Below are 71,120 nucleotides of genomic sequence, written 5' to 3' on the forward strand. Positions count from 1 at the left end.
TTTTTTTTTTTGGCCAGTCCTGGGCCTTGGATTCAGGGCCTGAGCACTGTCCCTGGCTTCTTCCCGCTCAAGGCTAGCACTCTGCCACTTGAGCCACAGCGCCCCTTCTGGCCGTTTTTTCTGTATATGTGGTGCTGGGGAATCGAACCTAGGGCCTCGTGTATCCGAGGCAGGCACTCTTGCCACTAGGCTATATCCCCAGCCCCCCAACTATATTTTTATTTGATCTCCCTGTTGCGCCAATTGGAAGTAAAAGGGACAAAGACTCACTTGATGGGAAGATCCTGGAGAGGAGTAAGAGAGGATGTATCCGAGCCTCCATGTAGTCACTCTGTGCCTGCCCTTTCAAAACTAACCAGAGCCGGAGATAAAAAGAAAATAAAATTAATGTGCATACCTCTTTCCTCTAAATGGACAAGAACTTCTGGTGAGGCTTAGACTCAGGACAACCTCCATCCCTGTCTCTATCATCCAGACATCTCCTAAGCCCTCCTCCTGGGCCCTTAACCATTCCAGTCCAGCCCAGAGGCTGACCTCGCTCTCCTCCCCCCACCCCCCCGCCACCGACGCCAGATGGTAATCAGTCAGAAGTAGATAGGGACAGTTCCCACCAACTCCAGGACTGCCTGGAACACAGGAGATAGGGAATGAACAGCCTAGTCCTCCAAAATTTAATTTTCTTCCCCGAATCCTTCCTTCTGCCATTTTTATGCCCTCTAATAATACTTTTTCTCCTTGCTCAGCTCCTCCTTCATTAAGACTTCTTTCAGCTTTCATCTGAAATGTGTATTCACTGCCAAGGAACTGGTTGTTACTCATGCCTTCTCCCAGACCAGACAACACCTCTGCCTTCTGCCCCTCAGGTCAACGCCCCTCGCCAGCAGGAAGCAGACACAGAGGGTCAGAGCCCCTTTGTACCTATGGAAAGGCTGGGGTGTTAGGTCTGTCTGGGGGAACAGCCCCTCCCCTTTCCTGTTCACCTGCCTGAAACCAGTACTCATCTGTCAATCGCCTGACTGAGTCAGCCCAGACCCCCAGAAACGGAGGGCACTTCTTCAACCACCCTGTCACACCTCCCTGGGACAGGGAGAGGTGTGTCTGGCTCTGAGGTCGCCTCTGCCTCTCCCTATGCGGGTCCCCGTTCACCCACAGTGCCCTCCCTCTCTTCCTTCCCTCCTCTCTCAATTCCTCCCGCCTGCCTGGCCACCAGTTTCCTCTTCCTCCAGTGCACTCTTTTCTACCTGAACTGGGTGGCAGTTCCTTTTGGTGAACCTTACAGTGACCAAGGTCTAAAGCAAGCTGGCCAGCGTTGAGTAGAGCAGCATCTTCTGAGCTAGAGCTAGAGTCTTCTCTAAATCTTAGACACAGCATGCCCCTGCCTTCTGGTGGCTCTGGCTTGGGGGGGGGGGGGCGGGAGGCAGACCTCAGGTCTCTTGGAAGAGCCTGAGAGGGGGGACTTTTACCACAAAGCACACTGGGCTCTCAGCACCCTCCAGGTGGCTGAATGTTTGTGTTCTCTGGTATTCTGCTTGGGTGAGAGCCAGACTACAGGAACCCTGTCCCTTTTAGAAGTGCACTTGAAAAAGGGCAAGGGGGAGAGGATGGAGGGAAGCCATGGACTTCTCTCCTATCCTCCTTTCTTTGGAAATACAAGAGAGTGAACTAGAGGCGAAGTGAAGCCTGCTATTGAGAACATAATGGCGTTTGTTTCTGTCAGCCCTGTGTGGATTGCTGGCTCTTTTCTCTTAATTTGGAGGCAACCAAAGCTCCTCAAAAGAGGCAAGCATGGAAACCGCTGGCTCATGTCCCTGGCCACGGTTCCTGGGCCATCACTGTCCCTTCTGGGAGTTCTGTCTGCCGATGGCGGGTGAAAGCTCTCCTTTCCCCACCCTCTAAGTGGGGTGACAGGGATCCGTAGACCTCATTCCCTGGGATGTGGAATGGGGCCCAGTGACAACTGTACGCCTGCCCCCCGGTATTTGCTTATGAGCCCACCTGTTGCTTCCTTTCGTTTATTTGAGTAGACATCTCTCTCTTTTTGTGCCACTAAATAAGTTTCGATAGCCTGGAGAGAATCTCTGGGAGGGGTGCGTGTAAAGGCTGGGGATCCTGGCCCCTGGATGGGAACCAGTGTTTGACAGAAGGATGTCAGATATCACTGGCCACATCTACTCCCTCAGAAGGAAATAGACCCCTAAAGATTTCAAGCTTGGAGGAGTTCTGGAGAACTGCCTGGAGGCACCCCTCCTCTGGGCTCTGAATGAATGAATACCTTGGAAGGCTCAGTCCCTTCAAGGGGCTGGGTTGAAGCTGCCTCTCTACTCGCGTTAGAAATTCACTGACCTTTGGATTAGTAAGAATTTGGCCTTTCCACAGACTGTGAACATGACAGCCTCAAGCCTCAAGCCTCCTCCTCCTGGTGAAAACTGTTAATCAACGTGGGCTTGGTGGTGAATACAGAAAACCCAGCTGGTTCCATTTCAAATCATCTCCCTTGTGAAAACTCACTGAGGACCTGAGGCGGAAAGCCTGGATACTATTTTATGCGTGTGTGTGTGTGTGTGTATGTGTGTGTATGTGTGTGTGTGTGTGTTCCTATGCATGCTTACATAATGTGTATATGTTTAATTTTAATAATGTACAAAGTTATTTTTAAACAGCTAACAATAAAACAGAATAATTATAACAGTACACTGTCATAAGAGTTATATGAGAGCCAGATGCCAGTTTCTCATGCCTGTAATTGTAGCTAGTCAGGAGGCTGAGATCGGAGGATTGCAGTTTCAAGTCAGCCCGGGTAGGAAAGTCTGTGAGATTATCTCCAATTAATCACAGAAAAAGCCAGAACTGACGCAGTAGCTCAAGTGGTAGAGCACTAGCCACTAGCAAAAGAAGCTCGAGGACAGTACCCAGGGCCAGATTTCAAACCCCAGGACCAGAAAAAAAAAAAAGGGGGGTTGTATGAATGTGCTCTTTCTCCTACTCCAGATAACTTTACTGAATCGAGCCCATCTGCTTCTAGCTCAAGAGCAGAAATCCACCGCTCCAGGAAGACAAAGCGCCAGTAAGACAAGGAGGAGTCTTTGGATCTGGATCTGTGACAGCGAACAAGAGATGATACCTTTCTGTGTCTCCGTGTTCGTACCTGGGAATAGAAAATGCTAGACTGGAAGACACAAAGTCTTTTTAACTCTAGCTGTTCTTCAATATGATGTGTAAACTACAGGTCTGGCTTACTGCCTGATAGGGAAAAGCAAAGACTTGGTATGTTTAGCTCTTCCCACTGAGCAAACAGGACGCCCACAAAGCCGAAATTCCCACTGGTAAGGTCAACAATAGGACCACCCCAGGAGTGGAGAGGTGAGGCTACCAAAGCCAGGGGGGTGGGGGAGAGGCCCCTTTCCTCAGCAGTAAATAAGCTTCCCACTGCCAGATTCCAGGACTGATAATACCCAGCTCTCCACACAGAGCCTGGGAGGCCCAAGCCCGGCTGTCAGGCGCAAGTTCAGAAGCTCGCGGAGGAACTGAGTCACCGCAGTGGCTACTGAGGGCGGCTTCTGAGTGCCAGTCCATCAAGGGGCAAATACATCCGAAAATGTGCAAGCTTTAGGAAGGGGAGGAGGGTCGGTATGGTCATAGGACAATCAACCTGGTGGAGAGGGAAATTCACCCAGCTGCCTTTTCAGGGTTGCATGATGATTACTCTTGTCCTACAGCTGTTAGACGTCAGTCTGGTGTCCTCTCATTAAGAGGATACTTTGCATACTACATTATTTCTTGCCTATTTCCTACTCGGATACTTTGTATCGCTGTGTGTGTGTGTCTGTCTGTCCATCTGTTATAGCTATATGTTGTCCGTGTATGTATAAATGTGGGTGTTTAAAACAGTACACATGTGAATCCACTCAATCTATACATTCCTATCTCTTTCCAGCTTGGCAATGTTTTCTTCTTTAAAGTTATAATCCCTTGCTACTAATCTAGTTGTTTCATTAGTAACACTAGGATTCTCGAATTGGACTATCATTCCCTGTATCTTTTTCCCCAGTAAATATGTATTTTCGCTTATTATTTCCAATTCCAATTCTTTTCTGTGCATATTGCAAGACTTCTAAAGGTTCACCTCCACATCAATGATTCTATTTTTCTATATTGTCAGTTTGGCTTACTCTATTTCTGGGATGGATCTTACTTTTGGACTGTAGTGTTTAACCTCTACTTCTTGTTGCATGGAATTGGTTGGCTTGTTTGACCATTTCGAGGCTTCGCTGCTGTGTCACCGTCTCCCAAGCACTGAGACCAACAGGCCTACTGAGCCTTTGCCATCCATTCTTTGTCTGTCTGTTTGTTTATATTCAGCCTACTTTTATCTGGGTGGGTTTTTTCCTGTCTTCCATTTTATGTAATTTATACATCTTTCAATCAAAGCTATTTTCATTTTTTCCTTTTGTCTCCAGTAGTAAGCATGTTTGAGTCTGCTCCTTCTCAGAGTATTTAAAAGTAAACGTTCCCTTTTTTAAATAAGCTATATCTTAGTTGTTTCTGCATACCTGCTCTCATCTGAGAGCGTATTTAGCAAACTAGTGAAAGCATGCAGGACAAAGGACTTATTCCAAATATTGTGAGCTGTATAAGCCATTGATATCAAGTTTCTTATTGGCCTCAGTAAGTGGAAGGTTCATATCTAGATTTTATTGTACTTAGAACAATTCGGAAATATGGCCGTTTACACTGGGGTTTTGTGGAGCAAAGCCTCATGGGTATTTGTAAAGAGTTCCAGGAAATCCCCAGAGTAACCCTATCAGGAAAACAGTACCATTCCCATTCCAAAGACCAAGAAACAGAGGCAAATAGTCCATAAGCTTTTCCCCCCAAAGTCCACAGAGTATTGTGGCAGACTCAGAACCAATAGGGACCCCCAAGAACCAATGAGGAGGAGCCCGTGAATCCCAAGGACCAATGAGGATCTTGATGGCCAATGAAGATCCCAAGGATCAAGGAGGACCCTTGAGTCCAATGGCCGCACCCTTGCCCCTATAATTCAGTACCTGTCATCTGCGATGCCTCTGGGAGCCTTCATCTTTTCATTTGGCTTCCTGGGAATTTCCACAGGAAGGTGAAGCAGAAACGTCCTCATCTATTTTATAACAGGCTTTTCCCCCTTTTCACGAGCTATTACTTAAGATGGGCCCTAAAAGTTGACAGATGGCACTGAGTTTACAAGAAGAGAGCATGAGACAGAATTGCTTAGTAATTAATCATTGGTTGCTTATTCGTTTATGAGGGGAACATTCTAGATTTTATAATTAAAAAAAATGAAAACCTGAAGACAGGAAGGAAGAGAGGAAGGAAGGAAGGAAGGGAAGAAGGAAGGAAGGAAGAAAAGAAGGAAGGAAGGAAGGAAGGAAGGAAGGAAGGAAGGAAGGAAGGAAGGAAGGAAGGAAGGAAAAGAAAATTAAAATCAGGGAAGAAAGAACAATTCTCAGCACTTTTCATGAGACCATGAAGGGGAGACCCAGGACTGGACCTTTGGAGTTACTTTACTCTTGAAAACAACCAACTTATTAGTAGAAGGGAAAGGAAGTTGATGCCAAATATCTTCGTTAAGCCTTAATATATTGTTGTAGCAATCTCCAAAGTTTAGATGGAAACACTGGCAACGTTTGGTTTGTGTATTTTATACCCCTGGCTCTTTACCAAGAAAGAGTCATACTAATAGTTATCGAGTTATTTCCTGGTGAAGTGTAATTTTATATGAAGCTAGAGTAGCCTCTCTATAACAAATGTGCTATTGTCCTCAGAGTTTTATTATACAGTAGGTAAAATTAATTCCTAAGACAACGGCTCCTCCTGTACCTGGCAAGATGGGGGCCTTCTGTGGAGCTACAGCAGAACAAGGAAAGTGGGGGGAAAAGAGGAGTACTCCCCTCGATTCCTACAGTGGGCTACTTTCAAATGATCTGTTTCTAGCTCCCCAAAAGTCCACAGGTCTTTGTGGAGAAATCTTTCATTGGATCCAAGAATTTAAAAATGCACTTTAAGTCATAATTCTCTAGGGGATTTTTGATAATGGAGAGAAAATCCCGGCAGGCAGCTTTTTGTTGGTGGTGGTGCTGGTGGCTTTAGTTTTGTTTACTGTTTGTGCTGATGCTAGAGAGACTCCGGTCTTAGATGCAGCTCCTTAGTGTTTACACTCAAGACTGTGAGCCACAGCACCCTGCCAGCCTTTTGGTGGTTAATTGGAAGTAAGAGTCTCACAGGGGGCTGGGAGTGTGGCTTAGTGGTACAGTGCTCGCCTAGCATGCACGAAGCCCTGGGTTGGATTCCTCAGCACCACATACACAGGAAAAGCTGGAAGTGGCGCTGTGGCTCAAGTGGCAGAATGCTAGCCTTGAGCAAAAACAAGCCAGGGACAGTGCTCAGGCCCAAGCCCCAGGACTGGGGGAAAGAAAATAAAATCTCACAGACTCTCCTGCCTTGGCTGGCTTTGAACTTCAATCCTTAGATCTTAGCCTCCTACCTAACTAGGATTACAGGCATGAGCCCCCAGAGCCTGGCTCAATTTGCTTCTGACTCCCAGTTTCAAAGAAAAAGAAGTGATTGAAGTAAAAGCCTGCTGGACAACAGGGTGCTAGCCACTTAGAAATACTTGTATAAAAGTACTTTTTCCCTCATCCCTCCAGTGGATGGTTGTTTTCTTAACGTAGCTCACTGTCTGTTCCTGTGTGCGATCTGGGAAATGTTATAAATATCAGGCGCAAAGGGGCTGAAGGATAGCTGCTTATACCAAATCTGAAGTGTCTGCTGCAATGACTCACTCGACCCCGGAGTTACGCAAGAGAACTATCCCAGCCCCGAGATCCAAGGCACGCCACGAGCGTGTGGCCTGACACAATCCTAACAGCAGCCCGACATGCTCTCCTCCTCACAAGCAAACAGGAAACAAAAGCAGGCCACTCGCCATGGAATTGTGCAGGCAGCTCTGCTATGCCTTGCGTGATGGGTATGGAGAGTTATACATTTAAATCTAATGCTCGAGCACACCAGTCACCAGCACAGATTGAATGAGCAGAGGGTATAAATACATACTGGGTTCTGCCTAGTGCTGGGTAAGCCTGTGGCAAGGTGGCACTTCCCAGTTCCCAGGCTCTCACCTTCTCCCTGGCCAGCCGCCACTTACTACCCTGTAAGTCAATAACACGAGTTGTGAAGCTTCCATTCATGGCACCACTGGCTGTGTGCTCCGAGAGGCCTAGCGGAAGCCAAAGATGAACCGTGTGGCCATTTTCACTCAAGCACAGAGCACAGGATTCATTAGTAAAATATCTCATACGGCTTTTTTTTTCTTTTTTTGTAAAAAGAAGTGTAATGTGCCCAAAGTCCACAAACCAAGACCTCATTAGAATTACTTAACTTGCTTTTCCCCAGGAGCTGGAATGAAAAAATCAATACTAGCCTTTCTGAAAACCATCTGGAAATATGAATCAAGTCAGATGATGAATGCCTTCTCTATGGGAACAGGGCTACAGAATAAGCAGCAGTATAGACACAGATTTAAACATGAAAGCTGGGTGCTGGTGGCCCACACCTGTAACCTCGGGCTACTCAGGAGGCTGAGATCTGAGGATCTCAATGTAAAGCCAGCTCTTGTCTCCAACTAACCATCAAAAGCCCGAAGTGGAGGTGTGGCTCAAGTGGTAGCATACTAGCCTTGAGCAGAAAAGACAAGTGAAAAAGTAAGGCCCTGAGTTCAAGCACTAGTGAGGCAGAAAGAGAGAGAGAGAAAGAGAGGAAGGGAGGAAGGAAGGGAGGGAGGGAGGGAGGGAGGGAGGGAGGGAGGGAGGGAGGATGAACAAGATTTGAATGTGAAGATGGTTATCAAGCTGTAGGAGAACTAGGGAGACAAAGCTAAGTGTTTCATAACAAGAAAGGAGTTAAGGAATCAGAGTTATTGGCTGGTGACAGGGTGCTTGCTGACCCATACAAGGCCCCGATGCCATTGTTCGACCCACATCAAGTCATATTACATGTGAAAAAAAAGAGTAAATCGTGATCTTTGTATAGAACATAAATTATGTAGCCATTAAAAATCATGTCAGAAGTATAGTACTAATACACTCAAAATGAACAGTCATATAAAAATGAATATCAAATGATTCATTTTAACGTATGTGTATTATACAATGATCCTGATAATCATACGGTATTTATGTACAGTAAAAACACCAAAATAAAATAAATACTATGAATGACATTGGTAGTTATTTCAAAGTGATACCTTCATCTTCCTGTTTTTCTGTAGTTTCCACAATCTCTACAAGGACTTGGTATTAGCTTTATGATTAAAATCTAAAACATAGTAAGCAATATCTATCAAGAAATCATATCAGGATTACATACAAGACACAAGGCACAAAGCTGTGGTTTACAAATAGCTCTGTAGTCCTGTGACTTTTAATTTTAGCTGTTCCTGAATATAAAACATAGGGCTTTGTATTTCCTAGGCAAATGTTCTACCACTGAGCCGTACTACAGCCCAGTCACAAAAATTTCAAGTGATCTCTACCCCAGAACTCCAAAGCCCTCCACAGTGAGGGATTGCCCTAGCAGACACTAGAAGCCTTGCCTGTGAACTTCTTTGAGGTCTTAGCATTGCCAGAAACCCCTGCTCTATAGACAGAAGTTTAGAGTCCCTCCCTCACTGTTCATCCTCCTGTTCCTATAAAACATGACCTTGCAAATCAATGTCAGTGGAATCTGAAGGAGGGAAGGGGGCCCTATGTAACACACTGTGCCCAGAGCATGTCTGCCTGTCTGACAGGGGCAAACAACTCCACTTTTCTAATATCAGCTCACTCGGGCAGGTTGGACATGATCTTTCCCACTTTCTATTCCGATCAAGCAGGAAAATGTTGTCTTTTGTAGTTCCGACTCTGATGTTGACTGTTTGTATTTAGATTTGTTTTGCAATAGCCTTCATTTGATGAGAAAAAATGGTCATTTAAAAAGTTTTCCAAAATCTTTGAGGACATTTTTTGAAATGCATTGCTGAGGAGATGAAACATTAACAATAGTTCTTAAAACCTTGTAAATGAGCAGAAAGCTGGTGCTAATATATGAATCAACAAGCACAGTCCAATATTTACCAGGTCTCTGCGTGCGTGCGTGTGTGTGTGTGTGTGTGTGTGTGTATGTGTGTGTGAGTGTTGAAAACAAGGCAAGCGTGCTACTCTCAACTTGAACCACAAGCTCCACGTCTGGCTTTTGGGTAGTTAATTGGAGATAATGGTCTCATGGACTTTCTTCCCCAGCCTGGCTTCAAACCAGGATCCTCAAATCTCAGCCTCCTAAGAAGGGAGGGTAAACTACCAGATTTTTAATCAGCAGAGTTGAAATTTAAGAGCAGACTTTACAATTGTGTGTCTTTGCCAGTTTCTCCTTTTTCTCTCCAATTATTCATCAACACCGCTGCCTCCTTCAGGTTTCAGCTCAGTGACCACTTCTCCAAAAACTGAGAACACACACATACGTGCGCGCGTGCACACACACACACACACACACACACACACACACGCCCCAAGCCTTCCTCTTAGCCTCCTAAACACAGAGGTTTAACTTCCACATCGTGTCTCTACTTATGAGCTTCTTTAGGGATAATTTGTATTTTCTTTATTGCTAGCATCTAGACTTAGGATCACTACTCGGTAATGTGTGGTTAAATGAATGAATGAATGAATGAATGAGAAGGATTGAAGCAGTCAGGTGAGCTTGACTCATCTGGAGAAACAAGCACCATCACTGACAGCCTTGAAGACAAAGTTTATAGAAGAATATTAATTAGCTATGTGTAGCCATTGCTGTCTTTGGGTTTATTTTCCTAAAAGAAGGTTTTTAATAAACAAAATTAAGATGGAAACCACTGCGAGATATTACAAAGGGACTCGGTGTGCATTGATTGGAGGGCTGAAATTTTCCATGCTCCCATTCCCTCTGTTGTTGCCATTGCCTTTCAAGTACAGAATGGGGCACAATCCTGTCTGTGGCGGGGGCAGCGTACCATTTCTGGGGCTGTGGGACTGCTGTCTTCTTCTGGGACCACCCTCCAGCTCACCTCCAGCTCCGTCCCCACCTCCCAGTAAAGAATGAGCTCTTCTCAAGCTCAGTCACGCCACGCTCCTACCCACTGAGGCTGTGGTGTGCCACAGCTAACTTTAGTCCCACTCTACTGGTCTGAAATAGTCACCTAAACCACACGGGAAACGATTACCCACGGTTTCCTAGATCTATGGAAGGAAGATGCTTCCAAACCCTGACAGAGGTGCTTGTTCCAACTCCTCCGCAGTGTGCTTCGCTGCACCTTTTGCCTGCACACGTCTTACAATCCCTCCTCTTCCAGCGTGTTCCCTCCCACTGGGGAAATGAGAAGCACAGCCAGCACTCGGCTTCGTGCACTTCGGCCTACTCAACAGCCAGCGGGCTGAGGAATGGCCGCCACCTGTCACGAGCACATGTCACAGGGGTCCTTAATCAGGCTGGCCCATCTCAGGAGAAGGAAGGGGACTATTTACATTTCGGGAAGGGAGGCCACCTCTGCAGAGGCCCTAGAGAGCAGAAGGCTCGTATTGGACGATCATGACCCATTCGTGTTTTAGTCTTGCAAACCTAGGATAAACGGAAGCTGCTCATTACCCCTTGGAGAAGAAATTCCCATAGTCAACAGAGTGAATGTTCAGAAAGCTAAATATGTTAAATCTAAGGGATTGAGAATATTCCCTTCCTTTATTTTGTTGTTTTTGCAGTTAAAGGATATATTTTTAAAAGAAGGCGGGGTTTGTTCGTTTTAATGCGTTTACTTGGCACTTTATTTATTAATTGGGGAGCTGAGGACTAATGAATTTCCCTGGTCAATAAAATTTGAAAACTGGGAGCCTTCTCCCAATCCCCCCAAAGTGGCTAGCTCAGATCAATGGATGGTGATCTCCCAGGAGAGGAGGAGTTTCTGGTTCACACTCTATCTCTTCCACCTCTGCAGGCTGTCGTCTAGTGGACCTCCAGGTGCCCCAGAAAGCACAGAGAGCACAAGCCCATCCAAGGAGATACCACGGCAGGCTCAAGTCAGGTGATACGCCCCGCTCTAAGCGTCTCTACCTGGGAAACACCCCCTGTGTCTGGAGTAGTTCATGAAACAGGGGTGGACCTCTAGCCCAATACTGAGGGCAGGAAAAGAAATTTCATTGTGATTTTTCCCCATCGTGGCACGCGGACATGGTAGTTGCCGCAGGTAAATATCTCAAACCTGAGGGCTAAGACATTCCTTCCTAGTGGTTGACTATTATTACTGTCAATGCGTGTGTGTATGTATGTATGTGCATGTGTGTACGTGTGTATGTATGTGTATATTTGTATGCATGTGTGTATGTATGTGTGTACGTGTATATGTGTATGTGTATGTATGCATGTATGTGTCTGTGTGTATGTCTATGTGTATGTATGTGTGTATGTATGCATATGTGTGTACATGTGTATGTATGTGTACATGTGTATGTGTGTATGTGTATGTATGCATGTATGTGTCTGTGTGTATGTGTATGTATGTGTGTATGTATGCATGTGTGTACATGTGTATGTATGTATGCATGTGTGTATGTGTGTATGAATGTGTATGTGTGTATGCATGTGTATGTGTGTATGTATGTGTATGTGTGTATGTATGCATGTGTGTATGCATGTGTATGTGTATGTGTGTGTATGTATGCATGTGTGTGTGTTTATCTGTGTGTGTGTGTGTAAACAATGGCGGCATGCTTATTTTAATGCATTTATTTAGCACTTTAGAAAGCTGGCAGCCCCAAGGCACGCGCCCCTCCCCACCGGGGACTTCCCCCCCCCCACACTCCGCGCTCTGCCAGTGGCGGGGAGATGTCGGGGTGCTGCACGAGGGGGGTGCTGCGGTGTCGGATGGGATGGAGGGCGCCTCGGGGCACCCAGGGCCGCCGGGCGCCCGGGCCCAGCCAGGACTTGGCAGCAGGGCCGGGGGCTCCGCGTGCCGCCGGTGTGCGGGCGCCGGGCTGCGGGCGCGATCTTGGGTTGGACGCCGCCCCCCGCCCCGCCCCGCCCCGCCCCCTGGCTCGGGGAGCCCGGAGCCCCCGCCGGCGCCCGAGAGGGGCGGGCAGGGATGCGACCCCGAGAGGGGCAGGGATGCGACCCCGAGAGGGGCGGGCAGGGATGGGACCCCGAGAGGGGCGGGGGTGGGACCCCGAGAGGGGCGGGCAGGGATGGGACCCCGAGAGGGGCGGGCGGGGATGGGACCCCGAGAGGGGCGGGGGTGGGACCCCGAGAGGGGCGGGGGTGGGACCCCGAGAGGGGCGGGCAGGGATGCGACCCCGAGAGGGGCGGGGGTGGGACCCCGAGAGGGGCGGGCGGGGGTGGGACCCCAGAGGGGCGGGCGGGGGTGGGACCCCGAGAGGGGCGGGCAGGGATGCGACCCCGAGAGGGGCGGGCGGGGCGCCGGTAAAGTTCAAGAGGGCCGGACGCCCGCCGAGCCCGGGCACCGGGGGACGGGGAACCGGGGACGGGGCCGCGGGGGGCGGGGGGCGCGCGCGGAGGGGGCGGCGGGCCGGCGCGTCTGCCGCCGGGACTCGGGAGCGGAGCCCCGCACGTCCGCCCCGACGCCCCGACGCCCGCGCAGAGGGGGGACCCGGGAGCTGAGCCCCGCACGTCCGCCCCGACGCCCGCGCAGAGGGGCCAGGGCCGCGGGGGGCGCACCGGGCCGCCCCTCCGCGCGTCCCAGCGTTGGCCCGACGGCTCGGCGCCCGGGGCGGGTCGCGCTACGTGGGCGCCGGGGCCGGGGGGGCTGGGCTTCCACCCAGAGGCCGGGCTGGAGACCGCGGGACCTCCGTGCGGCCCGGGAGCCGCGGGGCGAGGGGCGGGGAGGGCGGCCGGGACCGCGGGCACCCCGCGTCGGGCACCCGCTCGCCCCGCGAAGGGCTGCCCGGGGCCGACGTCCCCCGCCGGGGCCCCGGGGCGCACGCCCGGCCTCCCGGAGGCTGAGGGCTGAGGATCCGGAGTTCGAAACCAGACCCCGGTCTCCAGGTCGCCACCGACGCGCCGGCGTGGAGGTGCGGCAGGCCGAGGCTCGGGGGGCGGCGCCCGGGCCCCGAGTTCAAGCCCCGAGCGGCCGCGCGGGGGGCCGGTGCGGTGCGGGGGACCGGGCGGCCCGCGCGGGGGTGCTGGCGGTGCGCTCAGGGCCCGGGGGCCGGCGCCCGGCCCGGCCCCGCCCCGCCCGGCCCCGCCCCGCCCCGCGGGGGTCCACCCAGGCCCCGCCCCGCCCGGCCCCGCCCCGCCCCGCGGGGGTCCACCCAGGCCCCGCCCCGCCAGGCCCCGCCCCGCCCCGCGGTGGTCCACCCAGGCCCCGCCCCGCCAGGCCCGGCCCCGCCCCGCCCGGCCCCGCCCCGCGGTGGTCCACCCAGGCCCCGCCCCAGGCCCCGCCCCGCCCCGCGGTGGTCCACCCAGGCCCCGCCCCAGGCCCCGCCCCGCCCCGCGGTGGTCCACCCAGGCCCCGCCCCAGGCCCCGCCCCGCCCCGCGGTGGTCCACCCAGGCCCCGCCCCGCCAGGCCCCGCCCCGCCAGGCCCCGCCCCGCGGTGATCCACCCGGGCCCCGCCCCCTCCTGGGCTTCATCTGCGGGGACGCGGCGCGCCCGGCCTCCGGGACGCACCGGCGCTCACGTCGTCCGCGGCCGCGGCCGCCCCGTCACCTCCCTCCCCGCCTCCCTCCCTCCCTCCCTCCCGGCGCTCGGATGCGGCCGGCCGGCCGGCACCCAGGCTCCTCCGCTGCGGGAAAGGTGAGTGCGGGCGAGGACGGGGAGGACGGCGGCGAGGGCGGGAGCGGCGGCCGGCAGCCTCGACGGTGCGCGCCGGGGAGCGCGGTCCTCCGGCGGGACGGCGCCGGCGGGCGGGCTGGGCCGGGCAGACCGCGCGGGGCTGCAGCCCGGGTGGGAGGGGTGGGGGGGAGAGCTGGCCGCGGGGGGGGGGGCGCTTGTCCCGCAGATGCCCGCCTGCCCCAGAGCCCCGGGTCCCCGAGCCCCGGAGGAGGACGCGGCTCCTTCCTCGGAGTTGCCCACGGGCCAAGCCCAGAGCCAGGCGGCTGGAGGCGAGGGCGTGGGAATGCGAAGGCGCCCGGCTCCGTGTAGGGCGCCCGGGTCACAGGGAGGCTGGAGATGGGGCTCGGTGGGAACGCACTCGCCTGGCCCAGGAGAGGCCCCCGGGGGGGGCTGCGTTCCCAGCCCATCTCCCCCCCCACCCCCCCCCACACACGCACACTCACACACTCACACACTCACACACTCACACACACACTCACACAATCACACACACACTCACACACAATCACACACACTCACACAATCACACACACAATCACACAATCACACACTCACAATCCCAGCGAGGGTGGTGGGACGCGCAGCCAACTCCTCCAGCTCAGAAAAGTTGGGGAAAAAATACTCTGATGACACTCAGACATTGTTAGGTGGCAGCGTCCGCCCCACTTAGACTTCTTCCCTTCAGAAATGGCTTCATTCAGATACTTAGCTCCGAGGTACTTTGGAGGGGGGGGGCGGTGAAAGAGGGGGGACTGGGGGAAGGGGGAGAGGAGAAGAGAGAGAGAGAGAAAAATGTCTTGTCACCTACTTTCTATAAGACACGCAGCCAGAAAGCCAGCTGTCTAAAACTATGAAGGCCGTGGAAAGGTTACTTTCTGTGCAGGTCTAGCCTTTGTTCACAAGAAAAAGCACCGTGCGGTCTAATTTTCAAGCCAGCTGTCTTGAAAAATGTTATTTGTCACTCGTGGAGCAAAAATGACATTTCTCCAAATCACCCGTGTGTCTTTCAATTCCCATGACCATTGGAGTGGTCTCAGTGGAGCCGGGAAGCCTGGAGTCCACCCTAGGGCATGGCCCAGACCCTTATGGGGTGCAGTGGACCTCTGAGGTACCCACATGGAAGTCAAGTGCTGGGGATACCCCCCCCCCCGGGAGACAGTTACTCACGTTCCCAGGTTTCAGGTCTGCAGCTGGTGTGCAGCTCTTGTGTCACACACTCTGCTGGGTCAAATGTGTGTCTGTCCCCTCTGGTTTTGCGCCCCCCCCCCCCCACCCAAGGAAAAGGAAGACCTAGAGTAGCTAAAGGGGGTACTGGTCCTCTTCGTGCCATTCGAACCCGACGCACCTGCCCAAGGTCTTCAGAGTGTCTCACAACTGTAATCCTAGCCGCTCAGGAGACGGAGCTGAGGATTCGCATTTAAAGGCAGGAAATGTCCATGGAGACTCCTCTCTCCAACGCATCACAAAGAGCGGGAAGTAGAGCTGAGGGCTCAAGTGGTCGAGCGCCAGCCTTGAGCAAAAAAGCTAAGGGACAGTGCCCAGGCCCTGAGTTCAAGCACACACACACACACACACACACAGTGGTTATTGCCTTGTGCTTTTCTGATGCTTGCGTATAGTCCGTGTAGGTTGGAGGTGGTGGTGATCTCTGTGTAATGGGAACTTCCTGGACAGGTCAGGAAAGCCTACTATAAACCAGTACCTCGCGCCTTGATTCTTGGAGAATGGTCAGATCGATGAGTATAACTCTACTGTGAGGACAGCAGAGTGGCTGACGGTAACATTATTTGTCGACTGAAGTCCCAGGACTGGACTGAATGTCGTCACCTGCGGTTCTGGTGACACAAAGAAAAAGGCAAGGAACGTGGGCCGGGCTTGCCCGTGCAGTTCCTTACGGCAGTAGTCCCACAGTAACTTTGGGGACAATGTAGCCTTACTTTTGCCTCTCGTTGAAAAGTCTCTGTTTATTTATTTGCTTGTTTGTTTCTTTTATTGTGATGGTACTGGAGCTTGAACTCAGAGCCTGGGTGCTGCTGTTCCTTAGGAATTTTGCTCGAGGCTGGTGCTCAACCACATGAGTCACACAGCTGTACTTTGGATGTTTTGGTGGGTAGAAACGAAGGTCTAACAGATTTTCCTGTCTTGGCTGGCTTTGAACCTTGATCCACATAGCTCGCCCTCCTGGGTAACTAAGAAACTAAGATTACAGGCTTGAGTCACCAGTGCTTGGAAGGAAATTAAAATGCCTCCTGAAAATACTAGCGGAATTGTTTCTTAACCCGGGCTGCCTGAGAAGCTGGCCTCCGGGTAACCGGTTCCACTGGTTTCCCAGCTGATGACAAAAGGGGTCCCCGGGGGCAAATTCACACCCCTGGCATCCAAGGAACAACTTCAGCGAGCTCTTGGGCCCACCCTTGCGCAGGAGCAGAACTTGGGAGAGTGGATTAGTGGACGCCCAGGCCACGGGCTGTGCTCTGGAGTTCTGTTTCTATCCAACCCTGAGTTTCTCAGCCTTTTCCTAGCGAGCTGCTTCTAAGGTGTCCAGGAATATGTGGCTGGTTTGTGGGCTTGGTGGAGGTACAGAGAGAATTTGTGGGTGACCTTGGGCTAACTCAGGCCCAAAGGAAGCAGCTAGTCCAGGAGGTACCCCAGCTCAAGGGTGACAAATCGGGGGTGTGAGGAATGGGCTGTGTGGGTGGCTGCTTTTAATACATATGTAAACAAAAAATGCAGAATACCTGTACCCGAGTTTGAGCTGAAGGAACAGTTCCAATACACACAAATAAAAATTTGCCATGGGGCAAAAATGAACAAGTTCAAGTACTTGGTAAATACTAGTGATTTTTTCCCCCCTACATTGCTCCTCTCCCCAGTCTTCTTACCCAGTTCAGTCAGACTTTTCCTTTCCAGAACAATTACATGGGCAAAAGAACAGATAATAGCGAGTAGACTTGCCCTAGAATTTTTTGTTCAATTGACTTTTCTAGGGGGAAAACAGGAAGTCAAAGATCCTTTGAAATAAATGTTTACATAAGTACATTACAGCCATAAATTATTTCATTTTGTTGCTATGTTTCTGCAGCTGCCATGGCCCAGTTCTTCTCACATCCTAAGAAGTAGTTCTAGTTTGCTTTTTCTTTTCTGTCAGTAATGAGACTTGAACTCAAGGCCGCAAGTGTAATCCTTCGGCTTTTTCACTCAAAGCTGATACTCTACCACTTGAGCCTTCTGGCTTTTGGTGATTGATGGGAGTTTCTTGCTTTTGTCTGCTCAGGCTGGCCTTGAACTAGGATCTTCAGATCTCAGCCTCCTAAATAGCTAGCTCTCAGCTCCTATTCCTCCTTCTTAAAACAATTCCATCAGGTAGTTTGGGCAACTTTTAAATATTCGAGGTTCTTAACTATTTATTATTTATAACTAAAGAAGCACTATTATCTTAGAAAGCGGAAGAACATAGAAAGCAAGAAAAATAATTTCCTGAAATCCTGTCACTTGTATATTCTGGCAACTCTACAGTAGCACCCTTATCTACAAGGAACATATCCTAGAACTGGCAGTCGTCAGGTGGTTCCAGACCTCGTGCTCATGCCGATCACTCCTGGAGGTCCTACAGTGTTCTACATGGCCTCAGGAGTTCATCCGTTCTTCTGTGTTCTGTGCATATCACTACCCTTGTGCTTTGGAGTCATGATTAAGTTAAATAAGGGGAACTTGACTACAAGCAGTAGCACTGCCAATCAATTGCCTGCTACCCCAAATGGCTAGTAAGTGATCAACAGGCAAGTCCCATCCACATTGCAGAAACACTGACAAGGGAAGGCTCCCATCTTGGGTATGCTAGACCAAGGACTGATTCAGGGCCTGGGGAGGATGGCTTAAGATTTGAGCTACTCAGAATGGTGGATATCTTAACACTCACGAGCTGTTTCCTCCCAGAACTTTTCACTCCGTACGTTTGGACCATGGTTGATCACAGAGGGCTGAAACCATGGAAAGCAAAACCACAGAAAAGGGAGGCCACTGCGTCTGTAGTCTTTTTCTACATACCTATGTAATTTCTCCCCACGAGCCTGGCCTTTATGAACAATTTTATCTTCTCCATGTTCGTTCTAGCCATTTATTATGAGTTTTTCCCCTGTCATTTAAAGATTTCACAAATTATGCTTTTAATGATGGAAGGTAAAATCACAGGGATGTGGTTTAGTTGATTACCCGAGTGCCTGTTAGTGGTCATTTTTTTTTTCCTCAGTCATGTTTCATTGGACATTTTCATACGTTAACTTCCATGCACTAATTACTTGTTTAGGTTGAATACTGGTATGTGATACTGGAACAAAAATGATAGGAATACTTAGAAAAGTTATACCAATGTAGAGTAATAAAAATATCCTTACTTCCTTTCAAAGGCCTTTCCTAATCCAACAGGTAAAACAACCATCATTTCTAGCTTAAAATTTCTTAATTTAAGGACTGGACTTTTTTCATATTTATGGGCCATTTGTAAATTTTTCATAAATTTTCCATGAATGCTTCTCACTCATTTCTGTTATTGCTTTATAAGAACTCTGTATATGAAGGTGTTGAATCCTTGTATATCAAGGTGTTGAATACTTCTCATTTGGGTAATATTTTCCAGTTTGCACTTTTTAATACTTTATTATTATTAAGTACTTGTACAAAGTGATTTCAGTTCCACCATTCATCTTGATCAGTGTCATCCCTTCATTGTCCTTCTCCATCTTCCACTTTGCCTTTAATCTATCTGGTTTTGTGTTGATTTTTCACTTACAAAAAATTATAGTTTTAATGAAGTCAGGTTTAGACTCTTTTAGCATGAATCTATTTGCTTTTTATTTTTGAGCAGCTGTCTTTATAAACTATTACAAAGCAAATGTTCACCTATATAAAATTTGGAAATATAAATTAGTTCTTTTTAAAAGAAAGATATTCTGGAATATAAAAACCTACCATGTAAGTTTAATAAAAAAAAAAAAAATTGTGTCTGTCTTGACAGTGTCTAGCATGAGACCTGGCATATAGATGTAAACACCAAATCAAAGTTGGTGGGATGAATGTATGTCTTTTATTGGATTAAAGCAGTATTTATGATTAAAGCTATAGTGAAATGTCATCTCCTACCATGTACAGCAGCTACTTTTAAAAAGATTTTAAAAAATGAAAGATAACACTGTAAAGAGATATGGGAAGGGGAGTCATATACATTTGTTGTTGCAAGCGTAAATTAATATAGCCATTAAAGAAAACCATGGGATTTCCTTAAAAACATTAAAAATAAAATTGCTGTCTGACCCAGCAATCCCACTCAAACAAGCAGGTATCTGAATACTAGACAGGTCTACTAGCTGTCATAGTCCCTGTGATACCATTCCCAATAGCTGAGACACACAATCTAGCTATTTAAATGCCCATTGTGAGTGAAGGATAAAGCAATCATGGCGGATGGACACAAAGTCATTCTGGTCAGCCAGAGGAAAGAATGGAATCTAGCCATTGGCAGGAACATGGAGATGGGCCCAAAGGACAGGGTGTAGTGCGCAGTGATCTAGGAGTAGAAAGACCCAGAAGCCGTGGAAACAGGGAGTGAGTGGCTGGTGACTTCAAGGGCAATGTGTGCCTGGAGAGGACCAGGAGGGTGACACTCCCCGAAGGACTCCACGTCTGGAACATACACGTTCCTGTGGAAGAATAAGCTGAAGCAACCCATTGTGCACCGTGGTGATTACAGTTAGCGACGATATCTTATACACTCGAAAACTGCTTACTACACCACACACACACACACACACCAGTAATCACATACATTAAAGAGCTCTGTTTGAACATTCCACAGTGTATACATACGTACAAACCATTGTGTCATCCTCCATAAACACGTGCCACCTTTACTTGTCAATTGATAACAAATAGTAACATATATCCAAGTGTGCTCATTTGTACAGCTCTGTATGGAAACATCCTACCAACAAATGGGTTCCTTCAATAAGTTTGGGGAATTCTGTAAATAATGTGTCATTTTTATTATCCTCTGTGGCACATGAGCATCGTGACAGGAAGACCTGTGAATTTGTTTTGGAACTAGTTAAGTGCCATACTTCTTTTAACCTCAAATATTCCCCTATTCTCTCTCTCTCTCTCTCTCTCTCTCTTTCTCTCATACACACACACACACACACACACACAATTTTCCTGAAACGCGTGTCCTGCGAGACCACACTAGGAAGTAGCCACAGATCAAGGCAAGTGTGTGCTGGAGGAGGGGTTGAATATCCGTCTGATCGCTTTGTTCTTTGCTTTCTTCTCCCTTGTCCCAGAGTTCCAGCCTGTTCATCTAGCCCCATGATGGCCGTGGACATAGAGTACAGATACAGCAGCATGGCCCCATCGCTGCGTCGAGAGCGCTTCCCCTTCAAGCTGTCCCCGAAGCTGAGCAAGCCGCTGAGGCCCTGCATTCAGCTAGCCAGCAGGAAGGAAGCCGGCGGGCTGGTGACCCCAACAGTCCCTGAGAAGAAGGTGAAAAAGCGGGTTTCCTTTGCAGACAACCAAGGGCTGGCCCTGACAATGGTCAAAGTGTTCTCCGAGTTTGATGACCCACTAGATATTCCGTTCCACATCACCGAGCTCCTGGACAACCTGGTGAGTCTGACGACAGCAGAGAGCGAGAGCTTTGTGCTGGATTTCCCGCAGCCCTCTGCAGACTACTTAGACTTCAGAAACCGGCTGCAGACCGGCCACGTCTGCCTGGAAAACTGCGTGTTGAAAGACAAAGCCCTGGCCGGGACCGTGAAGGTTCACAACCTGGCCTTCGAGAAGATCGTGAAAATCAGAATGACGTTTGACACTTGGAAGAGCTTCACAGACTTCCCTTGTCAGTACGTGAAAGACACTTACGCCGGCTCCGACAGGGACACCTTCTCCTTTGACATCAGCCTCCCCGAGAAAATGCAGTCCTATGAAAGAATCGAGTTTGCTGTGTGTTACGAGTGCAACGGCCAGGCGTACTGGGACAGCAACAGAGGCAAAAACTACAGGATCATCCGAGCAGAGCTGAAAGCCACTCAGGGAATGATCGACCCACCCAGTGGACCCGATTTCGGAATAGCCTTTGACCAGTTTGGAAGCCCACGGTGTTCCTACGGTCTATTTCCCGAGTGGCCTAGTTACTTAGGCTACGAAAAGCTAGGCCCCTACTACTAGTGACTGCAACTTGCGGTCTGCAACACTGATCGTGGGGTGGAGAAGCCAGGGGAAGAGCCAAGCTGAACTGCCCCTTAGGCACGGTTTTTGAAAAGAAAGGGTCCTGCAGAGTTTTCTTCAGTCAGCAAGTCCAGCAGCTTTGGATCACAGAACTGATTGCTTGCTCAAAGATGGTTTGCAGTGGTCCATTTTGGCACCCAGGGTGGCCACAGAGGAATAAGCAGGACGGTTCCAGAAGTGTCTGCAGAGAAGCCAAGCCCGCAGGGCAGTGCTGGAGAAGCCGGAGGGGCCCGGCCTCTGCACTCCAGGTGAAAAGTCAGCCCCAGCCACCCCCGAGGGGCGGGAGGGGGTGCTGATTCCATTCCGCGCGGTGCCTTCTCCACCAGCAGCTGTTGCTCTCATGCTGCTGCTGTTCTGTAAACTCACTCTGTGCCTGACCCAACGGCCTGATAGCACTCGTCTCTACCACAGCTTCCTAAGCGACACGAGATCCGCTTTTCTCCGTCCAAGTGCCTTTTGTTGTTTTTGTTGTTGCTGTTCTTTGTATTTCAGTTTCTTCCACAGTTCATCCGATGTTCAGGAACAGACACCGAAAGGCAAATGCATAGCCTGTGACTGAGAGAGGCGTTGGCGTTCACCTCTGACCCTGAACACTTACCCAGTGGGAAGCGCAGCCCCGTTGCTGGAAAGCCGCCGGCTGCAGCGAGACTCCTGTCGAGGATTTGCGAGCTCCGAGCAGGAAGGACGGCGCGGACTGGGCTTTCCCTTTGGCTTTGCGAGGAGCTCTCGAAGCACTGAGTCACCAGAGGGCTCAATGACAAGATTTGTTTTCACTTGCTTGGCACATTTGCAAGCCTCATTCTTCTTTTATTAAAAAAAAAAAGAGAGAGAAAAGGAACTGCAGCTCTTCTTTCTTGAAGAGCTGTGTGAGGTTAAGGACGTTGGGTTGCCGTCCAGCCTTCCGACCTTGCTTAGTTTCATTCTGCCTGTCGTAGACAATATCGGGGACACTTTACAAACAGCTGGAAGAGGTTGCGTTGGGTGTTTTTATTTATGGTGTGTATGCAAGGTGACAGCGAACAAAAACCTCATCAAGTTTCCCTGTATTCTTTTAAATATTTGCCAATGTCAGAGATGTCAGAGATAAATGGTTCTTTACCATGTCGGACCTAAAATGTTTTGGTGAATGCTGGTACAACTCCTGAGTAATTCATTGCTGGATGGGGCCCCAGAACCTGTGATTTCTTTCTCTAGGCAAGACTGGTTTATACTTAAGGGTGTTTGAAAAACATTTGTCATGTATATTTGTAGTTTTTTTTTAAATTTTGTTTTGTTTTGGGAGTTTGGCTAAGTGACTGTTTTTTAATTCTCTTCTTTCTGGATCTTAGCAGCATACTGTTTGCTAAAGCATGTGGGGAAGGGGTGATAGTTTCCTGGAGTCAAAGGCACAGCTTCTGAATTTTTCCAGATAAATTAGATAAATTAAAGAGTGCCAGGGTTTTGTGGCTCTGCATATTAATATTGGGCGAGTATCGAGTACCTTGGCCTGGAGAGTTTTGTGGTTAGTTTTTCTTTTTTTCTAGTTTTGAACTTTGAAGTGTTTGGACTTTTTAAATGCTAAGTGGTATTCCATGTAATTCTCGTTCCTAAAACTGGCCGTTACTGGTGTGCAATCCAGTGCTTTAAGGCTTTTGGTGCCTCTCCCAGGCTGGTAGCCCACTCGGATTATGTGATTCTGTCATTTGTGGGGAAATCACACTTGCGTCTTACGCGGAGTTGAGCAGGGCTGTGTTTGCCCTGAGCACGTCATACACGAGGTATGCAGACAGTACTTTAAAGGCTACAGATTTGGTGATCAGAGCTATGAGTAGCATAAATCTATATCAAAGTGAAACTGGTCCTCCGTGGGCCACCGAGTCCCCTTGCCGTGCAAGGAAGCAACAGGTACGCTGTTACCTGCCGATACCAACCTAAGCATCGTTCTGTGTTCAGAGGAAAAGGGCCTCCAGGGACTCCAGAAGACAGTCTGTTTGGTTTTATGTCATACTTATCTTTGGACATTCCCTTCTCAGCCTTTGAAGTATGGTAATTCAGTGACACTATTGCTCCTAAAACCACACAGATCCTCGCTTCTAGTTCACCCCAACTTTCTTGCTGCAGGCAGTGACTATGAGCCCTCCCGTTAGCATACCTGGGGTTGAACCCTGCTGCTCAGCTCCAAAGGCAAGCCTTTGCCTGTGTGAAATGCTTCTTCCTGACAAAAGAAGGCAATCCCTATGTCCCATGACTCTCTCGGGTGGCCTGGGACACGCTGCACTGTCCCCTGAGTCCCTGATTCACCATCAGGGAAAGGCTTGTGCACTTAAGAGGATGGGTTCCTGAGGTGGGGGGGCTTCACGACAGCCTGGCCTGTCAACTGTTGTCTCACACCTCTTGGTTATGGTGATGAATGGACCCCTCCCATCTTAGGGTCCCTCGCAGGCTGGCCAGAATCTGGGCCAAGCATCCGTCACCATGCCATTAGCTAGAACTGTATTGTTAGACCCATGGCCTACACGTAAGGGAGCAACTCCGTCTTCCTTCCATACTTATTCCCAACATGCCCTGCGGTGCTTTTGTAAACTGGGTGCAATAAATAAGCTGAACTATATTTAAGATGTCATATTTCTTGAGAGGTGAGCGTATGAATGGTTTTTAAGTATTCTTGTTATGGGAGAGCTGGGGGAGGGCGGGGAATGGCACTGCCTCAGTGGAAAAATTTATTCTAGCTCTAAGATTTCATCTTAACGCTGATGAAACGTGAATTTCTTCGTATATGTCAGTACCAGAGTTTGAACTCGGGGCCTCAGTCCAAGGCCGGCATTCTACCGCTTGAGCCATACCTCCAGTCCCAGGTTTTTGTTGGCTAATTGGAGATGTGAACCTCATGGACTTTTCTGCCCGGGCTGGCCTCCATTTGTGATCTTAGCCTCCTACACAGCTAGGACAACAGACAGGTGGGGGCCGGTCACCCAGCCAAAATGCCACGTCAGACATGCTTTGAACTGCTTGGTGGGGTTTTAATCTTCGTATATCACAATGTGTTTTACCACCGAGCATGACTTAACATTTCAGCGTCAGACTTCCACTGTGTGCTCTTCCTTCTAAAAATGGCCCTATCGTCACAGTGACATCGTTATGTCCCTATCATGTCAGTGAGTGAACACCGTGGCTGCCTTGTGCTTGTTCCTGGTGCTAAAATTCCCTCGGCCTGGTGCCCCTGCGCTCTGAAGGGATGTGGATCTGATCTTGTGTCCTGACAGAGTCGTTGAGTTTGGAGAGAAGAGATCACCTATGTGAAAGGATCGTGCCTCTCCGTGGGATCTTGTAGGATTTCCAGACAGCGTGGCAGCCTCACGCAGTTTCCTGAAGCTGGGGGTCAGGACGTGTCGGGGTGGGCGGCGTCTCCTGGGGCGGGTTGGGAAGCCGGGGGGCCCACACTGCAGAACCCCACGGCATAGGAGTTGCGTTGAGGGTTCCTGGAAAGCGGGGGAGGGAGGCAGGCAGCGGGGGGAGGGCCAGGCCTCACCTTCCACTGCCGTGTGAACGTACAACCCCAACTTGTGTTCAGCTTACGCCTAAAAGTGCCTGGTCGAGAAATGTCCACATGTTTATAAGAATTAAGTATTTTTGTACACCAAGTTAAAGGGGAAATGCACTTTAAAATCACAAGAATAGATGTTTTTATGTGTGATGAGAGTGGTTTGTACCTATCTCAAATGCGAACGTGTAATAATGATAGAAATAAAATGGAAACTGTTCTATTCCTTGAATTTTTGTTTGTTAATTTATTATTTTGGTACTGGTCCTAGGGTTTGAACTCGGGGTCTGGGTGCTGTCCCTGAGCTTTTTAAAATAATTGTTATTATGAAGGTGATGTACAGAGGGGTTACAGTAACCTAAGACAGGTAGAGAGGACGTTTCTTTTTGGACAGTGTCACCCCTTTCCCTCCACCTCTTTCAGTTTTTCTCCCCCCCCCCCCCACCAAGTTGTATAGCTCAATTTCAGCATAGTGTCCAGTGATACCATTGCTTCAAACTGCTCTATTCTTACCTCCAGATGAAAGAGCACTATTTAAAACCAGTGTGTTTTCACATTCATTCATCTTGGGTTTTCAAAGGTATCTGTCAGATAGCCAGAGTAAATAAAGCTATAAGGAGGAAGGGAAGGAGGTCACTATGTTTTAAGCTGTCTGGACAGCAAAGGCTGGACACAGCTTAGAAGGTCATAGTCTAGAAGGTTCCAGTCCAGCGTCGTTCTGCAGCTGGTTTAAGTCACCCGAGGTGAGGTGTCCGCTTTCTCCCTTGCTGTTGAAGTACAACACAGACAAATATTATGAAGACAGCTTCATCAAGCTGTCACCGACCGAATCAGTCAGCTCCTGGTGGGACTTCCTCTGTGTACCGGAGCGAGGACATTGTCTCGAAGTACAATTTTTAGAAGTGGTTTCTTCCATCCAGAAGGAGTGCTGGTGGAGTTGAGGCGGGGGGTGAGGGACGTCCACCCTTCCGCCCTCGGCCACAGGAGTCTGCGATGGCTCTTCCGCGAAGGCGGAGTGTGTGACAGCGAGCAGATAGGGTGTAGACGCCAAAGTGAGTTTCAGCCGTCATTCTCTCTCTCGAAACATGCTATTTTTCTTTCTGAATTGCAGCATTAGGGGCCTGGTCCACCCCTTGACTCACCTCCCCCACACTTTGGTTTGTTTCTAAGACAGGCTTTCAGCCACTTGGCCTGGTCGGGCCTCTACCTTCGTGGTTCTTAGGCCTCCGCTTCCTTAGTCGCTGGGTTACAGGCCTGTGCCCCCGCCGTGCCCGGCTTCTCAGGATGGCTGAACGCCGACGGGAGGGGCTGGCGGCGGCGTAGCAGTGTCCTCGCCTTCACAACCCTTACCTAGACGGGAGACGATTCTCTCCTTTCGGAGATGGCAGGGGTAAAATAACTGCAAAGGAGAGCACTTTCCTAGGGCTACGGACCTAGAGCAGCCAGCGTCCGCCCTGCGCAGTCCCGCCAGCTGCCGCTGCAGCTGCTTCTCCTCCACCGCGGCGGCAGGCGCCGGTGGCCGGCGACCTCTCCAGGGACGTCGGTTGGCCCTGTGGTTGACGGCGCGGCCCCGGCGCGGGCAGGAGGAAGGGCACGGGGCGCTCCCCACCACGAGCGAGGGGAAGGGGTTACCTGAGAGCGTCTCCTCACGGCGTGGAGCTCGTCGGGACCTGGACAAGCGTCGCTTTCGCTTTTTCTTTTTTTTCTTATTGTGCTTTATAACTAGAGTCAGTTTCACTAAGACAGTGACTCGGAATCAGAGGGAGAGTGAAACGGTATCGCAGAGGAGCGCGGTGGCTACACCGGACCCTGATGGAAGTGAACTGTGCAACTCAGGGCTGCAGGTGGGGGGTGGGGGGGAGGGGGGAGAAGGAGGGAGCAGAAGACAGGACGGGAAAGGAAATGCACATATTATCCGACATAGGTGCAGACAGCCCTGCTGTCGATCACCTCCAAAAAGCAATAAAGTACATGAGAAGAAACGAAGTAGCTCCTTCCAGAGCAAGGACCACGCCACCCACGAAAGCATAAAAGTTAGGATGAAATAACGTGTGTGTGTGTGTGCCCGCGTGTGCGTGCGTGTGCCAGTCCTGGGGCTTGAACTCGGGGCTTGGGCATGGTTCCTGAGCTGCTTCTATACAAAGCTAGTGCTCTACCCCTAGATCCACAGCTTTACTTCTGGCTTTTTTTTTTTGTAGTTAATGGAAGTGTCACTGACTTTCCTGCCTGGGCTGGCTTCAAACTTGGATCTTTAGATGTCAGCCCCTTGCATTACAGGCCTGAGCCACCCGCGTCTGGTGAGGTACCCTGTAGGAGCTGATTGTATCTCGGTGACACTGATGAACAGAACCCGCAAAGGCCTGGTGGCGGCCGGGAGTCCTCAGGAGGAGGCGGGATTCTTGACCTCCACATGCTTTCTTTTTTTCTCCCAGAAGAGAAAGCCTGCTGTCGTTCAGGACAGAAAAGCTCTCACCAATCCCCATTTCTTTTCCTTCCCTCCAGCCCTTGGCAGGAGAGAAGGGAGGAGTCTCAACAGATGCTTCTTGACATCTCATGTTGTCTTCTGGAAAGTGCCACCTTTGAGTTGGTGTCATTTCACACCTATTGATGTATGTTTTCCACCACTCCCCAACACACTCTCTCTCTCTCTCACACACACACACACACACAGACACACACACAATGTAGCATCTGGGCAGGGCTGGACCTTGAATTCCACAGAGGAAAGATATAGAACCATCACCTTTTGGGGGACCAGAGGCATTAGTAATGATCCAAGAGTCTGTCTTCCACTCAAAGCTATACGTCCTAGTAGCCAGCTCCCTTTTGCTACAAAATACTTAGTTTAGTAAATATTTTAACTTTTTTCATCCACATTCGGTCCGTTTTACACAGTTTAGTTTGCTGAGGTCTGGAGTCTGAAGGTTATTTTCAGTTGCGTGCATTTTATTTTAGGAGGACCGTGTAACGTGTACAATCTGGGACCCTTTAAGGACTGAATAGGTACTGTTAACCCCCCGAGCACTCGGTATTTCCTGGGGCAGCCTAAGCAATCCCACTGCTTGAACAGTGTGCCCACCTTCTATGTTATCTTTGCCATCTTCCTTTCTACGCCTTTGGAGAGAAGCGAGAGCCAGAAGTGGTCTTGTGCCAGAATCCGCTCTTAATGGATAGTGCTATTTTTTTTTTTAATGCAGTATGACAGAGTGCTGATTTAGTCTGTGGTTTCCATATGTTTATGTTGGTTGGCTTTTCTGTTTCCTAATTGTAGTGCTGATGGCCAAAAGCCTTCTGAAAATTCCAGTGAATTCACTCCCCACCGCACCGCACCGTGGTTAAGAGGACAGGGGTTATTTATGGCTTGGTGTCCCCCCCCCGCCCCCTTTGGCCCCTTTACCCCACAACTAGGGCCTGGCAAAGCTCCAGAGTGCGAGCTTCTTGTCACAGGACAGACCCTGAGACCCCATCTAGCAGAATTCCAATCCCAAGTGCCCAGGAAGGGATGCGGAAGCCCTCTTGGGGCTCTTGGCAAGCATGAGCTCTCAGTTGTCTTTGTGTGTCCTAGCGAGGTGCAGATGCCTGCAGAGCAGGGCTCAGAGGTGGGCTCTGACCTCCGAACCCCGGGCTGGGCCCTGCAGGCCCCGCCGCCTCAGCCTTAGGGGCCGGCATGAGGTGGGGACACGCGTGTTTTACCTGCCAGGCTCTGTGGACTCGTCCTGGAGCTACTTTTCACTACCTAGGGCTGAGGGTGGGCCTCGCGTGGGGGGAGGACTCCGTGTAAGCGCTGGAGGGGGACTTGCAACGCTTCGTGTGAACCCCAGGGTATCCAAAGGGAACTCTGTACCCCCAAGAGAGGCCGCACCCAGCCCTGCCTGGCACCCGCATGGGAAAGTGGAGAAGCCTCACCTGCCCGGCTGCCCTTGCGGAGGAGGAGGAGAAGCCACTGATCCAACCCCGAGGCTAACCTCTCCTTCGAGCGTGCCGCTGAGTTAATTACCGTCCCCTTTGGTTGTGGAATTAGCCAGAGGAGACTCCGCAGATTGTATTACTGTGTGCAACACTTGGTTAGTTTGGCAATAGTAATCACTTTTAAATATTAACAATTATTAATCACAATTGTTTCATTAATTATTTTTCATTAGTCAATTAATTGAGCCAAACACCAAGATCGAATCCAAAGCCTTCTCGTAAGGTTTTTTTTTCGTCATTTTATTTTTTGTTCTTTTTTTTTTGAACACCTGGTGCTGTGTATTGAACTCACGACCTGGGCAGTTTCTTTAGCTTTTTAGCTCAAGGCCAGGGCTCAGCCACTTGAGGCGTAGCTCGACCTCCGGCTGCTTCCTGATTAACAGAGCTAAGAGTCTCACGGACCGCCCGCCTGGGCTGGCTTCCAGCTGTGGTCCGCGGGCCTCAGCCCCGAGGAGCTAGAATAACGGGCTTGAGTCACCTGTGCCAGGCCTTCTCCTACGTTCCTTTGACCCACCTTTGCACACTCGTTCACGCAGTACACCTGCGCCAGCCTGAATTGCTCAAGTGCTTGCTTTTGTCGTGTGTGTGTGTTGGTTTATAGTGAGGCATGAACTCGAGGCCTCATGTTCTCCGCGAGCTTTTTCACTCAAGGCCGATACTCTACCACTTGATCCACGCTTCCAGCTTCTTGCTGCCTAGCTGAAGATAAAAGTCTCTCAGATTTGTCTCACTTCAACCCTCCGTCCTCAGCACCAGGCAACGACCGTCCATGGGTGTTTCATGCCATTCAGTGCGGACTGTGCGACTGATTTGGACGTTCGACATTTATGGTTGGTGGACAGAAGTATCGTTGCTTTCTAGGTGTTGATCTCAGATGCCGCCAGCTTGCTGAACTCAGTGATCCTAGGATTTGGGGGGTCCGTTTGAGGTTGTCTATGCAGACAGACTATGAAAACAGGGCAGTTTACTTTCTTCTTTTCCAGTCTATATTTCATTTATTTCTTTTCCTCACTTTTCCTACTACAATAGCTAAGCTTTCTGGTATGTTGGCAGCAGTCTTTGGCCATGGGGAATGATGTTATGTTACCAGCAGATATTTGAAGCTGCTCTGAGGAAAATTGTATTTAGTCCTAGCTTGTGGAGAGTTTTTTAATCATGTGTGAATTGATTTTTGTCAGACGCTTTATTGGTATCAATTGATACGATCATGCCATGTTTTACATTGTCTGACAGCAATCTAGTCATGCATATCTGAAATAAATCCTACCAAGTCATGGCATATAATTCTCTTCATACATTGCTACCTTTGGTTTGCTATGGTTTTGTTGAGGATTCTTGTGTGTAATATCATAAGCTGTGTTAGTTCAGTATTGGTACAGGTTAGTGTTAACCTTGTAAAATAAAATGATAAACATTCCCTTCTTTTCTGTTTTCAAGAAAAAGTCAAGGGGCTGGGGATATGGCCTAGTGGCAAGAGTGCTTGCCTCGTATACATGAGGCCCTAGGTTCGATTCCCCAGCACCACATATACAGAAAATGGCCAGAAGTGGCACTGTGGCTCAAGTGGCAGAGTGCTAGCCTTGAGCAAGAAGAAGCCAGGGAGAGTGCTCAGGCCCTGAGTCCAAGGCCCAGGACTGGCCAAAAAAAAAAAAGTCAAGCCAAATGTTAGTGGCCTACAGTAGTAATCCTAGATACACAGAAGGCTGATGTCTGAGGATCATAGTTTGAATCCACCCAGGCAGGAAAGTCTGTGACTCTAATTCCCAGTTAACTACCAAAAAGTCAGTAGTGGAGCTGTTGCTCAAGTGGTACAGCACTAGTCTTGAGCAAAAACCCCTAACATTTAGGCCCTGAGTTCAAGCCTCAGAATAATAATAACTACAACAACAATAACAATAATAACAAATCATGAGGAATTGTTTTCTTTAAATGTTGTATGGAATTTACTATTGAAAACCTCTGGGGCTACTGAGTCCATTTTAAAAGCTTTTAAATTACAAATTGAGTTTTTCAATATTGAACCAAGTAAATACTATTTCTGTACATATTTGGGTTCTAAGCAATCATCAAGAATCTTGTTTAGTATTATAAATGCTCTTGTCGACTGGGCAAAATTCTGATTTTCTTAGTTTAATTGCTTCGATATTTTAAACATGTCAAAGCTCCCTAGTTTAGATTTCCATTAAACAGAACTCTACTACACATGATATACTTGGATATTTTCTGTCCTATTCCATATTATTTTTAAATTCTGTTTGAATTCATTAGATTTATGTCTGGACCCAGTATAGTGGTGCAATTTGAAAAACACAATTTGTATATTATCTACTATCTGTTCTGCAGTTCTGTGGTTCTGTGTCTCTTTCCTTTGTACTTGACTAAAATACAAAGTCAGACACATATCATCACTTAAAAAGAAATGGGTTTCAGAATTATTCCCAAAGCAGATTTAAGACAGCTTTTGATAAATGCACAGTCATTTTTAAAAGCTAATGAGAAATAAGAAATCATGAGAAAATGTTTCTCTCCATATCAGGCATACAAACAATTATGCCAAGTAAAGTAAAGTATCCAGGCATCTAGGTAACAATTACTTAGATTAAATTATATATGTTGCTGTGCTTTGTTAGAAAAGATCAGCCAGCCAGGTGTATGCCTATAAATCCAGGCACTCTGAAGATTAAGGTGATCAGGGATCAAACCCAGCTTAGGTAAGAGGTTAGTGAGAACCTACCTCAACAAATAAACTGGTGTGGTGTCCATACTTGAATCTCAGCTATGGAGCGGGTATAGGGAAGAAAATTGTGCTTTGTGGCTGACCCTAGACAAGACAAACAAGACCCTCTCTGAAAACTAAAATCCAGAAAGAGGTTGAAAGTGTTTCTGAAGAGGTATAGTATCTGCCTACCAAATGTGAAGTCGTGAGTCCAGACTCCAGTACTACGTAAGTAGATAAATGAGATGCAACTATGTGGATGTGCCTGAAACACTATGGGGAAACTGTCCATGCCTTCACCCAGTGCGTGGTTCTTGGTCTATCTGGAAAAAACAAAATCAAAGTGAATAATCCACTGTGCTGAGGATAACTACCTGTCGGCGATTACGTAAGTGTGGCACCCGGCCCGTGCTCTCATGGACGTGGGAAACTGATCAGGAAGGACTCAATGACGGGAAATGTGGGTTTATAGCTTGGCTGCCAGGAAAATGATAGCACCCGGCCACTGTTGTGCTGATGCTAACCTCTACATGGGCTGCCTAGAGGCCCCATCCCACCCACGCCAATGATGGCGTGCCACTCGCCAGGCTGCGGGGTGGCTGGGGGCCCCCTGGAGCTCACACCGAGATGGGCAGCTTCGTGACATGGAAGCCGCCACCATGGCCGCTTCCCTTTCAATCCATGATGGTGAGTGCGCTCTGCTCTGCGCAGGCTGGGGACACAGCCCCTCACTAACATGCAAGGATAGCACGAGTGCACTCCCAACTAGACCCCTCACTAACATGCAAGGATAGGGCCAGTGCACTCCCAACTAGACCCCTCACAAACATGCAAGGATAGCACGAGTGCACTCCCAACTAGACCCCTCACAAACATGCAAGGATAGCATGATTGCACTCGCAACTAGACCCCTCACAAACATGCAAGGATAGCGCCAGTGCACTCCCAACTAGACCCCTCACAAACATGCAAGGATAGCACGAGTGCACTCCCAACTAGACCCCTCACAAACATGCAAGGATAGCACGAGTGCACTCCCAACTAAACCCCTCACAAACATGCAAGGATAGCACGAGTGCACTCCCAACTAGACCCCTCACAAACATGCAAGGGTAGCACGAGTGCACTCCCAACTAGACCCATGGGGGCGTACCTGTGTATAGGAAGCCCTTACTCCATGGCGATGGCAGGGGACAAGCCATAGACGAGCAAACCCATCCTGCATGACAAGGCGAGTCCTACTTCTTGGCGCACATGAAAACCCAGTTACCTGTTTCTTACTCTGCGTGCATGCGGCATTATTCGTGTCTAGACCGGTGGACACGCATTCTGCTGACGTAGCATCAATCATCACAGCCAATGCTGGCCAGCCTGGTCCTCGGCTAGCGCCCGGTGGAAGCTCACTGCGGGATGCACAAATGCCACCTCCTGTGCCCCCCTGGCCACCCTGAAAGCCCCAACGTGGACCCTCAGCTACTTCAGCTTCCTATCGGTCGTCTGTCTTAAGTTCAAATCCGAAAGCACATTAGTAAGCCAAGGAGTAACCCTGGCAAGCAATCCTAATTTAGCTTTTGGCTTTCCTCCTTCACTGTCCTCATCCGGCCCTGCAGTCACAAGCCAAGCGCCATAAGGGGGTAGCCCAGCTAAGGGTGCAAGTGTGGCAAGATGGTGGGACAGCAGTGACAGGAAGGAAGGTGGCCTTTCCAAGGGTAATGTCAGAGCAGGGAGAGACAGCCTCAAGTCCTTGGGAGAGTGGCCACATAGAGAACATTGAGCCAATAAACATGCCAAGGGTCATGGGACCCAGGGAAACAGAAACAGCAGCAGAGAACTAAGCCAAACACAGGTGGCCCATGCTAGTAATCCCAGCTACTCAAAAGGCTAAGATCTGGTGGATTGTGTTTTGAAGCCAATCCACTCAGAAAAGTCCCTGAGATTCCATCTCCTAAATATCCAGCAAAATGCCAGCATAGAGGCATGGCTCAAATGGCAGAGCACCAGCTATGAGCAAGACCGCTAAGTGAGAATGTCAGATCCTGAGTTAAAGTCAAGGTTCTGGGAGAAAAAGAAAAAAAAACTCAGAGAGATTTAAGGCACATGTGCACAGTTCTTGTATAAAATGTTATAGTTCTTAATTCTGCCCACTAGGTGGGCCTGGAAGCAGTCATGCTGTAGTAGCAAAGGCCAAAGTAGGGCCCAGATCTTGGCTTCTCCATATCCTTCTTCATGAAAAGGAAAGAAATCCTTCTGGAGAACTGGCTAGTGCAGCATTGGGGCAGGAGACGTATAAAATAACCTGGAACAACTTGTGAAGAAGTAGCTCAAAGAATGACCGCCACAAGGCTGGGAATATGGCCTAGTGGTAGAGTGCTTGCCTCGTATACATGAAGCCCTGGGTTCAATTCCTCAGCACCACATAGATAGAAAAAGGGAAAAGTGGCTCAAGTGGTAGAGTGCTAGCCTTGAGCAAAAAGAAGCCAGGGACAGTGCTCAGGCCCTGAGTCCAAGCCCAGGACTGGCAAAAAAAAAAATGACAGCCACAAGTCAAAGTGCATAAAAGCCATCTGCACAGTACTCTGACTGTTAAAATCTAAAGTCTTCATTTTTATCATTTTAATGATAGTTAAAAAACCATAAAAATGAACATCAAAATAATTATGATAATAAAAGACTGTAACCCACTGCATAAGTAGATTTTAATGAATTTTATAAACTAACTTTTTCATGGTTTGGATCCTTTAAAAAGTTATTAACAGTATCTTTAATTCTTAGTTTCTGCAAGAGGAACAGGAAATGTTTGTATTGCTTTCTAGTTCTCCCTCCTTTAGCCCTCTTGGAATAAAATAAATCCTTACTCAAACTTTAAAAAAGCATAAATAAGTTACACAAAGGGGTTTTATTTTGGTGTTTATATATATACATATATATATGCATACAATGTTTTTTAATCAAATTCATTCTGTCTGTATTATTCTTAAGTTCCTTGCCTCTTACTCCTCCTTTTTAAACAGTTTCTACTTGGTTTCATTACGTTATTTCACATATATATGCATATGTATAATGTAACTTTGCTTATATTCACCCTAAAAATGAGTTTCATAAAGGGAGATGAGAAAATATCTCCTGATACCAAAATTCCAACTAATGAATATAGCAGGAATGATATAATTAGATGACCATTTGGCAAACATCACAGTAATAATTCCAGCAAAAACCATCAATGGATGTTAAAATAAGTAGATATAGGGGAAATAAGTAGTGGAATTTTTACATCATTCCATTAAAACATGCAGTGGTAATGGAGGCAAATACTATCTCAACCAAGTGATCAAAGTGACCAGCACAGGTAATGGCCCCGACCCATTGATATAAGGCTCAGGAGGAGCCAAAAGACGGCAGCACCACCTCTGCGACACTTGTGCTAAAAATGCACGGCGAGCGTCCACTAAGAAAGAAACACAGGGCATCTCCAAGCTAGAGTCGTGAGCTCGAATGCAGCCCTCGTAAAGGTCAGGCGCAAGGTCAAGCGTGGGATGCCTACGTTCCCAGCAGAAAGACTGGATCTGGGTGAGGAACTGGAGCTTTGGGAGCGAGCGCATCGCCGCAGGCCGACCTTGACATCGATGTGGATGAAAGGCAGACAAGAATTCTTTGTGCCCTTCTCGTAACTTCTCTACAAGTTTGGGTTGTTTCGAAATACATGGCCCTTTTGCAATGCGAAGCTGCTGATAACTAGACGTGGGAGAGGTGGTTGTGGTGATGGATGGCCCTGTGTGTTCCCAGGCCGCCCCCAGGGCCGGCTGCAAAGGCGGCTGGTCTGCAGAGGGTACCCCACAGCTGCAGGGGAGGGGGCTTGCTCCGCCATGGATGTGGACGGCCGTTTCCAGAACAGAATGGTTCGGCCCACTGTGGTCAGGCTTCATGTTTTGTAGAACCTGACTTTCTCCACTTAGAAAATATAAATGAGTCACGCTTTGGACCAAATTCCTCAAGTCAGCACAGGACAGCATTAGAGAGTAGCACTGGTGTGTCCGTGAAGCATGAACTATCACAAAGGAGGCTAGGAAATGGGAGTTATTTTTTCTCCTGGAAAAATAACAAAAAGTATAGGAATTTAAAGTCAGGTGCCAGTAGCTCATGCCTATAATCCTAGCTACCCAGGAGGCTCAGATCTAGGAACTGTGGTTCAAAGAAAACCCCAGGCAAGGGGCTGGGAATGTGGCTTAGTGGTAGAGTGCTTTCCTAGCATGCATGAAGCCCTGGGTTCCATTCCTCAGCACCTCATAAACAAACAAACAAACAAACAAAAGAGGCCGGAAGTAGCGCTGTGGCTCAAGAGGTAGAGTACTAGCCTTGAGCAAAAAGAAGCCAGGGACAGTGCTCAAGCCCTGAGTTCAAGCCCCAGGACTGGCAAAAAAAAAAAAAAAAAAGCAGGCAAGAAAGTCTGTGAGACTCTTAAGCACCAAAAGAAGCTGGAAGTGGAACTGTGGCTCAAGTGGTAGAGTGCTGACCAAGCAAAGATCATGGACAACAATCAGGCCCTGAGTTCAAGCCCCAGGACCATCACAAAAAAATGTGTTAGAATTTATTTGGGCATAGTGGTTCATACCTGTAATTTCAGCCACTTGGGAGAGAGAGATCAATTAAGGCTGTAGTTCAAGGCCAGCCTATTAAAAAAGTTAGCAAGGCTGAGATGGAGGAGGAGATTGAGGGGAAACAAAGGAAGGAGCACCATTGTCCCAAAAGAACTGTACTCTACCTGACTTATGAGATGGTGATCCCTCTGTACACTACCTTAATAATAAATAATATATGTATATATACAATTATATATATACATATATATATATATCTTTTTTTTTAAGTAAGGCCCATGTCAACAAAAGATCTGGGAGTACTGGTTACCATCAGTAATCTCAGCTACCTGGAAGGTATAGGTAGGAGGCTGGAGTCCAGTTTTGCTCAAGATGGCTTCCATTCCTCAGCATTACTCCGCTGCCTTATTTCATCGCTCATTATTCACCAAGTGCACACTGTTCAATCTCTGGCCAGAAAGAAGGAAAAGTAGTAATTTCGGAGATATGTCTAAGTGAGTTAGGGAAGGGGAGAAGGTTTGCACAACATTAAGAAAAATCTCCCTTGGGCCTAAGAGAGATGTTTCTTGCAGATATCATGTTTAGCACTGGGGTTCTTTATGCTGGAATAGAAACATCTGCTCTTGATTTGGAAAGCCCTTAGTCATCTATTTCTTCATAATTCTCTTCTTTGAAAAGAATCTTGGTTGGCATGCCCTTGTCACATGATTGGAGACGGTTCTTCCTGCTAGTTTTACATTTTGCCTTTTCGGGTGATTCTATTTACTCATTCCAGACTGCTGCCAAGAACTTGCTGGGTAAATAAGATGATCTGCTTTATATACCACACTCTGTGAAGTCCAGACTGGCAGGAGTTCAAGATCCAGTGGCTTAGAGGTGACGGGCCACACTGGGTTACGTGGCCTTCTGGACCAGACAAGTCTAGCAGTGGAAGAAGCCATCAAAAGAACCAGTGGGATTTTCAGTGCCAACCTAGCTTCATCAGCAGTCACTTTAAACACCACAAGCTTGATCTTCATACGCCGATTGTCCTTGCTGGGACAGTTCTTCTGTAGCACCTGGAGATGGCACCTAACTGGACACAGTTGCTCAGGATGAGTTGCTCCAGCAAGCAGTGATTGTCCAGGATCTGCAGAACCCATGCTACAGTGCTCTTGTTCATCTCCAGGGTGAACAGCCCACCCTCAGAGATCAGAAGGACCCTGGAAATCAGATCATCTGGTAGCAAATGTGGTATCTTCCAAGGCCATCAGCAACAGTCAGAGAGCTGGGCACAGGGGCCTCAGGCCTGTCATCTTAGCTACAGAAGAGGCTAAGGTAGGAGAATTGTGTCTTATTTCCAATTCACCACCCAAAAGCTGGAAGTGGAGCTGTGCCTCAAGTTGTACAGCACCACTTTTGAACAAAAAAAGCTGAGGAGCCCTGAGTTCAAGTCCCAGGACCATCAATAAACAAACAAACCAGCAGTCAGAGCTGGCAGGTGGAAGTTGCATGTCAGGTACCATGGCAATTCTCAAGTTGGAAACGCAAAGCTTGCAGATCTAGGCTCTCCATTGCCTGGCCTCTGCATGCTTCCACAAATGCTGCCTTGCTTGCTGCTCCTCCTATACTCATGTTCTCCCAATCTCTCAGATTCCTTCTATCTTATTGACTATAGGCTCAGTGTCCAGCATGCAGCAAATGGCAGAGCTACGGGTAGTGTTACTGAGTCGACCTTGTGAGACTCCCCACCCTGTTTCTTTCACGGACAACCCAAGCCTCTCTAGCTCACTTTTTGCCCATTCCTTAAGCCTGCTCCTTGATCCCCTCCTGCAGATGACAGCTCCGACATGTCTCAGCAATAGGCTAAATCTATCCCAGAGATCACAATTTCAACCTGAAGAAAATAACCCTTTCCATCAGATTAACCAACAATGACAATACAGCCTGTACAAATCTCATAGGTAATGGAAGGAATTGCCTCATCCCAACTCAAATATATCCAGGGTGTGACAGTGCCTTTCTTCTGTTAACGACGCACCCATCAGCATGGTTTTTCGTTGCTATGGCAATGCTCTCATGACTCCAGTCCTATAGAAGAGCATGTGAAGTCCCTGTCACTCTCCATCAATAACTTCATAATGAATCATGGAAACCAGAACATGTGTGAAGGTCAAAGCTTTGATAGTAATAATTATATTAATGCAATAAGTAGATGTAGATCCTTCTTGGCAAAGTGGTCTAAATGCTCACACTTCTGATTAGGCATTATGGTGTCTCATGCAAACGGGAATCTCAGACAGAATTTTCCAACTCAGTTTATAGTGGGATTTTTTTTTTCTCCTTAGTATTCAATTTGGGGTCCTTAAAAGGGTAGAAGTTATGCCTAATACTTTTCTGGATTACATATAATGTTATATATGTGTTGTCTGCTCAAAAAAAAAATAATCTGTTGGCTGAGCTCAGAGAGATAAATGGGATGTTTTCTCTCATACATGGAAGCTAGATCTAAATACAGCTGGACATGATAAGTTGTACAGGGCTTTAGATATTCACATACTGTGCGACCAAAGGAAAATAGGAGAGGAACCCAAAGGCATAACTCCACAGAAAACTTAAAATACTATTTATGGAAATGAATCAAGAAATGCGAAGATGCGTAATTTTGTTGTGGGTGGTGGTGGTGGTAGAGGTTGTTTGTTTTGGGGGGGGGTTATTATTGTTGTTGTTGCTTTTTGTCTTCATCATCAATTGTCCTTACTGTTCCAGTTCTTCTGTAGTGCCTGAAGGTCCCACTAAATATGGGGACAGCTGCCCAGGATTCAAATTCAAAACTTGGATGGGTCTGTAGCACTGAGAAGACAGTGCTAGCTGGGAATAAAAATCCTCCCAAAGCTGGGCTCACACCTGTGATCCTAGCTACTCAGGAGGCTGAGATCTAAGGATCATGATTTGAAGCTAGCCCAAACAGAAAAGTCTGTAAGACACTTATCTTCAATTAAGCACCAAAAAGCCAAAAGTGGAACTGTGGTTCAAGCACAGCTTTCAGAAAAATAGCCAAGAGTCAGTGTGAAACCCTGAGTACAATCTCCTGTACCAGCACAAAAGGAAAAATGAAAAGCAAACAAACTCTGACCCATCAGGACTGCCCACATCTGATTTAGGTCTCCCCAGAACAAATGGAAAAGTTCAGTGCCTGAGTAAATTGAGAACATAAATTTATGACAAACCAGAAAGCTCCATTTTAAATAATAGTACAGCTTTATCCATAGCCAGAAGTGTCATTTCTGTAAGGTCACTTTATTTTTCCAAAACTCTCCTAATACTTCAAGCGTTCTTGTCACAAAATCACGGGAAGTAACACTTTAGCATCCATCATTGATGCTTGGACCACTGAAAGACTAAATTCATTTCCCAAAGAAACAGAGTACGTTAAGGGAGGCATGTAGTTTATGCTCATCAGCTCATCCGAAAGCTGTTTGAAAAGATAGGGAAGGTGGAGTTGACCCCTGGCTGATATCCAAACCATTATTCTTAGCAATATGGTTGTCCAATACCACAACGGTCCTTGGCCCCTTCTCTCTTCCATTTCCCCTTTCCTGCAAGAAGGGTGACTTTTTTCCAGCACAATTATTTTAAGGATTACGAAACCAAGTAAAGGGATGGAAGAAGGAAGGAGAGGGAATCCTTGAAGACTGCATCAGAATGGCATTAGTCAGACTTTTTTTTTTTTTAATTTACCGAATGGAAACTAGTGGATGGTGAATTCCTCAGAGGACAGGCCCTGCATTCATGCTACTACGCTGTTGTCTTAGTGCTGAGTGACTAAATAAAAGCAAGTGACAAATAAAAGCATGGGGATGGAGTTCTGCAAGAAGTCTACACAGCATTTTCTCTCCTGGGCAGCAGACCAGGCACTTACCCCAACGCAGAGCACAGATTCTAGGTTAATGATTTGAACTTGACCAGTGGAGAAAAAGATCTGGAGATTATACATACCATTAAGTTCATGCTCTTTAAGTACCATTTTACCAAAAGGCCTTTTTTTCTAATGCCTGGCCATCAGAAATAAAGCTTAGAGTTAGGTAAAGTAACTTTGGGAAAAGATCTGAGTTCTTCCTGATTTTATTGGTGAACAAGTAGAAATGAAGAAAGATAGCTTGGCCTGCTCAGCTGTCACAGAAGATTAGGAGTCATGAACACCTCCAACCAGACTCCTTGACTCTCAGACAACAATGTATCTTCTCCTGTGGAATTGAAATCCCTTTGTAATTAATACAATAAAAATTGGTAATAATACAGATTCGGATCCCACAGACTTTCTTGAGATCTGTGAAAGCTTGCTGTATGTCCACCATTGTGCTCCATGTTATAAGACTTATGTCTTAAAAAGCTTAAATATGTGTGTGTATGTGTGTGTATGTGTGTGTGCGTGTGTGTGCGTGTGTGTGTGTGTGTGTGTACATACTTACTTGGGGAGATAAGTCTGAAAGACATGAAAAGCAATTTCTAACAAAACAGGGTCATCACTAAAGTTTCACGTAATTCTTACAGGTACAAGGTCACCAAGGGAAGAAGACTTAAGAATGGCTAGGATTTGGAAAGGAGCCGGGTGAGGAATTCTAGGAGTGGGTGTGCTGGGAACAAAAGTTCAAAGTCAGTGATCTTGGCTTCCTAGGAAACAAAGGGGAGAGCCAGGCTGGAGGGGAGCTTCACTAAGAACTCTGCCCTCCAGAGGAGTGCGGCAGAACGAGACCTAAGGCTAGTGTTGGCGCCATCCGGCACCGTTCAAAAAACAATGTACATGTTTGAATTAAAGCTTTGCAAACAAGGATCAGGGACTGTGGGCCAGATGGACCCTACAGGAGGTGAGAAGAAAGCATAACGTCCTCTCTACTTCCAGCAGGGAAGATCTGCTTTCCTATGCCAAGCCCAGCCCCAACAGTGGCACAAAAAGCCAAGGTCTCCGTGGTTGGTGTGATGGATTGCTCAGGCGGGGGAGAGCAGAAGAGTCCTTTCCTGCTTCTCTGAAACAAAGGAGGGTGATTTGCCCTGATGCAGATGGAGGCTCAGTGTTGATCCAAGAAAACTGAAGTGACTCTACTTCTTTGAGTCTTATGTTTCCTTGGCACTTTTGTGTACAGTCACTGTCTTCCAGGCACTTCTTTTCATATAGGGCTTCATTCCTATAGGATGCTAAGCTTCCTCTTCCTTTTCAAGAGTCCCCGTGGTTCAGGATTCTGTCTTGTGCCTAAAGGGCCGGTGGTCAGTGCTTTCTGAAAGCACGAGTGGAGAGCTGATTCTACTGAAGCTGTTTCCTCCATGCTAACTGCCTGGCCCCTCCAGGCAGGGATGGGTAATCGTGGGTCAACCGGAACTCCAGAAGTGGTCATCCCTGATAAACTGGCCCCTGATGCTTTGTTCAGTGGGTGTAACTCAGCAATTCCTCCTAGGCTTCGAGGTGCAATAGACTCAGTTTTGTTAAGAGTTTATAAAAAGGATAGTTAGATGAGGAGCCAGGGAAATCGTGTGTGTGTGTGTGTGTGTGTGTGTGTGTGTGTGTGTGTGTGTGTATACCAATACTGGGGCTAGAACTCAGGGCCTGGCCACTGTCCCTGAGCTCAAGGCTCTGCTCTACCACTTGAGCCACAGCTCCACTTTACTTTTTTTGTGGTTAGTTGGAGATCAAAATCTCATTAGCTTTACTTCTCTGGCTGGCTTCAATCCTCAGATCTCAGCCTCCTGGACAGTCAGGAATACAGGTGTGAGCCACCAGTGCCTGGCTAAAATGATATTATTTTTTTAATATCAAAAGGGCCAGATTCCGAAGTTGAAATTAGGAGGTAAGCTGAGGAAAAGCAGTTAAGCTCCCTCCCACCACGCTTGCTTCTGGATACACAGGCAAAACATGAGAGGTTTCGTCTACCTTCAACTTTGAAATGGTGAAAAGCTTCAACGGCTCCATGAATGTGTAGAAATAGAAAGATAAGAAGCAGATGGGGTGGGGGAGCCCTAAAACTCACCTATTAGCCCTAGGCCCAGATACGTGTCCATACTTTAGAAATAACACCCATTCTGTCAGTCCTAGAATGCACATGATCAAACAGGACCATAAATATTATCACAGCTCCGCAGTAGAAAAGCTACAGAGAGGAGTTACCATTTTAAACCTTACAGGCTCGTTTCCTGCATCAAAATGGCAGGCAGTCTCTAGCCGTAGTTTTCATATGTTCTGAGCTTTGAGAATGCCTTGGTTGGAAGCAGAGATGTAGAGAAAGTGGTAGAGCCCCGGCCTTAAGTGACAAAACCAAGCAAGAATGTTAGGCCCTGAATCCAAGTCTTAGTATCAGGATGGTGGGAGGGGGAGACAGACAGAGAGACAGAGACAGAGAGGGAGAGGGAAGGAGAGACAGACAGGACAGGGGTGGGGTGGGGTGGCGGGTTGAATAGATGTGGTCACGCCAGCCCAGAGACTCTGCATCCTTAGGCAAAGGGTCTGGGTGGGTAAGATGGCTGAGTCCCACCTAACACTAGAGTGACCTCCAGAACTTCCTTTTGCCAGAAATGCCTTTCATTCTTTCGGAGTCCATGCGTCTATGAAGCGCTACAAGATTTTTATCGCTTTAAAGGACCAGGCAGATTTAGATAGTTCTTTCCATATCTCCTAATCTTGTCACTGAACATTAAAGAGAAGGTGTGGCAAGAGAGGAGTTATGTGCTTTTTAGTTTACTTCTTGGTTTTGACTTCTAATCTTCTTTATATTTGTTTAAAAAAATAATATAATTTCCATTGTCCAAAAAGAACTGTACTCATTACCTGACTTAAAGAATTGCAACCCCTCTGTACAACTCCTTAATAATAATACAATTATATTGTTATTTCTATATTTATTTTATTTATTTATATGTAAGATATGTGATTGTTATTTATTTTTATATATAATACATAATTATATGTGTCTAATTTCCCTGTCTCCTCATCAGCCTTTGCTGCCTTACAATGATAGCGGGACTAGACAGTGTAATGTGAAAAATCAAAACAAACCAGGGGTGTCCTGGAAGCAGATGAGCTTAGTGAAAACTGCACCACTTAACGAAGCAACTTTCAAGGGATCATTTGTACTCGGGCTAGTGCGCGGAGTGTCTGCACACCCAAAGCTTGGAGCTGGCGCTGGCCTGCCGCGCTGCCAAGCACTTACAGCTCAGCTTGGAAGCGTGACAGCAGGCGGGGACTTCCAAGCCTGCCAATCTGGCCGGCTAAGAAAGGTTTAACCAAAAAAATGCTTTAGAATGCACAGTACAGTTTCCAAGAAAGAACACTGCAATCCCAAGTCCCCAGAATGCTGGGGAAAGTTTGAACAGAAGATTACAAAGCATGAGCTTTGCTGGGGGTTGGTAACGCGTGTCTGTAAACCTAGGCTCCTCAAGAGGCTGGGATGTGAGGCTTGCAGTTCAAAGCCAGCCTGGGCAGAAAAGTCCGGGAGACTCTGAGCTCCAGGTAACTTCCACAGGTGGAGCTGTGGCCCAGGTGGTGGAGGGCTAGCCTTGAGGAAGACAACACAGGGCAGCTCCCACACTCTGAGTTCAAGGTAGAACACACACACACACACACACACACAGCATGAGCTGACACTAACTTCTCTTGGAGAGAGGGATAAATTGCACAGAATGAGGCTGAAGGCTCCGCTTTCTGGCCCTTGGCGGCGCCTGGGTCTCTGGGGGTCTTGTGAAGATGCAGCTCCTGATTCCTGGAGTCCGGTGGACGGAGACTGAGATGCGCTATTTCTAAGCGCTACAAAGATGTAGCAGCAGCTGTTGCCCTTCGCTTAGAGGCCTCAGCAGCAAGGAAAGCAAAGCGTGGACTACATATCCACCACGAGGCTTGCGAGCTGGCGGAGGTGCCCAGCTGAAATTCCTGCTTGGAGCCAGGACTTAGTGAGATGCAGCTGCAGTTAAGACATGGACAAGAAAAATCTACCCAACAACATGAAGCAATGCTTTTGTGTTCTGAGTAGACCTACAGCAGGAAGTTGAAATCTCTCTTGGAAAACAGGAATTCTGTACCTACACTTTGTATAGATGATGATTCAGGTCTACCTGAGCGCTCTCAAATGCTGAAGTAGGTATCATGGCTGGTCTTTAGGCCCATAAGACACATGGAGACCCTGGCAAAAATTCTGGTAACAAGTTGAAAGGCTGTTCTCAACACTCCAGCCCAGAATAAAATGTTCATGGAGGGGCTGGGGATATGGCCTAGTGGCAAGAGCGCTTGCCTCGTATACATGAGGCCCTGGGTTCAATTCCCCAGCACCACATATAAAGAAAATGGCCAGAAGTGGCACTGTGGCTCAAGTGGCAGAGTGCTAGCCTTGAGCAAGAAGAAGCCAGGGACAGTGCTCAGGCCCTGAGTCCAAGCCCCAGGACTGGCAAAAAAAAAAAAAAAATGTTCATGGAAAGCTAAATATAGCTCAAGTGGTAAAGAACCGGTCTTCAGCAAAAAAGCCAGTCAACAGTTCAAGGCTCTTTGAGTTCAATCCCCAGCACAAGCACACACACACACACACACACACACACACACACACACACACACACACCCCTAACATAAGCTGAGCACTACTAGCTCAAATCTAGTCATAATACTAGTTACTCAGGAGGCTAAAATCTGAGGTTCATGGTTCAAAGCCACTTCACCAGAAAATTCCGTGAATCTAATCTCTAATTACCAACATAAAGATAGAATTAGAGAACTAGCTCAAATGATAGCGTCCCAATCTTGATCTGGTTCAAATGGTAGAGCAACAGTCATTGCCCAGGCCCTGAGTTCAAGGCCTACTACTAGCACAAAACAAATAAAAACAAACAAAAAACCTGTTTATACATTCAGCACACACACACACACACAAACACACACACACACACACACAAACTCAATGCAAGCACAATTAAAAATATTTACAATACCTAAGGAATGACTCACCTGTATCAAGAATTTGCAGACACAATAAACAATAGAATTAGACTCAAAAGAATAAAATGGCCACCTGAAAGAACTAATGTATTTGAAATGACTAAATACACAGTCACAGAAACAAATGGTTAAATAATGCCCTAAAAGGCAAAATCCCAAGGAAAGAACAAGGCATTATGAAAAAGAAAAGGCTTGACATTTTTTTTCTAAAAATGAATAAAAGTCACCATTCAGATTCCAATGCAGGGCACAGTCCAACTGCAATCCGTGAAAATGAAGACCGAAATTATGACTTGTAAAATAGATTATTACTACCTGTAATGGAAACATATGCACAGATTACTCAGCATGGCGCCAGATACGCGAAGAGATAGAAAATATTAAAAATCGAAAGATAGGAGAGCAGAGCCAATGTTTAATTGGAGTTTCCATTTAAATTATGTTTGAAGGGCTGGGAATATGGCCTAGTGGCAAGAGCGCTTGCCTCGTATACATGAAGCCCTGGGTTCGATTCCCCAGCACCACATGTATAGAAAATGGCCAGAAGTGGCGCTGTGGCTCAGTGGCAGAGTGCTAGCCTTGAGCAAAAAGAAGCCAGGGACAGTGCTCAGGCCCTGAGTCCAAGGCCCAGCTGGCCACAAAAAATAAATAAATAGATAGATAGATAGATAAATAAATAAATAATGTTTGAAGACATAGAGGCCTCAGTCCTGGGCAGGTTAGAAAAAAATTGAAGGTATACCAAGATGACTTGGTGAAGCTATACAATATACACATTCTCTCTCTCTAAAAGTTTTTAAGCACCAAAAGAAATGATGAGATAAGAAGAGAGGGAGAGAAATACAGAAAGGCAGAATGAGAGAAAGAGGATATGGCAGCAGGAGAGAGCAATAAGGAAGAAAAAAGTAAATCAGACGAAAGCAATGATTTGCCTGACACAAGATTTATCCATGACAGCAGTAGATAAAAAACAAGGGGATGATATTTCTATGTGCTAAGGGAAAATGATCCAGTGTCAGTTCTATATGTCAGGTTGAACTAGTAAATAAAAGTCAAGATGGAATTGTATGAAAGAAAGGTATAATACCTCTTTCTCTGCCCATTAAAGGGTCCCAGGAGGCATTCCTACAAAAGAGACAGATTAGCAAGAGAATAGCAGAGCTGATGTATTTAATCAAAGTCATATGTGATACAAGATCCTTCAGAAATAAAGACTCAAAGCCGAGGGGAAATCTGTCCATTTTCATGGATAGATTTGACAAGAAGGGAACAGCCATGAAGAAATGTGACATGGACCAAAGAATACTCGAATGCTAATAGATGGAGAGGGGCCCAGCAAGGCGGTCAGTCCAGATTCTTCTTGATCTCGCTGAGTGCTACCCCTTCCGCCCAGGCAGGGGCGGGACCTCGTCTCCACCGAGAATCAGAGGATCTCCTATCAGACAAGGTAGGACAGAGGAGTTCTTTATGGCCAGCTCCTACACAGAAAGGCAGACAAAGGTTTCTAGTCCCACCCGGAGGAAAAGAGAATTCTTGTCTCTCTGGCCTTAGGGGAGAAGAGAAGCCGGGGAAAGCCAGGAAGGAAACTGTCAGGAAGAGATTTTTGTTTCTGAGGTCCTTTCTGTGTCCTTAGTTCCAAATACTCAGCAAGCCAAAGTGCCATACTTTGTGCAGATCATTTTCTGAGTACTAACAAGATAAAAATGTAGTCAGATCAAGACCAAGAGAAAAATACTACTATTCACAAAGTGGCAACAAAAAGAAGGCTGCCCTTTACGAAGGAAGTTGAACCTACATGGAAAGGATATGATGTAAGAGGCACTGAGATCTGAATCAATAACCACACAAAAATCAATGGACAGAAGAAGGACAAGCGAACTTGAAGGCTCTTCCGAGGAACGAAGTGCTGTAGGCAGCGGCATCTGCTACAACCCGCGCTTCCTTTGGTGTTTAAGCATGAAAGACATCCTGTCCCCGGCACAGTGAGGACATGTCATAGAATTTTCCCTACCAACAAGATGCACTTGGCTCCCTTGGCTTCTTGACTTTTCTCTCCCGTGGAAATGTAAATTCCTAGGGTTTTAGAGGACAGGGACTTTGTCTTGTCTGTTCTGTTCTCCAGACCGGGCACATAACTGAAGCTCTTGTGTAATGGAACACCTCAAAGGGAACAGGGTTGTGCAAGCCTTGGAGTGCATGGCGTTCCAACTGTCCTCTGCGGGGAAGAGAAAGGGTAAGAAAGACTGCGTGGACATCTACTGAGGCCACGCGAGACTGCAGGTTAGCCCATTTCACATGGGGATGGACTAATAAAATCCGTATGTGGGGAGCAAATGATTTCCACGTCCACTATCGCTAAAAACACAAGATAAGGAATGTTTATCTCAATCCGTGGCTTGTAGACTTTTCTGCCTGCTTCCGAGGGAGAGGGGGCTTCGATCTTGTGTCTCACACAATATTCTATGTCCAACCCGGGGGGAGAAGAGATAAGAGCCTGCTTGGTATTCCTGGAGAAAGCTTTGTATTCCTTTGACTCAGCACCCCTTAACGATCTAGTAATTCCAGTTTTCTAACACCCACCTACATGTAGACCCCTGGGCCACAGGAACCCAGAAATTCAGGTTCCGACCACAAATCACTGCCATCCGAAAGCCCCGCCTTGAGCTGGCGGCCAGCCCTCTCCCCCTGTAGAGGGGCCCTGTGCGCTTAGCGGGGCTATGAGGAAATGCTCCACGGGCCCTTTGAAGATTCTGATCTGCAGTAAAAATATCCACCCCAGACAGACTCAGAACCTGACCATGAGCCTCTCTCCCCGCCCAACCCCCACCACCCCGCAGCCAGATTCAAACGGCCCGGGCCAGGACTGCGCGGTCGCTGAGAACACCGTGTCCTCATTCAAAGTCTGGACGGTGGCATGACCGCTCTGTGTCAACACAGGGCTGAGGGCAAAGAACAAGCACACGAACGTGGATGGGAGCTGTTAGAGAGCAGGGCGGGGGGCTGCCCCCGGGGGGGAATCAGCGGCTGTCGAAGCACCCCGTCCCTGAGTGGAGGAGGGCCTGCCAGGCGCGGCTGTGCGGGCTCCTCGTGCCGCGTGGCCCCTTGGCGCGACGGAATCACGGCCTCTTCCCTCTGGGCCCCGTCTGCTGTCTGTGTCTCCTGCTCCAGTCCCACTTCTGTAATGGGGGGGAGGGGGGACTTGCAGACACACCTAGAATACGCCCCTCTCCTCCTTGCTGTCTCTTGCCCGGTGCTGTCCGCGTCTCTTGCTTTGTGCCCCACCCGGCGTGGGCTTCCAGACCTTGCGATCCCCCCGCTGACAGCAGCCTGGACGGGGGCTCTGACCATCCATTCTTAGTCCTTTTGCTACTTGTGGACATTGGGTCGGGATACCCAGCTGTTGTCCACCACATGTGGTCGCTGCACGTAGTCTATTCTTCAAGGGAGGGAATGGCGGCTGCTAGGCCTTCGGGAAGAGCTCGAGGGCCTGCGCTCAGCCCCTGTGCCCGCCCCGCTGCAGGTCCCCGTCCTGCCTTCACTCTGCCTTGACTTCTAGCCAGCCAGCTGCCGCTCAGGTCGCCTCTTCCCGCCCATTCCCCCCTCCTGCCCCCCCCCCCCCGGGCCTGGTCCTGCAGCAGAGGAGCTGTGCGCCGCCAGACAGGGCCAGGGGGGCTGAGAGGAGCGGGAGAGCAAGCCCTCCTCCATGCTGTCCCGGCACCGGGGGAACGAAGCTGAACACACAGCTCACACTCGGGGCCTCTTGCTCCTCTGGTAGCAAAATGAAACCCCACGCGACAGTCACGGGTGGCTTTAGGCACCATAACCAGCGCCACCGGCAGGAGAGAGCTGCGGGTGCGGGGGGATTGCGGAGTGAGCCTCCCGCTCGTGTGCAAGGCGCGGTGTTCACCTTCCAGAACCCCGTTCCGGGGGGCCGGGGGCCCCACGCAAAGCCACCAAGCACACGGGTCCCGGGACAGTGTCGTCACAGGGCCGGGGGACGTGGCCATACTCGGGACGCTTTCCGGATGCCCGGGTCGGGAAGTGAGTCTGCCAGGGCCACCTACCAGCTGGTTCCGAGGGGAGAGGGGCAGAGTCCGGGCAGACACCCAGCCCCGGATGAGATCGGGTGTCTTCCCATCCCTGGCCACCCCTGCGTCGGGTGCAAGTTCCTGCTGAAAAGCGAGCGCCCGCGAAAGCAGTGCTGGAACTCGCTCGGCAGGCCAAGCCCCGGGGGAGGAGCGCGCAACACCGCGAAGGCCACGCGCGTGGGGCCTCGGCGAGAGCTGGGGGTTAGATTTAGCCCTGAGCTCCAGTTAAACTCGGGGCCCTCTGCGATGTGCGTAAAGGGAGCCCCAAGAGCACACACCAACGCAGGGCCAGCAGAAACAAAAGAGCAAAGCGCAAGACTGCAAAGAATAAATACGCACAGGCCCGGACTCCAAGACGAGGGCGCCGAGGAGCCGGGCACTGGGGGCAGGCGAGGGCCGCTCCCCGGGCGAGGGGCGCACAGCCCTGGGATGAGTCCTGACCCCTGCTCGAGCCCTCCGCTTCGCCCAGCAGCAGCCTGCCTCCCAGAGCCCGCGGAGCCCCCACACGGCAGAGGATCTGCAGGCCCCACCGAAAATGAAGGCATCGAACCGCGTCTCTACCAAAGGGCATCCATACCCCCTCCCCGGCCCCTCCAGCATGGGGATTGCCCCAGGCCACGCGCCAACTGCCCGGACAGAGGCGCAGGCCGGAGGCCCCTCCTCCTTTGTTCTCCAAATATTGTTGACCCCGTGACCACCATCCCCTCCCCCGCCACCTCCCCCCTCCCCCGCCACCGCACACTAGAGTTGAGCCACTTTAAACCTTAACATCTCAGCTCCTTAAGAAAAACCGGAGCCCGTCTGCAGTAAGTACATAGGAAGCACACTGGGCTGGCAGGTTGAGCAAATTAGAAAACTTAACTTCCTCTGGGGACACAGAATCCTCAGTAAGCCCAGCTTGTGGAAGGGAGCTCAAGCTACATCTCTGCACACACACACACTCACACACACACACACACACCCCTCACCCCTTGGCAGGTCCCGCCAAGCAGGGTGGGACCAGCACACTTGTGCAGCGATCCGGCAGGGGGCTGCGACAGAAAGGTGATGGAAAGCTCGTCCCTGCTCCCAGGGGGTATTGTCATCGCTGCCCCATGGCTGCCCACGGCTCTGGCTGTGTTTTGTCTCACTCACCAGTGTCTGGTATATAATCTGTATGAATGTAGGTAACTAGGGTGGGAACGCACAGACCCACAACGCAGGCCATTTTACACAGTCACCCTGCATCATGTCAATTCTTGAATCCTTACAGCAGCTTTTAAAGATGCACACCTCGTTCTCCCAATAAGGAAAGTGACTCTCAGCAGCTTTTCCATTGGGAAATACCAGGTTGAGAACTCAGCCCGGGCCTCCTTTCCACTCCTTCTTACTCGTCTACCCTGCTTTCCCATTCTCCTCCACGTCAGGAGGCCACACAGAGCCAACTATCATTTATGGCGTTTTGATCGATTAGGCATTCCAAAGAAATGTAACCCAAACCAACAGAAAACCAAGCCCATTTAATATGCACTCGTTTATTTGGACTAAGCAACATTATAAATTATTTCTGTGTAGGACTGTAGGAGTCTAGTGAATTTCCAAACTTACATTGCACATTAGCTTTTCCTTAGAACCTTAGAGTAACAGATAAAACAAGATGGAACCACATTTCACTTGGCCAGAGCCTCTTCCTTCCTCTCACTGGTTTCTGTGATCAACAGAACGTGTGGCTGTCCAGTCCAAGAAGAGACAGACACAAGGACAAATGTTTTGAATATCACACAATTGACTCACTCTTTCAGCGATGGCTAGAGATCAAAACTTTGAGGGTCAGAAAGGCCCAAACTTAAGTTGTGAATCATTTATGTTTTTAAAAGTTTGCTTTCAGTCAGGTATCTGTAACTGAGATCTGAAGCTCACAGTTTGAAAAGAGCCCCTGCAGGAAAGTCCAAGAGACTCTTATCTCCAATCAGCTACTCAGAAGAAGCTGGAAGTGGCACTGTTGCTCAAGTGGTAGAATGCTAGCCTTGAGTAAAAAGAAGCCCAGGGACAGCACCCAAGTCTCAAGTTCAAGCCCCAGAACCAACCAAAAAAAAAAGTTCAGTTTCCTCATCTATATGTAGGGCATTATAGTAGTTATCCTAGAGGAATTCTTGGAAAGACTAATGAACGACACATTTTAAGTTATTCCCCACATACCAGGCCTGTAGCAAATGTACAGTGAATGTTAGTTACTTTTCTTCTTTACCATCTATGTCTCCATTGCTCCATGAGCTAACATGAACAGGATGATGACGGAGGTCAAACACACCTAGTGTAACCATAGCCTCTCAGAAGAGGAAACACAAATTCACTGAAGAACCGAGCAATTCCACACCTAGTTGCCTACTCGAAAGAAAGAAAAACATGTCTCCGCAAACACTTGATGCAAACATTTATTAGGAATATTCATGAATACATTATGCACTGTTCATAATAATCCCATAGTAGAAACAACCCAAAGATCCACTCACGGGGGATTGGATATGCAACCTGCTAGTATATACAATGAAATTCTGTGCTACATCAAAGGGCATGCACTATAATACCGAGCATGTGCTACAAGGCAGGCCACTATACACATGAGTCTCCAAATAAGGACAGCAAGAGAAAGAAGCCACAAAGAGAAATCGATACTGTCTGCTTCTTTGTAGCAAAGTCTAAAAAACTGGTAAGTAGTATCACAGATCAATCGTTGCTTGGCATAGGCAATGAAAGAAGAAATTTATGGGGAATATGTTCACTGTGAGGGTTGGACTGTCCCCTCCAAAATGCATGTTGACATTTGCTTGCCTTTGTAACAGCCAGGAGGGCGTGATCACGACTTGCCCTCTGTTTCTTCCATGAGAAGGCACGGGAGTGAGACACCGCGCTGGAGGGGAAGGCAAGCCCGCCGCACACACTGAAGTTCCTGGTGACTCCATCTTGACTCGCAAGCCTCCGGATCTACAAGAACTCATTTGCTGTTGCTTAGGAGGCATCCATCCTGAGGTGTTTTTGTTACATCTGCGTAAAGGGACTGAGGCAGCGGAAACATGCCTGCATTTCTCACTTATCTCAGAAGTCCATCCTGTCTGGCTTAGCTGATAGTTTTGTCCTTTGTCACTGTATCAATTCCCTCCTTTCTGGGTTCCACATTTCCAATGAGAAACCTGATGAAGACTTCATGAGGAAATAATAATAGAACATTTCTTTCTCCCAGCCCATACATATTAGTAATATTCCATCACAATGTCCTAGGAAACAGAGCACAATATTATTGACACCCATTATTCCCAGTTTAAGAAGAGGGAATTAATACCTTGGGGGTAGAGAGGATGAGGTCTTCAAAAGTCAAAGGTTGGGCTGGGAATATGGCCTAGTGGCAAGAGTGCTTGCCTTGTACACATGAGGCCCTGGGTTCGATTCCCCAGCACCACATATACAGAAAACGGCCAGAAGTGGCGCTGTGGCTCAAGTGGCAGAGTGCTAGCCTTGAGCAAAAAGAAGCCAGGGACAGTGCTCAGGCCCTGAGTTCAAGGCCCAGGACTGGCCAAAAAAAAAAAAAAAGTCAAAGGTTATTACAGAGTCTTCAGACTTGAAATGAAAGGACCATTGAAGCATCCTTTCTAAGTAAATAAATATTTGCCTGCATACTTGAAGCAAAAGGCTCTGGATTTCTTTCTTATTCTTGCTAGTATTGTAAGTATTATGATTAGACTGGAAAAGGCCCTTGAGTGCAAAGAGCGAGCTAGCCACTGTGGGCTGTGCCCAGCTGTGATTAGTGTGTCCACGCTGACACCACAAGAAGCCGATGGGAAGGAATTTCAACTCCTATCTAGAAGGCTCTGCCTGGGCCTGACTTGTGTCCTTAGAGCTCCAGGAGTTTCTTTCCTGGAGCTCAGATTCATACGTACTCAGTTTGCGGAGTGGTTTTCTTTTCTTTTCTTCATTTTTTAAACTTGTTTGCATTTTCACTCCCTCACTCAGCTCCTGGCTTGCTGTCTTGCGTGTAGGAGTGGGGTGTCTGGGTGGCTCGGCGGCCTGTCCTCCTCACTCCTCCTCCAACCAGGAGGTGACCCTCGTGGGGTGTTCGGGTCCTCGGGTACCGCAGCTCAGCACCTCCTCATGGGAGTACTGCAGAAAGTACTGTGCAAGGACTGCAGGAAGTACTGTGAAAGTACTGCAGAAAGTACTGTGAAAGTACTGCAGAAAGTACTGCGCAAGGACTGCAGAAAGCACTGTGAAAGTACTGCAGAAAGTACTGTGAAAGTACTGCAGGAAGTACTGCGCAAGGACTGCAGAAAGCACTGTGCGAGGACTGCAGGAAGGAGAGGAGGTGGGCCCTGCTCGCCGCAGCCCTGCAGAAGTGCAAACTGCACCTATCAGCTACCACGCACCCAGTAAGACACCCCCCCCCCACTCCGGGTCCTCATCACTGACACGGGGTGCGAATCACCCGAAGCGCGAGCACCCCTGCCGCGCAGATGATGCAAAGAGGCGACCGCCTCCTTCCTCGCGTTCCCACAGAGACCCTTCCCGAGCCGAGCTGCCGTGGCCGGGCCGAGCTGCTCGGGAGGGAAGGGCTCCTTCCTCCCCAGGCCCCCCACCTCCTGCCCTCTCCCCTGCTTGCTTTTCCAGGCAGGACGCCTGGAGGCCCTCGCTGGGTGCTGCGGGCTGACACTGAGCGAGGGCTTCCAGCTGGGAAGGCATCTCACGGGCGCCAGCCTTGCCGACAGCCTGCGGAGGACCAGGGTGCGCCAGACGGACGCCCCAAGACGCCCGCGGGCAGGGACGCCCCTCCGAGCCCGCGGGCGGGGAGACGCTGTCAGAGACCGTTTTCCTCCTTCCTTCCATGCCTCCTTCCTTTGGCCTGTATTTGTGGGCTTGGAGACACTGCTCATAGCTTTCTGTCCCCCAGAAGGAACAGACAAAGAGGGAGGCCGGCTGTGTGAGACGGATTAGGGCACAAATGACTGAACGCTGTTCCCGAGAGAAGGCGGGGTCCCGCCCACCTCCTCCATCACGAGCTCACCCCCGGCCATGGTCCCCTGCAGGTGCGCTGCCCTGCTCTTGTGAATTTCTTCCTCAGTCTGCGGCCTGGTGTGCTGGTTCACGCTTGGGGCGGTAGCTGCACGCGAGGCTGAGCTCGGGAGAGTCACAGCCCCGGGCGAAGCTAGGCAAGAAGCTCAGGAGACCGTGTCTCAAAGGAACATGGGGGCCCAGCTACAGCAGCAAGCAAGAAAGCAAGACCCTATCCCCAAATAATCAATGCAAAAAGTGAGCTCCTGCCTAGCAAGGGCAAACTTAAACCCCAGTACTACCAAGATGAGCAAATTAATTAATTACCCAGTCATTAATTACTGTATCATCCTGTTCTAACGGCAAAAGATAGACTAAGATGTTTGCTATATTGTGCCGATTTAATAGATGTGAACACTTGTCAGATTATGTTTTAAATATATGATTTATTTTATGTCAATTATATGTCAATAAAACTGTATAAGAAATTTAAGGCATTGGGACTGGGAATGTGGCCTAGTGGTAGAGTGCCCGTATCTAATCCTCAGCACCACATATACAGAAAAAGCAAGAAGCGGCGCTGTGGCTCAAGTGGCAGAGTGCTAGCCCTGAGCAAAAAGAAGCCAGGGACAGTGCTCAGGCCCTGAGTGCAAGGCCCAGGACTGGCAAAAGAAAAAGAAAAGAGAATTAAAACATTTCCTCAATGGACTTTATTACTTTCACAATAATGTTTATTTTTCCCTTCCTCCTTCCTTCTTTCCCCTTCCTTCCTTCCTTCCTTCCTTCCTTCCTTCCTTCCTTCCTTCCTTCCTTCCTTCCTCTTCTTGAACGATGGTTTCCTTTTGAATGGCAGTTTCCTCTGGTGGAGAAGCCATGGTTCTTAGTGTACTGTTGGTCCACAGAACCTAACACCATGCCTAGAAGAAAGGCACTCCATCCCAAAACGGTTAAGGAGCCGAAAACCATGAGCGATCGGAGTAGTAGGAAAGTCTGTCTTGCCAGAGAGGCCAGAGGAGCAGGGAGCACCAGGTGCCGATTGTCACAAAGGGCCTCATGGGAGGATGCTTAAGGGTGGAGGGAGCAGAGGGCTTCCCCAGGAAGGGGGGGGGAGGGAGGGAGGGCAGGCGGGCGTGGGTGCAGGAAGTGTGGGCTCTCCCTTGACCCCCGTCATGCAGCAGGCCTGGAGGAGTGAGGCGTGCCGGTGGAACGGAGGGCAGAACGCCCGACGTGGAGGGCTGGACGGTGCGGGGATCCACGGCCTAAACTCTGGCTCCGCCCGTGTGCAGCTGCCGAGCCTCCCAGGCCCGCCCTGGCCCGGCCTCTTCCTCCCCCCCAACCCCCCCCCACCCCCCCACCCCCCGTGGCAAGGATCCTCTTCCAGGGCAGCACTGGCCACGAAGGAAAGCCCACGTCCTTGCGGAGGGAGCAGACGTGGCGCCCTCAGACACCTCATCCTCAGGCCTCGCGCTTCCCAGGCCCAAAGCCCCGGGCCGAGCGGATCATGGAAGCAGCACCTGTATAGAAGCTGCAGGAGGCACTGACGGGGCCCTGCCTTTGTTTGGACGGGAGGAGCGAGGAAGCCAAGTGACTGAAAAGGTTCTGTGAGCTTCGCATTCAACGCCCAAGCCAAACAGACCGTGTTTGCTCTCCGCAGAACGCCGCCGCCGCCAGGCAGGTGGTGTTTGGAGCTCATGGACGGCACAGGGCGCGCGTGGAGTCTGCCCACGCCCGCTTTCCACGCCGCAGACGACCCGGCACCCTCGGCTGACAGGCAGGCCCTCGCCAGAGGCTGCTTGCGTGAGCCACTGGGGCCACGAGACCCGTGGGAAGGGGGGTGGTTCTTGCCTTCTACCTCACACTTACATGACTCTTCCGTGCAGAGAACAGCCGGTTGTGAACGCCAAGTCTACGCACTTGTAGGTCACCGGCTTTTCATTGCGGAGTCTCCTCATTGCACGGCTGTCTGCGCTGGGCATACCCAGTACTACATGCCTGTAGTCCTAGCAACTTGGGAAGCTAAGACCGGAGCAGCATTGGAGTCCAGGAGTTTGGGGCCTGCCTGGGCAACATAGTGAGACTTTGACTCTGAAAATAACGATATTGATGATAATAATAACAGGCACATTTTATGTGCAGGTACTCGGACTTGAACTAAGGGACTTGTGCACTATCCTTGAGCTCTTGTATTCCAGGCTACCACTCTACCACTTGAGCCACAGTTCCACTTTCAGCTTTATGGTACTTAATTGGGGGTAAGAGTCTCACAGACTTTCTTGCTCAGGTTGGTTTCAAACCACAAGTCTCAGATCACAGCCTCCCAAGTAGCTAGGATTTGAAGTGGGAGCTAGGGAAGGCAGCTCTTTTGTTTTCTCAGCACCTGTAACATACCAGGTGCTTCCAGTCAGCAACTCATGTAATCCTTAACACACACACCCCTCCCCCATGTTAATTACATTGCTTCTTCTTCCTGGTGAAAACCAAGGTAAATCTCTTTTCATAAGTCATGAGCTATTCCAATGGCCTACCAGTAAACTGGCATCCAAACCAGAACTCCTGGATCCACCATCTGCTTTCTTCCCATTGTGGCCTGATGGCTTTGAACCCAGGTCCTTCTAGTATCCGCCACTCTGTGTCAGATACTCCTCCGCCCCCTCCATCCACATAAATGATAGCTACAAATGCATAGCCATATCCATCCAACGCTCTTACAACCAGGGGAAAATCTCTTCAATCCTAACATGTAGTTGAGCCTTTAAACTTAGCAAACATTTCAGGGTTTCCTGTCTGAGGACAGACCACGGTTGTTAAACATTAGGGAAGGTCTAGTTCTATATGTCTGAGATGAAATACCTGCAATCCTCAAAGCAATGAACCCCAGCAGGAACTCACACTGTAAAACAGACCAAATAATGAGGAACACATTGCTGCTCCCCAACCAGCACCCGGAGAAAAGAGCAAAGGGGATGCCGTCTTTGTTGTGAGCAGTTGGATTGCTGCAAACTCGTCATCCATCAAGATACCAGACAGAGCCGGTGAGAGGGAACAGAGCCAAGTTCTCTCCCCGTGGGCACAGCAAACAGGTAGGGCAGATGGTGGGGAGGGCTTCGCCCTCATCAAAGAGACTCACAAAGGGAAAAGCTAGAGACTCGGTGCTTATAGCCACTGCTGGAAGAGGAATTGCTAGACAAACACTGACCCTGAACTCATGTGGAGAGGCCCCTGGAACCGGGCCCAAGTTAACACAGAATGGGAGTGGGGTCCTCTTCCCTTCTGGGGAACTCCACAGCCCCCCAGGATCTGCTCGGGGGTCCACAGTGACTCTCACCATCTACCTCGTACTATGCTGTTGTTTTAGAAACTGGGGGCTCAGTAAAAAGAAAAACAGCTAATCTTCCTTTCCTGAAAGCCTTGTGTGTTCTTTGTGATATCTCCAGTGAGGCTTTTAAAGTATTCTTGTCCTTGTTATCACCAAATAACTAATTTGTAGCATATTTGTAATGGGGAAGCTTGCTGATGGATGACAAAGCAAGTCTGTATTTCCTGAACTTGGGATGGGGGGGTAGGAAAATCACGAGTGCAAAGCTACATAAGCAACAAGACCTTGTCTACAGAAACGATTTTTTCTGCATTTGAATAACAATATTTTAAAGACAAAATAATATCTTCCTTTAACATTCATACCCTTCATTTGCTAATTGCTTCTGAAATCTCAAGCTAGCCAGGCACCGGTGGCTCATACTTGTAATCCCAAACTACTTAGGAGGCTGAGATCTGAAGATCAAAGCTTGAAGCCTGCTTGAGCAAATAGTTCCAAGAGACCTTCATCTCCAATTAACCCAGCAAAAAGCTGGAAATGCAGCTGTGGTTCAAATGCCACTCTTGAGTGAAAAAGCTAAGGGACACCAAGACCTGAGTTCAAGTCCCCCAATAGCAACACACACACACACACACACACACACACACACACACACATGCACACACACACACACAGTCTTAAGCTATTTTTACCAACACTATTTTTGGGGGGTCCGAGGCTTTCCAGCTTGTCTCTAGTAGATGAAGTTCTCTCACCTACCCAAGACTCACGCCCTGTCTGCTCTCTGTACAGAGGTGATGTCTTCCTGCTCTGGAGCAACGTAACTGTCTTCCTCACCCCACCCAGTGCTCTGAACGATTGAGTGCCAGGAAACTTTCCTCAGTCACCGGTACCCACTGGTTTCTCTGTGAAGGATTTCAAAATGCAGATGAGATCGACGACGTGTAAAACTCACCGCCACCATCTCTGACACAGGCGTGAGCGGACACTTCCACTCCCACTGACAGAAGGCAAGCTGAAACAGCACTGTAGAAATGGGCACGTTGTGGGGGCCCCTTCCTGTCCTGCAGCACCCCAGGAGAGGAGTGTCTGCTCTACTATTGCACAATTGCCTAAATATAAACTTGGCCTGGTGTGGGATTGGTTGCGTTTCTAGATTAAAATAAAGCAGTTGATGATGCTACTGTCCTTGGAAAATGGAAGAAATTCAGAGAAATCATAAGTCACTTCCCACATGCTACTCCCATGTATATGTAGCTATATACTACGTACTACTTTATACTAGGAAGTCCTAGAAAAAGAAGAAATTTGGAATTATGCCTATGCGTGTGGACATGAACGATCCCATATGAACATGAAGGCAAGGCTGGACTGATATATCCACAAGTCGAACAACACTCAACAATTGCTAGCAAACCCTCAGAAGCTAAAAGAGGCTAGGGACAGATTCTTGTCAGCAGAAACCATGTCTCCCAGTACCTTGACCTTACCCAGAGGTCCAGACAATAACACTCTTATGTCTGCTGAGTGTTTATGCCTGTAATCCTAGCTACTGGGCAGGCTGAGATCTGAGGATTGTGGTTCAAAGCCTGCCCAGGCAGGAAAGACCTTGGAACTCTTATCTCCAATTAACTACCATAAAAGCGGAAGAAAAGCCTCGGCTCAAGCAGTAGAGCAATAGCTTTGAACAAAATAAGGATCAATTTCAGCACCGAAGCCCTGAGTTCAAGCTCCAGAAATGGCACAAAAACAAAACAAAGAACTCTACAGCTTAAGCCACCCAGTCGATTGTGTCATAGCAACAACAAATACATCTCTAACTACATCACCCACCAGGTATCACAAACTCAAGGGTATGAGGAAGTGGACATTTGAATCTAGTCAAAGCGACTGCCACTTCCCCAGCCCCGGCTCCCAACCGCCTCTGAGTCGTTTCACCCCGACAAGCTGATAAACATGGGAAGGACTGGAAGAGAAGGAGCTCATTTGCTTCTGAAACAACTACAGTAAAGTCCTGGATCTATTTATACATGGCAAAAGCAAATCTTGGTGTGTGTTATGCTAATGTTGTTTCTTTGTTTTGTTTTTGTTGCCAGTCCTGGGGCATGGACTCGGGGCCTGAGCACTGTCCCTGGCTTCTTTTCGCTCAAGGCTAGCACTCTACCTCTTGAGCCACAGCACCACTTCCGGCTTTTTTCTCTATATGTGGTGCTGAGGAATCGAACCCAGCGCTTCATGTATACGAGGCGAGTACTTTACCACTAGGCCATATTCCCAGCCCCTAATGTTGTTTCTTCTTCCTCTTCTTCTTCTTCTTCTTCTTCTTCTTCTTCTTCTTCTTCTTCTTCTTCTTCTTCTTCTTCTTCTTTCTTTTTTTTTTTTTTTTGTTAGTCCTGGGGCTTGAACTCGGGGTCTGGGCACTGTCCCTCAGCTTCTTTTGCTCAAGGCTAGCACTCTACCACTTGAGCCACAGCGCCACTTTTGTTTTTTTCTATTGATGTGGTACTGAGGAATCGAACCCAGGGCTTTAGGCATGCAAGACAAGCACTCTACCACTAAGTCACATTCCCAGGCCCTAATGTTTCTTTTCTTTTCTTTTTGGTCAGTTGTGGGGCTTGAACTCTGGGGCCTGGGCACTGTCCCTGAGCTCTTCAGCTCAAGGCTAGTGTTTTACCACTTGAGCCACAGCGCCACTTCTGGTTTTCTGGTGGCTAATTGGAGATAACAGTCTTATGGACTTTCCTGCCCAAACCAGCTCTAAACTGCGACCCTCAAGTCTCAGCCTCCTGCGTAGCTAGGATTACCGGTGCCCGGCTCTAATTTTGTTTCTTGCTTGACCAATTAACCAGCTTGTGGTATATGAGGGTATTTGTAGGTTCCAGCTTTGTGTCAGAGATGCACCTGGCCGCCAGGTCAGCTTGTACCCACACTTGGGGTACAACCAGAAAGATTCCAAGCTATCTGAGAAGTGGATGCCCGCCCTTCCAACAAAGTTTCATAGCACTGTGGTGACCAACACACGCACACACACACACACACACACACACACACACACACCCGCTATTATGTATGCAGGAAATCAATACCCAGGCTTGGGTCTCGGGAGCGGATATTTCAGAATATCTGTCTTTGTGAAAGTCCCATGTGGATGCTGGAATGACACTGTCAGTCCAGAAATCTGTACTTGACTGCTAAATATACATTTACTGTTTGGGGGAACTTGGATAATTTGTTCCTAACATTTGTCATATTCGAACCAGACAAATGTGTTCCCTTGGGGAACACATTTGAAAACTCTCATAACATTAGACCTCGACCTAAGAGCCAGCGTCAAATTTATCTTCCCCGATGGATTCGTTTATAGAAAGACAAAGTTCAAACTTCAGCATTTGGCACTCCGATGTGAACTAGCGGGAACATGGACATTTTTATTAGAGCACAAGGCTATCAAATAGTAGAGAAACCCTAATTTTCTTCGGGCATTGTTTTCTTCTCTTTCTTTGTTTTTTAAGGTAATTTCTCTCCCTTAGACTATAGTATTTTTCAAACACCTGAGAAATGGGGCAAAATATTGCCCCACAAACCACTTGAAAAAAAAGACCAAGGTTTCCTTACATTCTCTAAACACATCACGCAGGGAACCCCATAGCGAGAGCCGGGTACCCTCAGGGAACCCCATAGCGAGAGCCGGGTACCCTCCTAGAAGTTGCACTTGATGGTTCACGGTCACTTACAAAGGACACTTGGTTTTCTGAAAAGAGAATACAAACTCTGGGCCCAGCTGAATTTCTTTTATCTGACCCTGTAAAAAAAAAATTGCTATTTTTCGCATCAGTTCTGAGAAGTCACCTATGAGAGAGTCCACGTTACACCGTGTAAGAACAAGGGCACCAAAACAACACCAATTCATATACTGACCCTGGAAGATTGGAATTTACAAAACCAAGTCCCAGGGAGTAGATCCGAACTAGCGTCACTTCCCAAGTCCCGGGCATGGCCAGCTTCCAACCTGACACGGGGCACAGCACCCCGCTGGGTGGAGAGCAATCTGTGGATTGTTCCCGATGCGCTGAAGACCAAGCGGAGCAGCACGGAGGACAGCGAGCAATGCACAGATATTCTGAAGAATCAAAATGCCTCACTGATGAAGAGCTTATCCTGGACTCTGCAGCTTGGTTAAGTTCTAACTTCAAATCAGAAGCGCTTTCATTGGGCATACAGTTCAGGTGGGAAATAAGACAGAAACACAAAACCCCATTCACCATCAAGAATCTGGCCATGGGCTGGGGATATGGCCTAGTGGCAAGAGCGCTTGCCTCGTATACATGAGGCCCTGGGTTCGATTCCCCAGCACCACATATGCAGAAAACGGCCAGAAGTGGCGCTGTGGCTCAAGTGGTAGAGTGCTAGCCTTGAGCAAAAAGAAGCCAGGGACAGTGCTCAGGCCCTGAGTCCAAGGCCCAGGACTGGCCAAAAAAACAAAACAAAACAAAACAAAAGAATCTGGCCAGGCAACCCCATGTGTCTTTTGAAATCCAAATGAAAGCGTCTTCCTGGCAAGTCTTTCTCCTATAACGTAACTGAAACCGGTAAGGACACTGCATGCAAGTATACAAAGTTGTCATCCCTCTGAATCTTAACCGAAAAGCTATACCCGTGAGAAACAATCTTATGTATGACTATTGGTTTTCCAGAAACTGATAGAACAGAGGAAGTGTGGCATGGTGACAGAGAGATAAAGGAAGTGAAGGAGACAAAATGACCCCACAGTTACCTTTCAATGTTCTTTGGCAGGCACCTGCTAAGGGACCAGATTGTCAATGCTGAAAGCTTCCTTTTCGGACATGCTCTGGTTCTCCGTGTAAACATAAAGCGAAGGCAAAGTCTTCCTTGCTGTGTCCTTCCATAAAGCGCATCTGGCAGCTACACAGGAAAAGGCTTAGAGAGACGCAGCGTTCGTTCCCAGCTGGAGCGCAGCGCCCCGGCAGAGGGAAGGGAAGCACAAGAAGGAGAGCGGAGAGCGATGCAGAGGGCTACGGTGGACATAACCAACGCCCAGCGAGGCCTTCCACACGGCGGAAACCAAGGGCGGGAGCCAAGCAGCAGGGGGAAAAGCACCCTAGCGGGCCAGGGTCACTTTCTGCGAGGCCTTCTCTGTGGAGGGCTGGGGTGATAGAGTTCGGGGTGCTCTGCTCCCGCGGCCAGCCAAGGGGAAGGGGCCTGCGGGGGGGGGGGGGGAGGTCCCCTCCCCCAGGGTGCCATTGCCCACCGCCTGGCTCTCACTTTCCCCTGGGCTCCTGTCCAGGTCACTGGGGAGGAACGCCAGTCATTTTCTGGGTATTTCCAGGGTAAAAAGCGCCTACAGTGTTACTTTAAACTTACAGGTGGAAAGAACAAGGAGTGTGTGTGTGTGTGTGTGTGTGTGTGTGTGTGTGTAAATATGAAAGTGCTTGATTTAAAAAAAAATACTCATTTGGACTGGGAATATGGCCTAGTGGTAGAGTGCTTGCCTTGCATGAGTGAAGACCTGGGTTCGATTCCCCAGCACCACATATACAGAAAATGGCCAGAAGTGGCGCTGTGGCTCAGGTGGCAGAGTGCTAGCCTTGAGCAAAAAGAAGCCAGGGACAGTGCTCAGGCCCTGAGTCCAAGCCCCAGGACTGGCCAAAACAACAACAAAAACCCTCATTATTTGTTGTCTTTGCTGAATTCTGAGTTGATGCAATTTTTACCTGCATCTTTTTATTTTTAACTACATATTGAGTATTAGAAAGTAATATCACAAATTTGAGACATTCAGAAAATACAAAAAGTACATATTAAGCCTGATATCACAGGACGAGTTTGATATATTTCCTTTGTTGTGTTAAACTCATCTCAAGGCGCTCCAACTGCCCTTATCACTGAAAAGTTCATTTTTGATCTTTTGTCTTGCTTCCGTTTCCCTTGGAGCCGGTGTTACTTAACTGGTCTCTAAATCACCATCTATGACTGATAACACGAGAGGCTGAGGCCACAGGCCAGACGGAGGTGACTCCCATGGCTTATTTTCTGGACTAAACTTTTCCCATTGTGCGTGTACTCTCTCCCTTTATAAGGTGAATACATCTCTTTAGGGATGCATTCCTCATCCTAGATCATGCAGATTTTCCCAGGATTTAATTAAAATGAGCGATTACAATAATTAATAATAAGACCCCCTTCACAGAACCCTCCTCTATGCATTTGTTTGTTTGGCAGTACTAGGTTTTCAAATTTGGGGCTTTCTGTCTTGCTAAAGCAGGTGCTCTACCACTTGAACCATGCCACCAGCCCTTTTTTTTTAGCTCTTTTTAAGGTTAGGTTTCACATTTTCGCTACATCTGCCTTTGAACTGTGATCTTCCTTCCTCTGCCTCCTATGTATCTGAGATTACCAACACGTGCAACCACACCTGGCTTGTTGAGGCAAGGATCTCACTAACTTTTTGCCCAGGCTGACCTCCAATCTCCCAATTTCTGATTCCTATGTAGCTAAAATTGCCAATATGCACCACTGCTCAAAGCCTGATTCTTTTTTTAACCTGGATTTTTGTCTTAGTCCATGTTATGTTGTTGTAACAGTATAGCTGAGGCCAAGTAAATGATCAGGAATACAGCTTTATTGTTTACAGATCTAGAGGCAGGGAAACCTAACGTCAGGGATTCGCATCTGGAGAAAGCCCCTCATGGTACAGTATCCCATGATGGAAAGCAGCAGGGAGGGAAGGGAGTGATCCGGAGCCCACTCTCCTGGTAACTAAGCCATTTCTCAGGATAACTGCATTCCTCCACTCTCAAGAACTCCGCTACGTCTCAGGCCCCACCTTTCAACACTGGTGCACTGGGAATTACGTTTCTTTTCTTTTTTTCTTTTTTTTTTTTTGGCCAGTCCTGGGGCTTGGACTCAGGGCCTGAGCACTGTCCCTGGCTTTTTTTTGCTCAAGGCTAGCACTCTGCCACTTGAGCCACAGCGTCACTTCTGGCCGCTTTCTGTATACATGGTGCTGGGGAATTGAACCCAGGGCCTCATGTATAGGAGGCAAGCACTCTTGCCACTAGGCCACATTCCTAGCCCTGAATTACATTTCTATCACATGAATTTGGGGGACCCATTGGAACCACATCGAATTCTTAGACCTAGAATTTTTCTTTTTCTTTTTTTTTTTTTTTTTGGGCCAGTCCTGGGCCGTGAACTCAGGGCCTGAGCACTACTGTCCCTGGCTTCTTTTTTGCTCAAGGCTACCACTCTGCCACTTGAGCCACAGCGCCACTTCTGGCCATTTTCTGTATATACGGTGCTGAGGAATTGAACCCAGGGCCTCATGTATACGAGGCAAGCACTCTTGCCACTAGGCCATATTCCCAGCCCTAGAATTTTTTAATTGAGTGAGAATTTTGCAAAGCTTGGGCATATCTGAGCAAAGTGTTTCCTACAGGATGCCCAGAATGTCCTTCTCACCAGCAAACGACACTTGAATTGGCCTCGCATTGCTCCACCATCATTCTTTTCCCTCTTGAAAAAAATAGGAGAGGAACGAAGCACTGAGTCTCTGGATGACTGGGTTAATCGAGTGCAGGGCTGGGTGACAGTGGTTCACACCTGTGAGCCTGGCCTCTTCAGGAGACTGAGATCTGAACTGCCAAACACCTAGAAGTGGACCATAGCTTAAGTGGTAGAGCTCCAGCCTGGAGTGGAAAAGCTCAGAGACAGCACCTAGTGCCAACACACACACAGACACAGACACAGACACAGGCACATACACACACACAGACACACACACACACACACACAGGTCTCGTGTCCCTGATGGGGCTGACTCATAGGGAGGAGGGCTTTTCGTCCTGGACTCCCCGCCTGCGGTATCTGCAGCACAGCACACCTGTGTCGACAGAAAGCATGATGTACAGTCAGACAGATGTTTCCACAAAAGGCAGAGCGTGAGCTCATCTCCCGGCCAGTCAGCCTTTCTTAGAAAGCAGCACAACCACTTTCCTCTCAGCCGAGTCAGGAGACGCTCTCCAGATTCGTTTCAGGGCCTCTCTCATGCTTAAATCCACAGCCTCCTCTTTCTGCACATTGGGAACCTGTCTTGCTGCACATCTTACTCTCGCTCAGAAGGCCGAGCAAATGCGCTTCCTGAGCTCATCTCCCTGCTATCCCTGCTGCTATGACACCTAACGAAGACCCCAGCTGTTGCTTTGGCTCCCCAGACCTTGTTACCCCCTCCTGCTGCTCCCGGAGCAGTGGACAGAACAACAGAAAGTGAGAGGGCACTGGCTGCTGGGGGGACGGACTGGATGACTAGAAGGAACTCGGCCAAGCTCCTGTCTTCCAGGAGGCTGAGAGCTGAGGGTCGTGGGTCCCAGGAAGTCAGTGAGGCTGGAAACCCCACGAGACACTTAGCTCCAGTGTCTCACCCCAGTGTTGGAAGCGATGGCTCGAGTGACAGAGCACAGAGCCCAGGCCCTAAGCGCAAATGATAATATTAAGGGACACCTAGCTTCCCCAGGATTCCCACCGTGGGACTGGGGATTGGATTGAGCGGCAGGAGCCCCTCCGTGCTTCTTCCCCGCTGGCCAACAAGCACCCTCCCCCTGCCCCACGCAGTCCCTGCAGGACCACGGCGAGCCGTCCACAGTCCACGGAATACACGTCAAATCCCTGAGTGAAAGCCTTTCTAGGAAAGACAAGAACGCGGCGCTCCGTCACGGGGTCCATCATCATCCGGACTCCAAGCTCCAGGAAAGCGTGCACGGGGCTGAGGATTCCCTCGGATCCATCTTCCGCCCACCCCGCGTGGCTGGTGGAACACCACGGAGCCTGATGGGGCGCTCGGGGAGGAGAAGACACCGGGAGAGAGACGGGAGCCACCGTCCCTTTGAGGAAACTGAGACTTCGCGATGTCAAGTGACGAAAACACTGGAGCTGCAGTTCCCTCCTCAGCCCGGGGACCTCTGACGCGCTGGCCCCTGGCCCGGCCCTCGGGGTGGAAGACAGCACCGCCCGGAGGCCAGCGGCCACCCACGTGACTGGTGGGAAGGCGCTGCGGCTCCGGGGACGTGCCGTCGGTCACAGCCAGACGGTCAGCCCCGCCCGAGCCCCAGCCGGCCCGGGAGGGCGAGGCCGACGGAGAGGAGGCGAGTCCGCCGACCCCACGGCCCCCACGGGCCTCCGATCGCACCACACCCCCAGCTCGCTTCCTCCCTCCCGCGCCGTGGGGGAGACACGCGGCCCACGCCCGCCCCTCAGCGTCCACCCGACGACAGGCAGGAACGCCGAGGGTCTGGGCGGAGCAGGCCAGGTAAGAAGCGCAGCTGCCTCCTCCCATCGCCCTCGACGTGTCGTCACGATGGAAGCGTGGGAAAGGGAGCGAGGACAATGGCCGGTGTGACCCGAGAGCCATCAAGTGACACTTGAGCTCCTTCTTCCTCCCGAGGCGCAGACCGCAGGACGCACCCCGCCCAGCGCAGGGGAGAAGCTGGGGCCGCTGGGGCCGCTCGGGCCGAGCGCTCCCTCCTCCGGGGTCAGGAGGCCGCGTCTGAGCGCAGCGACCTCCTGATCCCGAGACCCCGAAGCCACCTGTTTCCTAAGAACCCCCGAGCCGGCACCCCACGGGCAGCAGCGTCCGCATACGTGCGAGTGCCCCGCTCCTCCGGGTCACCCGGGTTCATCCCAGTGAGCGCTGACACGGCTTTCCTGGGAACTCCCTCCATCCTAGGCACAGAGGCGAAAGCCGCTCTACCAAGGAAGGGAGGGCAGGCAGAGGACCCTGCATATTGACTCCAACAGTCACTGTCGTGTTTTTGTTTCTTGTGCCAGGCTTGGGGCTTGAACTCGGAGCTTGGGCACTTGTCCTGAGCTTTATTTTCCTGAAGGCTGGTGCTCTACCGCCTGAGCCACAGCTTTTTTGGTGGTTAATTGGAGATAAGAGTCACACAGACTTGCCTGCCTAAGCTGGTTTTGAACTGTGATCCTCAGATCTCCGCCTTCTGAGTAGCTAGGATTACAGGCATGTGATGGGCAGGATTTAGTTCTCAGGTCCTTTCTTAAAATGAGGGCTCGTTTCCCAAACCTTTAGCACCCCTGTTTTCAAACACTGATTGTCGGGTTCCATCCCCGCGTGTAAATGCGTCCCCGTCCTCCTCCCCCTCTCCCGCTCACCCTTCTTTCCTGGGCTGATCTCGGGGCTTCAACGCAGGGACTCGGCGCTGTCCCCGAGCTCTGTGCTCCAGGCTAGCCCTCTCCCACTTGAGGTACACATCGCGTGAACATTCCTGCCCGGGCCGGTTTCCAGCCAGGACCGCAGGCCTCAGCCTCCCGACTAGCTGGGGTCCTGGGTGTGAGCCAGCAACTCCCGCCCCTCGCCTCCACAGTCCCACGGGGCTCAGGGTGACACTTGTATCGATTCACACGAGGGCCACGTCCATCTGCATGCCCCCCTTTGCATGCCTCCCCCTGGCTGCAGTCCACCGCCCCCCCTCTCATCAGAGCAGCCTTCCCTTTGTTGTCTTGTCTTCTTTCAGGGTGTACTCGTTCCAACAAGAGGCTTACATTCTTTGAGCTCTGGAATTAGAGGCTTGTGCAACTATGCCTTCCTCCCACCACGGCCAACAAAAAAGGCCTGTTTGCCAGGCCTGGGGCTTGGCCTCAGGGCCTGTGCACTGCCCCCGAGCTTCTTTTGCTCAAGGCTAGCGCTCTACTTAAGCCACACTGCCACTTCTGGATTTCTTTTTTTCTCCTCATGTGGTACTGAGGAAATGACTCCAGGGCTTCATGCATGCTAGGCACATTCCCGCTACGCCATATTCCCAGCCCAGAAAAAGAGGGGAAGGGGGCGTTTCAAAAGCAGCAAGAGAAGGATGAAGTGAATCAGTAATTTCGGAATTCTAGACAATGTACCCACCATATAATAGAACACCTGAAGATAAGCATTATTTCCAGATCACAACCCTTGTCTTAACAACATTCCCTAAGGATGAAAAGAAGGAATGGTTTCCACTTAAAGCAGGTCAAAGCTGTGGCATGATTTCCATAGTCACTGTGTTTGTTTCACCCCGAAAAATGCACCTGGACATTCGTGGCATTCGAAGGAGCAACAGAAAGTTAGATTAGGGTCACTGTGAGGACGAATCTTTCGTTTAAGGTTATCAACACATCAAAAATATAAGGCCCCAGGTAAAACTGAATTTCAGATACACAGCAACGATGGCACCGTATATGCTAGGTTTGTTAAAGTAGGTAGCTGATAAAGGAGGACGCCACGCGTTGTTCAGGCAGTAGAGAGAAGTTTATTCTGCTGACCTGCTCCCAAGTTCAAGACGCACGTGGTGGGCAAAAGAGCGAGTCACCCCCTCCCCCATGCCTTATCTAGGGCAGGGGTGGGGGGGGTGGCCAGGTGGAGGAGGAGGTGACCCCAGAGAAGAGGGGGTGCAGGTTACCCAGGTGCTGGGATCTGCGCCGAGCCCTCGGGGGAGGACCTTACAGCTATATGTTGGCTATGCCTGTCATACAATATTTGGAGCCTGTCTCTGCTAAAAATTCATTCCGAACTGAAATTCAAATGTAAGTAGATATTCCATATTTCATTAGGCTTTTCAACTCCTCTTGCTTTACAAATCTAAATCCCATCCTCTCCACCCTCTTTATTTTACGCTTCAACCTCAGCTTCCCAATCTAGGTTTTTCTTTGAACTCTAGCAGCGGAACTCTAAATGTGAAGCTACTACTCACGTGGAATATTGCTCCCTTGCCTTCGCTGGGTCTCCCTATCCCCCAAAGCACCCCTCTTCTCCCGGTTTATCTGGATATTGTGGCCGGATTTGAAAGCCGCTGTACCTCTAGACCCTCATTAGAATGTGAACGTGACTCCAGTCGCTAAGTGGGAGGCTTTGTGTATCGCACGCACCCCTACTCACTGTCCCCAGGGTCCCAGAAAATCAGCGTCCCACGCTTAGGTTCAGGACGGCCCTCTGCCTGAACCTCACACTCCGGAAGGAAGTGTAGAAGGAGAGAAGCCTCGGCCTAAACGCTCCCCAGCAAAAGTCTCCCTGCTAGATGCGCTCCCTTCAGCCAGACCGTCCCGGTCAATACAGAGCTCGCGATGGCGGTGGTGGTTGCTTTTGCTTTCGAGATTTTCTTTTCGGGGTGGCAGAGGAGGCACTGAGAGAAGGAGGGAGGAGGGGTGAACAACGCAATCACGCTATGTGGAAAATGAGCCACGTAACTTGTGGGCAGAGATGAGAGGAGGAAACTGTGGGAAAGGGAAGGAAGGGGTGATTGTCCAAAAAATATACACACATATCGTCAATTACCTGAACTTAGGCAATGGTAACTTCTCTGTACAGCACCTTAATAATAACAATAAAATTCTATTTAGATAAATAACTAAGTGCACATATGTTCATACACACATAAAAGCTGCACCGGTCACCCTGCTGCTTCAGACACAGCCTGGATGGAAAGGCAACCGAGGGCTTTCACACCAGAAGGCAGGAGCCATCTCCCCGCGCAACCGAACTCTGGCAATTTGTCTGTCACTTTGGTTTCCAGATTATGAACATGGAGATGAGATAATCACTTCAAAAGAAAGCCCTTCCGTTGTTTCCTGCTTGGCGTCATTTGAAAACCCCTTACATCTCTACTGGAAGTGAGCCGGAGGAAGGAAGTGATAAAACATTCTGAGTCAGCATGGTACTTGCCAGAAGTTCTGGTAAAACAAGCCGAAGGGGTGTAAAGGAAGGGGGCAGGTAGAAAGTAAGAGGGTTAGGGTGTAGCAACCCCAGTAGTTCACCTTATATTTGACCTCTCTCCATCGAAGCTTCTAGACACTTAATTCCCTTTCCTGGAATCTTTTTTTTTTTTTTTGGCCAGTCCTGGGGCTTGGACTCAGGGCCTGAGCACTGTCCCTGGCTTCCTTTTGCTCAAGGCTAGCACTCTGCCACTTGAGCCACAGCGCCACTTCTGGCCATTTTCTGTATATGTGATGCTGGGGAATCGAACCCAGGGCCTCATGTATACGAGGCAGGCACTCTTGCCACTAGGCCATATCCCCAGCCCCTCCTTTCCTGGAATCTTAAGAGATGTCTATTACCTGTGCTTTCCATTTGCTCTGAGGTTCACATTCGCATTCGAATGGGGGTCTAGAGGTACGGTGGCTTTAAAACCCGGCCACAACATCCTGATAAACCAGGGGCAAGATGGAACTTCTCGGGACAAGAGGGGTGCTTTGGGGGATAGGGAGACCTAGCGAAGGCAAGGGAGCAATATTCCCTGTGAGTAGTAGCTTCACATTTAGAGTTCTGAGCTGCTAGAGTTCAAAGACAAACCTAGAAACCGAGTAGCTGTAGGAAATAGGCGGTAGCGAGGCTGACAGTGAGCGTGGTGGGGAAGGGCCGGGCAGGCAGGCTGGACTTTTATGACGTGCAGGTGGTGTTTCCGAAGCTTGTCTCAGGGAAGGACTGACTTCCACCCTACTGCGTCAGGCGTCCACACACACCAGGTGGACCCTCAGCCAGGGACTCTGCTTGGATATGCAGAAAGGACATTGCACCCAGGCCCCGCTGAACACAGCCCTTTGTGGGCCAAACAGAAAAGCCCCAATCTGCCAGACGTACTGGTGCGCTCATTAACCTCTGCCTCCTTGTTCAGGACGCCACGTAAGCCGGGTCCCAAAGTCACCACCCCCGCCGCGGGTCCCAAAGTCACCCCCTTGCACAACCTCCAAATCCGTGGGAAGGTCTGTGTCCTCGCTGTGCCTCAATAAACCGTCCTCACCT

The 71,120-nt window shown here is 49.1% G+C and overlaps 1 protein-coding gene and 2 long non-coding RNA genes across 4 annotated transcripts; 2 read left to right on the forward strand and 1 right to left on the reverse strand.

Moving 5' to 3' along the window:
* The first annotated feature begins 12,616 nt into the window (after nucleotides 1-12,616).
* On the forward strand, nucleotides 12,617-21,513 carry Ppp1r3b (protein phosphatase 1 regulatory subunit 3B). Of its 2 annotated transcripts, none has more exons than XM_048330768.1 (2): nucleotides 12,617-12,645; nucleotides 20,204-21,512. In XM_048330768.1, the coding sequence occupies exon 2, from the start codon at nucleotides 20,238-20,240 to the stop codon at nucleotides 21,093-21,095; it is 858 nt and encodes a 285-aa protein (XP_048186725.1). In that variant the 5' UTR covers nucleotides 12,617-12,645; nucleotides 20,204-20,237; the 3' UTR covers nucleotides 21,096-21,512. The 2 variants fall into 2 exon arrangements, with proteins under 2 accessions (XP_048186725.1, XP_048186724.1); XM_048330767.1 differs by lacking the exon at nucleotides 12,617-12,645 and adding an exon at nucleotides 13,803-13,841 and having other exon boundaries at nucleotides 20,213-21,513.
* Nucleotides 21,514-21,630: 117 nt separating this feature from the next.
* Nucleotides 21,631-33,191, reverse strand: LOC125339570. Its single transcript, XR_007208560.1, has 3 exons — nucleotides 33,180-33,191; nucleotides 30,974-30,976; nucleotides 21,631-21,748 (listed from the first exon to the last, which is right to left on the reverse strand). It is a non-coding gene; the product is annotated as an uncharacterized LOC125339570 (long non-coding RNA).
* Nucleotides 24,076-38,418, forward strand: LOC125339571. Its single transcript, XR_007208561.1, has 3 exons — nucleotides 24,076-24,441; nucleotides 29,119-29,124; nucleotides 38,405-38,418. It is a non-coding gene; the product is annotated as an uncharacterized LOC125339571 (long non-coding RNA).
* Nucleotides 38,419-71,120: the final 32,702 nt, after the last annotated feature.

Source organism: Perognathus longimembris, chromosome 21 (genome assembly GCF_023159225.1).
Source record: "Perognathus longimembris pacificus isolate PPM17 chromosome 21, ASM2315922v1, whole genome shotgun sequence".
Taxonomy (NCBI): domain Eukaryota; kingdom Metazoa; phylum Chordata; class Mammalia; order Rodentia; family Heteromyidae; genus Perognathus; species Perognathus longimembris.

What these genes read in the sequence shown, in the direction of transcription:
- Ppp1r3b (XM_048330768.1), top strand. Translation starts at nt 20,238, where the DNA reads ATGATGGCCGTGGACATAGAGTACAGATACAGCAGCATGGCCCCATCG.